This window comes from Pan troglodytes, chromosome 13, assembly GCF_028858775.2.
Source record: "Pan troglodytes isolate AG18354 chromosome 13, NHGRI_mPanTro3-v2.0_pri, whole genome shotgun sequence".
In the NCBI taxonomy this organism is placed as follows: domain Eukaryota; kingdom Metazoa; phylum Chordata; class Mammalia; order Primates; family Hominidae; genus Pan; species Pan troglodytes.
The window spans coordinates 95977715-96049803 of NC_072411.2; the positions used below are offsets into that span (position 1 = coordinate 95977715).

At 33.0% G+C, this 72089-nt stretch overlaps 1 long non-coding RNA gene across 1 annotated transcript; it reads right to left on the reverse strand.

Moving 5' to 3' along the window:
* Window positions 1–7023: 7023 nt before the first annotated feature.
* Window positions 7024–38696, reverse strand: LOC107973727 (uncharacterized). Its single transcript, XR_001716120.4, has 4 exons — window positions 38271–38696; window positions 31859–31992; window positions 30772–30824; window positions 7024–7854 (listed from the first exon to the last, which is right to left on the reverse strand). It is a non-coding gene; the product is annotated as an uncharacterized LOC107973727 (long non-coding RNA).
* Between the last annotated feature and the right edge of the window lie 33393 nt (window positions 38697–72089).

The following is a 72089-nucleotide window of genomic DNA, read 5'->3' on the forward strand; positions in this document are numbered from 1 at the left end:
ATATTGCCTTCTGAAATATAATTTTATTATTATTTTACTAATATTGGGCATATCATAATAACTGAACTACTATACTAGTCAAGTTCCTCAGAATTTCAGGGCTGTGAAAGAAGGGGAAGTTCAGCATCATTTTCAGCATATCAAGGGATATTAAAATATTTAAGAAGTTGACTAGCAATCTTTAATGTATTTATTCAAGAAATATTTATCGAATGTCTATTATGTGGTAGACTTTTTTGTTTGTATGTTTGTTTGGGGGATTCAGTAGAGAAAAACGTTGGAATTCTCAATAATTTCTGAGATACAATTTTTTTTCTTGATCCTAGTAAAAACAGAAAGAAAACACAAATATCTTCAACAATAAAGATCTTATGATCTTAATTTGTATAAGAATTTTCCTTAGAGACTTTTGTAAAGCTTAAGTTTGTTGAATTTAAGATAAGGTGCTGGAAAGAAGGTAAAACTAATAAAAATTTATTGTACATTTTATCTTTGATAAGTTCCATGGTCTAAATGTTTGTGTTTCACCCCCAAATTCGTATTTTGAAATTCTAACTTTCAAGGTGATAGTTTTAAGAGAGAGTGCCTTTGAGAGGTGAATCGGACATGGGGTCAGAACTCTCATGAATAGAATCAGTACCCTTATCAAAGAAACCCCGGAGAAGACTTATCTCTTCTACCATGTGAAGTTATGATGAAAAGACAGCCTTCTGTGAACCAAAAAAATGGACCCTCACCACACACTGAATCGGTCAGCAGCTTGATCTTGGGCTCACCCAGCCTCCAAAACTAAAAAATAATTTCTGTTCCTTATAAGCTGCCAATTTTACAGCATTTTGTTATAGCAGTGCAATGGATTGAAACAGTAGACAAAATTCCACCCCGACACAATTAACATGACACTGTAAATATGATAAAATGTTTATTCTCCTTTTGGCTATTATATCGTTGCTTTATGATTGGAGGAAAGGGAAAATGGAAGAGAGAGTGAATAAGAGAAAAAAAGAAAGAAAAAAATGAAGGAAAAGCAAAGAAGAAACCAAACAAGTAAGCAAGAATAGAGCATATAAATTATAATCGGGAAGGCTTTAGAAATATATTCTGTCTAACTTACAAATCCCTAGCTTTCAGAAACAAAAGGAAAGAAAAAGCAATGTAGAAAGATTAAGGAAAGAAGGGAAAGGAAAAAAATAAGATAAAAAAGAGGAATAGAAGGAGGCAGGGAGGAGGCAGGGTGAAAGGAGAAAGGGAGAAATGAAGAGTTTTTTAGAATAATAATTTGCTTTCATCTGAATCTAAACCATATTACTAGTAATCACGGATAAACTCTGAAAAGGCACCTCCTAAATATGCACTTAAACAACTTGACAAAACCTGACAGGTTGGATCCTCCCACTTGCTACATAGGTATTTTCAATGAGCGAACTGATGCCACTAGTTCAATCTGTACTTATGCAAGCTGAAGCAAAGTGGCAGCTTGGCATAAATTCAGACAGGGTTAATGATAGTGAAGCTGGTGGGCTGACAAATGTGGGCAATCTTTAAATGGCTCGTTGAAAGGTTGGCTGCTGAAATGGTAGGCAAAGTGATTCATTTGCTAAAAAGGAAAATAAAGTATAAAATATAATTAACAAAAGAAAACAGACTTTAGAAAATAGATTGTCTTAATTTGCAAATCCCTGGCTTTCAGATGCAAAATAAACTTCCAAAGTAGATTTTTATCTTATGGGTTTAGCATTTACCAAACTAGGACAATTAGATGAGGTTTTTTTCTCTATTCTATATAGAGTCTTTAATTTGACCTTTAGTTGAATTTGCTACTAAAAAGTCTACATAGAAAACAGTAAGAAAAATATAGCTTCATGATTTACAAAAATTGATGCATATTTATTTTACTCTTCTGTTTAAATTAGCACACTGTAAGGTTTGCAATGCTTCACTAATATATATTTGAAAGTAATTGGACAGTTCTAGCCAGATGAAATTGGTTATACAAGTGTAACAATGCAGAACACTGCTGATAACTGTGCTTTAAAAATCCCTAAGTGTTAGTTGGGTTTATTCAGTTATGAATCAAGGTTTCATTTTTATTTCATTAGAAAATATTTTCATAACTATGAGACATATGAACTTAATATGAAATGTATGTATAAGAAAGAAAAGAAAGATGAACTCTCATATTTGTCCTACCTCAGATTTCAAAGTAATTGTTCATCCACACAAAGATGCTTGTTTTTTGCATTTTGGCTTTTGGGTAGCACATTCTATTAGAAGGAGAATAGCATTAATTGGGTTGTTATGGCTGCAACTAATTAAATATATAAATATCTTTAAGGAGAAAGCTTTTTTGTTTCACTTCTGCTCACATGAAAATTAATAAACATAAGAATAATTTTTCCCTCATGACTATTATAATTGGAAATAATTTTGGCTAACAAAATTTACTTTGCTACTATTAATCATATTAAAATTATTAAATATCTTAAAGAGGCCTTCAGACAGCATGGAAATTGTAGAATTACATCTTTCTACTGTTTTTGAACTCAGAATTAATAAATTAAAATTTTGAAGTCTCTCACTGTAGCAAAATTTGTTAGAGGAAAGATTTGATAGAATCTATTGATTTACATAGCATTTGATGCATATTTTCTCTACAGATATAAATATCCACTTGGGAATTCTAAGAAAGACTTTAGGGATTATAGATGAGTGATGAATTAACACTTTTAATGTTTTTCAAAATGTCTAATACTGTATATCAATATGTTAACCTCCATCATGAATTGAGAGAGAGATTCTAAACTACATATAAATATCAAATCTTCAAGTTCATATTTTAATGAGAATATCTTTCACCAGGTTTTGGTTATTTTTAATGACACATGTTTTGTATGCTAAAGCCCCGAAAAATGTATCAGAATACTTTTAGATGATTCAATATAATCGATCAATTCCCTTCTATTCTAATTGTTATATTTATAGTCATTTGATTTTCAAAAAGAATGTTAAGACAATTCAATAGAAAAAGAATAGTATTTTCAACAAATGATGCTTGGACAAGTTGAATTTCACATATATAATAATGCTGTTGAACTCCATCCGCACACCATACATGAATATTAACTCAGAATTGATCATCATCTAAATGAAAATATGAAACTCCTAGAAGATAATTTAGGTGTAAATGTCATGACCTTTAGTCAGGCAAGGTATGACGTCAAAGCCCAATGAACAAAATGAGGAGAGAAAAAGATAAATTTTGCTTTATCAAAATGAAAAACAGTTGTGCTTTGAAGGACATTTATCAAGACATAAAAATGTTGACTCACAGAAATGGGGGAAATACTTGGAAATCATATACCTGATAAGACACTGGTATTCAGAAATCACAAAGATTACTTGCAACTCAGTAACAATAAAAAGACAAATAGCTAAATTAAAACAGCTCATATAATTTGAATGTATATTTCTCCAAAGAAGATATACAAATGGCAAACAAGCACATGGAAAGATTCTCAGCCTTATCAGCCATCGAGGAAATACAAATGCAAATGACAATGAGATCCTACTTCATATCCACCAGGAAGGTTATAATAAAAAAGGCAGACCATTGCAAGTGAAGACATTAGAATCCTACTACATTTATTTGTAAACGTAAATGGTGGAAGCGATTTGGAAAATAGTTTGGAAGTTCCTCAAAAAGTTAAACATAGTTACAAAGTGCCCAGCAAATTTTCTTCTAAGTACATATCCAAGAGAAATGAAAAAAAGTGTGTATATATATATATATATGTTATATATATAATGTTGCTATAAACATTCATGCACATTTTTGTATGTATATATAATTTTTCGTTTTTCTTGGATATGTACTATATATTTATATACATATATATATCCAAAAATGTGTGCATGAATGTGCATAGCAACATTATTCATAATAGCCAAAAACTAGTGATAACCCTAATGTCCATCAACTAATGTATAATAAAGAAAATAAAGTATATACATACAATGGGATATAATTTGATGTTAAAGATAAGGTAGTACTAATAATTGCTCGACCTGGAGAAATCTTGAAAACATTATGTGAAATAAAAGAAGCCAGCCATAATAAACCATACATTGTATAATTCCAAACATACAAAAACATATAAAATGCCTGGAATAGAAAAATCTATATATACAGAAAATAAAATAGTAACTAAGCAGTGTGGAAAATGGAGATAATGGAGAATGATTCCTAATGAGTGTAGCAGTCTTGGTGGTGGTGGGGGGTAATGAATATATTTTAAAATTAGAATGTGGTAGTAGATGCACAATTATGTAATATATAAAAATTAATAGTTCATTTTAAATAGGTATTTTTCATATGAGAATTATATCTCAATAAAGTTATTGAACTATAAGCAAATATAAACACACATACAGGTAATCGAAATTTGAGGATTTAATTTCACATACAAACCTATATTGCACAATGTTTATTTAAATCATAAAAAAATTAGTGAAGTAGAAAGTAGACATATAATAGAAAATATTAACAAAGCCCAAAGCTAGATGCTTGAAATAATAATTAAATTTTAAAAGAGTAAGACTAACCAAGAAAAAAAAAGCCGAGGAACACTACTGTAGTAAATGTCATGGCATACACCTATTTGTTCATCTAAAATCTGCAGATGTCATAATGATCCTCTCTCATTCTCTATATCCAATGAATTATAAGAGCTATTAATAGAGTATCAAAACATAAGACTCAGAGTTTGGTATTGAACGAGATCAGGATATGGCATTCCAAACACTTTGGCATAAGAATTATTTTTAGCAAAAGGCATGTAAATTCCTAAAATTCCTTATTTTATAAAAGCAGAGTCTCCCAAAAGAACTCAATTGTCATGAACACCCTCCCCAGGAGTGACTCTCATCTTCTCAGAGGAGTCTGCATCACACTCTAACATAGTCACTGGACTCCCATATTTCCCATCTATTCTCCTAGGAAAATATTTATTTTATCAAAAAGTCATTTGTTTTTCCATAAGTGCCCTTTCTCTTCCCGCCTTTTCTCAGCAAAGTGTCTGGCCTGAGGACTTAGGATTCTAGAGAGAAAAAGTTTTTCCTTCCCTAAAGTTTTAAGAAATTAAAAGTTTGTATATAATTCTGAATACTTATCACAGCAAAACTCACAATTTTCAAAAATCTTCTACATATATTATCTCATCCTCAAAGCTATGGAAAAAGTAGAGAATAATATTAATTATATTATATATATTATAGTACACTATGCAAAGCTATTTGACATATCATTTGTGATTTTTTCAACATTATAAAGAAGATACAATTTGACAAGAATACTTAACATTTTAATAAAAATATTTCTTTGCCAATAACCAGTCTTTTAATATACTGATGTTATCTCATTGATTTTGAATGTATTAATTGAAATGCATTTCTTTCTAAATAACTTCTTGATAAAATAAGCCATATTTTCTTCTTTTTGTTACAAATCTGATGTTTTCTTTATAAATAGTTGTCCAAATGAATTTCAGAGAGTTGCCTATGCTCTTGAATGTTCAGTTTCCTTTTTCAAATGAAAGCATAAAAAAGAAAAATATATTATTATTTGTATTTGCATATATTTCATTGTAATTTATTTTGGCAACTATAGGAAGTAACTGGCATATGAATAAAAGAGTAATATATATGCACATAAAGAGAGAGGAAGAAGGAAAGAGACCCCACTGTAGTATCCTTACTATCTCAATATTCCTTATGGCACTTTTTTTTGAACATACCTCTTGTAAATAAAATATAACATTTTAATTAATAGATTAGACTTTCATGGATTAAAAGACTTGACATATAATTTTCCTTTTATCTGCTTGGAACAGGCTTGACAAATGATGAATAGTGCTCAGTCTCTATAATTAACTGTCTCTACAACTATCCATATGGACAAGGAATTCTTAAGTTACCCTTCTTGGTTAAATAAATAAAATGTTAGGAATACTAAAAAATGACATTGATCTGTCATGATTTATTCTAGATTATTAATAACTTTACCTTTCTGGTTCTTTTCATGGTAGATCATGAATTTCATTAATATTGGATTTCAAGGAAAGTAAGAATTTGTGTTGTATTCTGTCTTTTTATTGGGAAGGCTTTTAATCTAGTGCCTCTCTCTTTCTCTCCCTCCCTTTCCTCCTCTCCTTCTCTCTCCTTCACTTCAAGATACTCAACATCTTTATTTTGCACCCTTATATCATATTCTCATAAACTTTTTGCAAAGTTTCAAAATGTATGATTTTTCTATTCAAGATTTAGTTGGCTATGACTTCTATTTCTCTCATCATCAGCATACACATTTTTATTTTGATTGATAGTGACTGCTAGTCAGTCCTCCAGGAGGACTGTACCTCCCAAAGGTAAATCTGTCAGCTCAGATTTCTGCTTGATAATGTCTGATTAGGCTGACAGTTTTGCCCAGTTTTTTTTCTTTCTATTTGATTTCTCATCTTTTTGTTTCAAATTTCTATCTTACTGGCTATTAGAGGCATGCTAAAAGCCATGCCGCTAAGGCCTGTAGTAACATATGCTACTGAATGGCAAAGCAGAGGACAGAGATTTGTGGTTTTCTTTAATTTTCTGCCAACAGCTGACATGTTTGATGGGGGAAATGCTTATGGTTTTATTTTGCCATTATTCTGAATCTGCTGTGAAACGAATTCTGCTGTGAATATATTCAATGCAATAACACATTCCTGCTACATTTACACATACATAGATTGAGCTTGGATAAAAATGTATACAGATTTTGTTTTATTTAAATTACTTTTTAACCTATACAATATGCATTTTGTCAGACCAAATAATAATACATACTCCATATTGGCCATACCTGTTAACTCAATGAACGGAACACTAATAGTTGATTTTCCTTTTCTGTGAATAATGTGCTTATAGTTTTACGCAATTTTTCAACAAGTATTTAACATTTCTACTACGCTCAATTAAAAACAGAAGATACATGCCCACATAGACATTTTATTAGTTGAAAGTAATAATGAGCAACACAAAATAAAGTTGAGAAGGAAGTTGTGTGACATATTAGATACCGATTGTAATAATAAAAAGAATGATAATATAGTTAACATCTGTCGCTTACTACTTGCCTGGTACTGTACTAGGCATTTTTATGTATTATGTCTTTTAATGTTCGCGATAACATTATGGAGAAAGTGTTATTGCTTCTATTTTATAATGAAGAAATTGGTATGCAAAGAGTTACATGAATTCTTCCAAGTTACACGCCAGAAGTGGCAACACTGCAGTTTGAATTTGTCTCCAGCAATGGACTCCAGAGCTCAAGTAGGAAATGTAACTGTGTGTGTGTTGGGTGGGAAAAGAGAGGTCAGAGGCAACAATCATTTATTGATCTCCTGTTATGATACAAATATTATATTCACATTTTAAAGCATAATTAGCTCACATTATTCCTGGATTTTTATTGATTTGAATCAACAAAATGTACATGAAAGTTTTCCTGGCAGGCAAACTAGCCCAATTAAAAATAATCGCTTTTTACAGGAAATTAATGACATTAATTTTTTAAATGTATACAGTAGTAGTGTATATAAGTACAAAAAGTTACACTGAATATAATTTCAAACGCTGCAAATTTCTTTTTTGTTGTTACTCGTAACAGCGTCTAAATGTGTGCCATAGTTGCATTGTTCTCAGGTTGTTCATGACTTTACACTTCATAGGTGAATACACTGGGATTTTCTTAAATTTTCCTCTTTTAAAATGTTTATCGTGGTATCATGACTTGCGGACTGTAGCCTTGTTTTCAACTCCCTGTCAAAAGAAAAAAAAATCTAATTTAATCTCAAAGTAAATATACTACACAGGTTAATTTGAAAGCTCATTCAAATGTGATGTCTTCTAAGTCCACTAAAAATATAAAATTATTTATTTTCTACTTTTATAAAGGTAATAATGAATTTATTTTCAGTGCCTTGAAACTTTTCCTGAGACTTGTCTAAAAAGAATGTTAGACTCTTAGGCTTCATAGAATTTGTAATGAATTTGGGTATATTTCACAATTGTTAAACGGCAAATGATTGAAGACTATTAAATGCACTCAATTTTAAAAGAATAAAGGAATATTATATTTTGTGTTTCATAAAAATTAAACCATTGGTAATTGTTGGTTCAATTTTGAAATGTTAATCCAAGAGTCATACTAGGCTCTGATATGTTGATAGTTTGAGTTCTAGGCACAATAGAAAGCATATGACATGTATTTCCCTTTTAATAGTTTATGTCTCCACAAGCTATTTCCCCCATTAAAACATACTTTTTTCTAAATCATCTAATTGTAGAAGACATAACATAGCTAACCTATACATGAAGCTGTGATGATATATTAATGAAATAAGAGACCTGCTTATCCTATGATGATATATTAATGCAATAAGAGATCTGCTACATATCTGCTTCTCAGGCTGCTTCTCAGCCTGTATTTTATTATTTATTTTAAAACGCCATATTTTCTTCATTATGAAAGTGATGCATGTTCATAATAAAATATTTATGAAGCACAGAAAAACTATAAGAAAAATGTAAATGATGTATAATTCAACCAAGATTTAGTTGGCTATGACTTCTATTTCTCTCATCATCAACATTCACATTTTTATTTATTTGTTATGATAACCTCAGTTGGAGTTAACAATTGAATACTTTTTATATACCTATATAAGGCATATTTTATTCAGAATATCTCCATGGCATGGTATATACTCCTATAAGGCATTGTTTGGATTGGCATGTTTCCATTTAATATTATTCAATGTTATAATTTTACCATTTGCATAATATTAAATTATATGTCTATTAAAAATTTTACACAGCTAGTAACATGAGATCACTTCCATTTTAATGTGGCTAATGTTGGATTTAATATAATCAATTACAGTGATGTTTGTAAATTTCTCAGGAATTAGTGCCTTATGAATTAGCATATATGTTGAATTTCCCAAGAAGTAGAATTTCAAGACTGAATAATATATATATTTATTTTTATATAAAATTCTACAGTGTATTCTTATATTTATGATTGAGAACATTACATAAACTCAGCCTTCTGAGTAGCTGGGTTTACAGGTGCCTGCCACCACACCCAGATAATATTTTGTATTTTTAGTAGAGTCAGGGTTTCACCATGTTGGCCATGCTCGTCTTGCACTCCTGACCTCAGGTGATCAGCCAGCCTCAGCTTCCCAAAGTGCTGGGATTAAAGGCCTGAGCCACTGTGCTTGGCCTTCTTGTTTTATTTTTATTGGTTACTTTCTTCTGTGAATTCCCTATGCATTTTTGTTGCCTATTTTTTCAATTAAGTGTTGTTATTATTTATTGACCTTGAAAATATTTTATATGTTAATATCATGTATATTTCAAATTTCTTCCAAATCTGCCTCTTAGTTTTCTATATGTATTAAACATATCATCATCACTGCTTTTGAAAAATAATGTATAAAGGAGAGTCAAAAGCATGCCTGATTACAAAACAGTAAACTAGTTGCACACAAAAATAATGCCTGTGTTTTTAGCTATAAATACACCTAAAATGTCTTATTGTGTATCTAGTTATTTATCTACCTATTTATTATCTAAGAACAGTGATACTGGAAAGCATGGCTACCTAAAGCCAAATAAACGGAAGACAAAAAGTTCTGTTTTCTGTACAGAACCATAATAACAAGAATTCATAATACTTCCTCAGAAAGTTTATAACAATATTAAATCATTTAAAATAAAAACTTTTTATTTATTTTATTTAAAATAAAATAAAAAAGATAATAAAAATCATTTAAAATCAAATCAAATCAAAAATCATTTATTTAGTGACCTAAATAAATATTTTTAATTGCTCATTAGTCACTTTTACTCTTTGCTTTAATGAAGTAATTTTCATTTTATCAAGTAAATCAATTCATATGGTATATCTCATTGCTTGTTTACCTCAATTGAAATCTTCACTGCATAAAAAATGAAAGAAAATTCTTTGCACCCAATTTATTTTAAAAAGAAATCAAGTCCTTACCAGAAATGTGTTTGAAAATATAATTTTAATGTTTTCCCTTCTTTTTCACAAAGTAACATTGACTTTTTACCTTTCTTTTGACATTTTTATAAACTAAATTTTTTATTTATTTTGGTTACTTGTAATCTGTCACATCCACATATAAAACATAGAAAAATGCATTCACATATTGATTAACTTTGCCAATCCACCATGATATACAATTGCTATATTTAGAAAAAGATTATCTGGAAAATTACATATTTTATATATGATTTCATTCTTTGAAAAATATGTATATAACTGATGTATATTAATTTTTCTGTTTAATGATCCAGCAGCCTACAATGCCTACTACAATTATTAAGTGTATTATTTGAGAAATATTTACTCCTGAGGTTTTGTTGTGATTTTTTTTTAATTAATAACATTTCTTAGCAAATAGCTCCCAGAATTTTCTTGTCTGGCATTACATTTCAAATCTTAAAAATCAGTTCATGCCACATCTACATTGCTTTTTTAACGTAAAACCTTGCTAAGATCATTACTAATTCACTTACACAATTTTTTTTAGTTTATCATGGAAATAAGATGTTTCAAGTAAGTTACATTTAAACCAATATGCTTCATAGTAACTTAAATAACGAAACTTAAAATTATTTTATTATAGAACCTGGATGTCAGTATTGATATTAAGACAGTGTGTGTCTAACTGTGTGTGTGTATGTGTGTTCTCTGATAAATTATCCTCTGAAATACTCTGCCTTGAGAAATGAAATGATATATTTTAAATGGTACTGTGAAAGTATCAAGCTTGGTGAAGCATTTATTTATTTGAACATAAAATATGAAATTTCAACAAAGTTCTTCTAGAAGTAATAAAATGTGAATCATATGTTTAGAAATGTCCACGTGATATTAAGCCATTGGGTTTATCCAAGAAAATATATTTTTTAAAAATAGCACACTTGTTTGGTCAACATGGAGCAGTAATGGCTTCAATTTCTTCAAATAGTTATCTGTTCAAGGAAGAAAAAATCATTAAACCTTTTTATTTCTCTACAACTGACCACCTAGAACCTCCCAGAATTTAATCTTATAAAGATTAAATTGGAAAAATGTATGTAAAATATTTGGCATACTTCCTGGTGTTTGTGATTAATCGGTGTTGTGTTTCAACTTATTATTTTCCTTAGTTTGTGAAACGATGAGCTGTCAGCCAAAATCTATGTAGATTTCAACTCCTAAAAATAGTAACAAAATGCTAACTGCTACAATATATGGAATTTTAATGTGAGTTACTATTTAAATTTTGATATTTTACTTTTTGGACTTGTCTAATAATAATAATAAATATATCTATATTGACTTTTTGTTGCCCTTGGGCTGATGACACTTGGGTTATCAGAGATGGATTTGAGTGTACAGGAATACTTACACTCACATGTATTCTTAGAGTTTTTGTACATACTCAGTATATTATTCATTCATTTGACAAATATTTAATGAGTATTTAAAATCATCAGTTAACTTGTGCACTTCTAGGAATATTGGAGAACAAGGATGAGTTTTTCTACTAATGGAACTTATCTGCCAAAATTGATAGCTATTAGATAATCATGCTAACTAATTTATAGTTGTCATCTGAGATAACTGCTTTGAAGAAAAGAGAGATGATCTTTGTGAGCACACAACAAAGCAGCCTTACTTAAACAGTAGAGTTGCTTTGTATGGGACACAGATGATGCTGAGCGCTCAGTACCAGCTACTCATAAGTGAGCATTATGTTATATTTGTCTTTCTGTCTCCAGTGACAAGCACAGTAACTAGCAAGTAATCAAACAATTTATTCAACTGACTTTATGTGACAAAACTTTTTAAATCACCTTATGTTGTCATCACTATAAGAAGAATAGATATTATTATTAAAATTAATGAATAAAAGCATGTGATCAGAAGATATGTAAGTAATTTTGGAAATATATCTTAGGTTTCATGAAGACAATATTTTTAAATAAAATGTATTGTTTATAAAATATTAAGAAAACACTTGCTGTCATCTAAACCTATACAAGAATTAAATATATGCTTTTAGAAGCATGACCAGAAAGAAATCCTATTTACCATTTGTTTTACACAAACTTAAGTAGCAAAATTAATTGTGCTCACTAGAACACCAATCACCACATATAAAGATTAGAGTCCTGGTCACATGTTATTGGTATATTTAAATGGTTATAGGATAGATTAGTGAATATCAATGAATATCATAAAATATAATAGATAATGGCACTTCATCCCACTCTTTGTTAGTATATAACCTTTGGGTCATTATATTGCATTCTGTAAACACTGACAAAATTGATTATAGCAGAAGATTGTTATGGACTGACTTGTTTCTTTTAAAAAATGTTTAATAGATAAGTAGTAAAAACAAAATATTATAGATTAGATAACTAGGAGGTTACGGTAATATCCTACTCCCTCACATTACTTTGCTATTATCACCAGTTATTTAGGGAAATATAGGTACAGCCATAGGAAGCTAGGATCCACTTAGCTTTAATGGAAAGGATACTCCCTTTGGGGAAAGGAGTTGTGTGGAGTGGGAGGGAGTGGGCTGGCTCTAAGAGAAGAAAGGTTTCTTTCATGCCTTTAAATTAATGAATATCACCTGCAGGTCTCAGCGCTAGGATCAAAAGCTAATGGATTAAAAGTGGGAGTAATTGGTTCAAATGTTAATGAACCTAAAAGATTATCAGGAACATTCAAGGATAATTTTGTGGTATTTCATGTTGGCCTTTTAAATAATTTAAAAACAACTGTTAGTTGTTGAAAGATATACTATCTATACACTTTTAAGGTTTTACAATTGTTAATATCCCATCAATACATGTTATGACCATTGGAGTGTGTTTGTTCATAGGGTATATTTAAATAATGTTAACAGTTTAATCATCATGGCTTCTTATTTCAAATACTGCTAATATGGTGTTAATCTACATTGCATAAACTGTATTTAGTGAAGTAAATAAAGCTATTTTAAAATTTAATTGAACAAAATTCATATAGAACAAAAAGCAATCATAAATTTAAGCAACGTTTAAATTTTATACTGGGTTTTGAGCCACTGTTGACAATTTTTAATTTTGATTTTTAATTTAGGGTTGCTTTATTTGATATAGAAACTATTAATAATGTGGTAAATATGTAAGTTGTATTAAATCAAAAAATTCTAAATGTCAACAGCTATTTGTACATTTCTATGTAAATGATACGATTTTCTAGTTTGTAAAGATAGCTTTTGGTGGCCCTTTAAATTAAAGACAGCTTTTATTTAAATATATTTATGTTAACTACTAGATTAAGTTTGATAATAAGTCTCTAAAGGAGGTGTTTTATATGCTTTTTTATATATAAACCTGTGAAAAATATTTCTGGAGTTCTAGAAAACAGTATTGAAAAGTTCAAGTATTGGAAAGTATATGACAATATAAATAGAAAAAACTATATAGCTTCAAAAATAGAAACAAACATATAAATATTTATTACAAATGATATACTACACACATACCTACACACATACATCTTTGGTTAATTAAATACACAAATATATATTTTTAGTTAATTAAACCTTTGTGCTATCAATATGAATTTTCAACATTATTGCTGCTGCATATGTCACAATAGTCTTTTTTTAACTTATTATTTTTTTCAAAACCCCTGTAATAACTTTCATTTACTCCTTTTTGTTGATATGTTTTGTCTTCTTAGTACTTTTACTTAACCTGTTTCTAAATATATGTCAATTTTATTATTTAAAAAAACAAGATTTAGTTTCTTAGATTTCTACTGTATTTTTTCTTGTCTATTTCATTGCTTTCTTCATTTATTTTTGTTTTTTTCTTCCACTTTCTTAAATTTTTTTTTTTTTAGTTTCTTGAGTTGAAGACAGATAGAAATTCAGATTACAGATAATCAGCCTGTCATTATACATCTGGAGAGAGGAATATTTGAGGATTTTCTTTTTTTATTTAATTTCCAACTTTAAAGTTCAGGGGTACATGTGCAGGATGTAGGATGTGCAGTTTTGTTGCATAGGTAAACGTGTACCATGCTTGTTTGCTGCACAGATCATCCCATCACCCAGGTATTAAGCCCAGCATCCATTAAATATTCTTCCTGATGACCTTCCTCCTCCCACTCCCAACCATCTGACAGGTCCCAGTGTGTGTTGTTTCCCCATGTGTCCATGTGTTCTCATCATTCAGCTCCCACTTGTAAGAACATGCAGTATTTGTCTTTCTGTTCCTGTGTTAGTTTGCTAACCATAATGGCCTCCAGCTCCATCCATGTCCCTGAAAAGGACATGATCTCGTTCCTTTTTATGGAGGTATAGTATTCCATGGTGTATATATACCACATTTTCTTTATCCAGCCTATCACTGATGGGCATTTAGGTTGATTCCATGTCTTTGCTATTGTGAATAGTGCTACAATGAACATACATGTGAATGTATCTTTGTAATAGAACAATGTATATTCCTTTAGGTATGTACCAGTAATGGGATTGCTGGTATGATTCTGCTGTGGTCAGAAACATATTTTCTGTATATTTTACTAATTTAAATTTTTTCTGACTAAACTTAAGGCCCAGGATATAGTCCATTTTGGTAAGTATTCTTTCTGTACTTGTAAACAATGTGTGTTTTGCAGTTGCTGGATGGAAATTACATATATTTCAATGTCTTTACACTTTTTGGTGATTTTATTCAGTTCCTAAAAGTAGGGTGTGTTAAAATATTTAAGTGTGCTGTAGATGTGTCTATTTCTCATACTAGTTCTATATCTGCTTTTGAATTATTTGTTATTGATGTTACATTCACATAATATAAAATTAAATCTTTTAAAGTGTACATTTCTATGAGCTTTAATAATATTGTATAGCTACTACCTATGTGAATTCCAAAATATTTTAATCACCCCAAGAAAAAGTTATTTCTAACATTTTACTTTTATTTCTGATTCAGTAATTGCTGGATTGCTATAAAAGTTTAATTTTTTAATATAATTTCAACTTTTATTTTACATCTAAGGGAAAGAGGTGCAGGTTTGTTACATAGTTACATTGCATGAAGCTGGGGTTGGGATATGAATGATCTTGTCACCCAGGTAGTGAACATAGTACCCAGTAGTTAGTTTTTCCTTCTGTGCCCTACTCCTTGCCATCTTTATGCCCACGAGTACCAAGGTTTAACTCCTACTTGACAATAGCAAAAATAGCAGAATAGGCAGCTCCAGGGGCCTGTTCTTCCACAGAAACACCACTCACTATTTCTAAATAAATATTATTCAGTTTTGTTTTAAAATATTTAAAATTTTATATGCTTTCTGAAGAAATATACATTATTATTATTGCCCTGGACAGACAAGAGAGTCTTTTGTCTTCCAATTTATATGGCTTTAGGTAGCCATTCTTTCCAAATATTACCTTTCAAGTTAGATATGTTAGATGATAGATAGATACATAGAGAGAGAGAGAGAGAGAGAGAGAGAGAGAGAGAGAGAGAGAAATAGATAGGGGTAAGGCATTTTTAGTTATATTTATAGCTATAAAGGCAGATCTTGTTTTTGTCTGGTACTACTTGACTGTTTTGTAACCATGCCTGCCTATGAATTTTCTTTATACTTCATTTTTCAAAAGCAGTGATGCTATGTTTAATACACATACAAAATTAAGAGACGTTTTAAATTTGGAATACATTTAAAACATGGGTTATCTTGACAAAGTTGATTCTGACAGATTGTGCTAAATTTATTAGTGTTTCTGTGGGGGGATGGGCCCTTAGAATTCCCTATTCTTCCATTTCTGCTGATGTGTTACTACATGCTTTTGTATTTTAAAACTGTATTATGAATTGTATATACATTGAGAGTTGAAATATCTTTTTGCCTAATCTTTTATCATTTAGGAATATCTATCCTCATCACTAGTCGTATTTTATAGCCTAAAATCTAATATGTTTGATATGATATATTAACTCTGTGTATTAAATATATATCAGTTTTTCCTTGAGCTTAACTTTTTTAGTATATCTTTCCCTTCTTTTACTCTCAAATAGTCATGCTCTTAATATTTGTATGTCTCTTGTATGCCTCATATTATTTGTAGTGTATCTTATTCAGTCTAAAAATATTTGCTTTGAAAAGAAAGTAGAGGAGACCTATATAAATAGTAGAATTTATTATATTAGTGGTTTGGAAGGCCCAAAATTGTAGTTATTTTATTTTCCCAAATTGATTTACATATTCATTGCTTTTTCAGTACAAATTCAAGTATTGGAAAGAAAGGGTACTCACAAGCTGATTTTTAAAATGTAGACTTTTTCCTTGCTCCTTTGGAGTTTTGCTATGCATTTGTCTAAATGTGATTTCCTTTCTACTTATCTATTTATTCTGCTTGGAGTTCAAAGAGCGTGATGAATCTTTGGCATTTTGTCCATCAATTTTTCAGTATATCTTCAACTGTTGCCATTGACACATTCATTCTACTGCCTCTTCTGGTGCTCCCGTAATGTATATGTCAGGCCTTGTCACTGATTCCCATGTGTCTGGTAGAATATTTTTCTTTATTTTATCTTTTTTTTTCCCTCTGTGATTCAGAAAAAATATATTTTCTGTCAACCTGTATTTTAGCTTAAACGTCTTTTCTTCCTGTTAATCTACTGTTGAAATACAATACTTTTAACTTCAGTAATGATCTTTATAACTTTTAGTATTTCTATTTTATTTCATTTTCCATTTATCAATTGAGCATTTTGATTGAATTTCTTTCCTTAACATGTAAATTATACTTCTTTTTGCCGCTTTTTATTTTTATTTATTTATTTATTTATTTAATTTTTTTTTGAGAAGGAGTCTCGCTCTATCGCCCAGGCTGGCGTGCAGTGGCGCGATCTCGGCTCACTGCAAGCTCCGCCTCCCGGGTTCACGCCATTCTCCTGCCTCAGCCTACTGGTAGCTGGGACTACAGGCGCCCGCCACCACGCCCAGCTTATTTTTTGTATTTTTAGTAGAGACGGGGTTTCACCGTGTTAGCCAGGATAGTCTCGATATCCTGACCTCGTGATCTGCCCATCTCGGCCTCCCAAAGTGCTGGGATTACAGGCGTGAGCCACCACGCCCGGCCCTTTTTGCCACTTTTTAAAATGTTTGTCTTAGAGTTTGCAATATACATTTACAACTACTCCGAGTCTATTTTTAAACAACATTGTACAACTTCATGGATAATACAAGTACCCTATAATACAGGTAACAATGTATTTCCAGTTCCTTCTTCTATAATTTATATTATTCCTGTCATTCATTTCACGTATCCATAAGCTATAAAGCTATAATCACAGAATACATTGTTTTATTATTTTGAACCAAACATTATTTGGTAGACCAATTACTAATAAAAATAATAGTTTTTCGGCCGGGCGCGGTGGCTCACGCCTGTAATCCCAGCACTTTGGGAGGCCGAGACGGGCGGATCACGAGGTCAGGAGATCGAGACCATCCTGGCTAACACGGTGAAACCCCGTCTCAATTAAAAATACAAAAAATTCGCTGGGCGCGGTAGCGGGCACCTGTAGTCCCAGCTACTCGGGAGGCTGAGGCAGGAGAATGGCGTGAACCCGGGAGGCGGAGCTTGCAGGGTGCGGAGCTCGGGCCACTGCACTCCAGCCTGGGCGACAGAGCGAGACTCCGTCTCAAAAAAAAAAAAAAAAAAAAAAAAATATATATATATATATATATATATATAGTTTTTCTTTTACTCTCACTCATTACTTCACTTATGCTCTTCCTTTATGTAGACCCTTCTTCTGTCTCTCTGGCAACTTCTAGTCACCCTGCCCATAGACAAATTTTCATAAGTTGAAAACTAAATTGATACATAATTCCGCTGTGTATATATATTATTTTTTGATAATTTTGTCTTCAAAATATTGAAAACTGATTTACTTCCCTCTACTAAGTTACCTGTAAGAAAGTGAACATAATTCTTCATTGTAATTGTCCTTTTAAATACAGAATATGGCCACTGTATCAGGAAAGGGTTTGGCCAGATTCTGTTTTGATTACTTTCAGGATCTGTAATATCAATATAATGAATTTCATGTTTTCTTTGTGTCTAAGTTCAAATAGAGGGACTTACTGACAAGCTCTGCATAATTCAGTAATTACAATGCCTCTCTAAAACTATTTTCTACTCTATAAAAAGAATAATAATATTATATACCTCACTTGCTTTTTGTTAGTGTTTAACTTATACCATATAATGTATTTAGTTACTGCTTGACTGTACTTAGCATACTTCTTGACAAGTATTACTCAATAGCCAATTTATGAATATTACTATAATTATATTCATTGCTAATTGCAGAAAAATTTTAGGATCTTTTAAATTGCATGGCATCATTAGTGTTGATGAGCCAATTTTACCAACTTAAAATAAGAGCTCCCACCTATTTATTAAATTATTGCTAAAATTACTCTGAGATAGTTCTGCATCTGACATCAGGGATTTTACTATTATAACTTGCGTTTGTGTCACCTTGGACTATTATAAATAGGAGGTGACAAATATGTAAACTATATATTATGTTTTATGCTTGTTCTTTTCAGTTTCTTTAACATTTCATACAGTGCCAAACTGAATTAGCTATTTCTGTCTAATTGACAAATGCAACAATGTATTGGGCTAAGTGCTTAGAGAGTTGCAACAAGAGAGATTTTTTACTTCAGTGTCAAGATCCTGTCACTGCTGCAGGCTATTTACCTTGTTTCAATAGCAAGGTCACCATCAGAGTCACCTGCCTTTTTGGATATGAAAAACTTGTTGGCAGAAAAGACGTTTGGAATTCTTACAGCTGGTCGAGAGGGACAGAAGATTTCAATATGCTGCATATGACAAAAAATAGATTTTCGGTTTTTCCCCCTACATAGCTGACTTTGTTTTAGCTAGTTTTGTTACCTTTGCCTCTGCCATTATTTATACCTTGGATAATGACAGAACAGGCCCATGTCTCAGCGTTTCAGCCATTTTTAGCCAGAGCACATATGCAATACGATTTCATCAATGTGTTTTGCCTTATATTGGGTAATGATGTTTATTTTCCTTATATTGGCTCACAAGATTCTTTTTGTTTCATTTTTACTCATCTGTACAAGTCATCTTTTTTTAAAAAAATTTAACTTTCTGTTACATAATTTTATTCTAACCAAATATATGTGTAATCTTTCTCCAAAATCCATCTCCTCACTTAAAAAATTATTATCCCTTCTCTATTATATATGTTATGAATGTTTCCCATATGAGTTTTTTTACTTTTTGATTATGTTTTTACAAATCAATTGTATTATTTATCAACAGTAAGCATTATTATTAATCAACAATAGTTAATGCACTAAACTAGACAGCATAAAGAATCAAAGAAGTATGATTTTTCAGTTTTCACTTTCCTCATATTTGTACATATAAAGGAACTAATATCCTTCACACCAAGGCTTCATCAGGGGTCTGATTTATGACAAACACCAGGAGGCACAAAATTGAAAAAAGGCATCAGCCTCTGCAGCCTATAAAGATTGGGATACATTTTTGTTGGCTGTAGACTCCATATTTTGTGGGTCATGTTTAAACTCCATTACAGATCCCTAGCCTCTGGTTTCTAATCTCCCTGTTTACCCTTTTGGGTAGGTTGACTCAGGTTATCACCTTGTGTTTTTGCCTTGTTTTGCTGTTACTTTTGATGATAAGTTCTCTCTAAAATTGTAACTTTCCTATGAATATCAGCACAAACAAAAAATAAAATATTTCTCTCTGGCACACTGCAGTTTAGATTTTTCTACACTTGAATGCCTTTAGTTCCTGAGAGAGCTTCTCCTAAATTGAGGAAGAACAAGTTTGGGTGTCTGTCTCAGGATGTGACATGAGAGGACACTGAAAATCAGGTATACGTAAGCTGAAAAATGTTTCAAAAAAGAGAGAAGATTGAGTATAACCAAGAATGTCAAAGGAAAATGTTCACACTGGTTGTATGCTCACTAAATCCCTAGTCCTTTCCGCTTGTGAACTTTCACACCTTTATAATTAAATAGGCACCATTCTCATCCCCATTTTATAAGTGAGTAAATCAAGTCATAGAGAGGATAAGTAACTTAAGGTCTTGCAGTCAACAAGTGGTCACAGCAAAATTTGAACCCTAGCAGTTTGCCTGCCCACAGCGCACGCTATTATTGTTATATTATATCATTATACTAGAAGTGCTACCGAGTATCAGGTGTGATAGCAAAAGTAAGTGCAAAAGAGATACCTGTATGTGCCTAACATTGATAAGGCTGAAAAATTACTTGAGTTGGTAACTGTGATAGTTAAGACAATAACCTCTTATGAAGAATGAGGTTGACAATATAATTTATCATCCAGACCTGAACACTTTTGAGGATGAAAAGGGACTATTAATAATTATTCTGAGACAACAGGCTTAATACAGGGCCATCTTTAGTAATCTGGACATTAGATCAGTTAATGTATGAGTGGCATCCCCAATAGTTCAGGTACAGCAAATAGGGCCAACACAGAAGATTGTTACACTGATCTAGCCAGTGGGAATAAGCCAGGAAATAACTGTTTTGTACCAATTTTTATGTAAACATTTCCTGCCATGGGCAGGTTACTTACTACATTTATTATAGGTTTTCAGAAAGTAATATTACACCTTGCAGAATATCCTTTACAGAATTTCATTTTAAAATGCTGCTCGCTTGATTTCTATTTCAGAATATGACAAAAAATAACCATATGAAATCCCTTGCTGCACCTGTTTCAAGATGGGTTTGTGACAAGTGTACATTATATCATCCAGTATCCTTTCTAAAAATGTGACACATGAAATATTTCATTTAGAAATCAACGTTAGAAAAATGTTTTCTCTAAAATAGATAGGTTTACTTTTCTTTAATTATGAAAATTAGTTCATTCTGTTTTAATTTGGCCTGCAAAATATGTTGTCTCTTCTAATCTGCATACTTGTCTTCTCAAGTACTTGGTCTTCAGTATCTATGTATATTTATATTTTTTCTTGTCTGGATTTTCTATTTCAATTTTCTGTTTTTAAAATATTATAAGTACTTTTTTTGTACACAGCTTTAAATCCTTCATAAATGAGATTGAACAAAGTATTGTAGATACATTTATGTTGTAGCAAATCACTACAATCTAAATAGAGCTTTAACAGTGATCCTTCTGTAGACAACTATCGACAATGTTTTTTGTTTAATATCTTTACAGGAAAATACCTAAACTAATGTCCACTGATTGCATCATCAGTGTTTCTGAATAGCTAATTTATGTATACTTTATCCTCTAAACCAAAATAAAGGCAGCGCTGTTCAGAAATGCTTCAATTCTTGCCACTAGCTCCCCTAAGTGGGGAAGGCTGGCATAACACTGATTAAATACTTAGGTGTCAAACCTTCTGCACAAAAGCCAGCGAGAGTCATACCTACACCAAAGATCTCTTATTACATTTCTTAAAATGCTGTCAAGATGAAAATATGGCAGGCCATATAAGAAAACAGGTCCTGGTATATTTAATATAAAAATTCATAGCAAAGGAATTTTGTAAGGGTTGAAATTTGGAAGAGCATAGACCTGTGCCTGATTAGATGTGTTATATATTAAACCTAGTGAACAAAGAGTTGTCACATTATCCCTGATTCTAGAACAACCACAACTTGAAAGGAGCTTGCCCCATTGTGTTCCTCCTCAATATACTGAATTACTTTTAGATATAGAAATTTAGTTGGTATAAGTCATTAATATCTGTATTATAACTAAATGTGAATATAAAGACCATAATTTAAACCATACTAGATAAAAAAGGATTGGAGAATAGAGAAGAGACTAAGAAACTCCTCAAAAACTGGGTAAAGGAAACTTAGGGCCTAGATTGATTTGCCATCAGTCAAAGGAACATAAGTAAATTTTAAGTGATCTCATCACTAATAACTATTAAGTATGTGAAGTATGTGACATGTTAAGGAGCTTGACTTATTCCACAGTGTATACATATTTCAAAAGATAAAGGTGCATACTATAAATGCATAAAGTTTTATTGTCAGTGTTAAAAAGGCAAGTATAGATTCTATAAATAAATTTGAAACTACTGGAAAAAGAATAGTGTCTCCCAAGATCTAGAGGAAATGCACAATTTAAAATTATTTTCTATGGTAAACATAAAGTAATATGACAGTAATTTTTTCTCTAAAGATTCTGAGGCACACACCTATTTCTTTCTAATTATAATATTAAGGAGATTTGGTAAACATGATAGACAGATGCATAGATTGATTAAATTGTGTTTCCCAAAATGATACCTCAAGTCCTAACCTCTGGTAACTGTGAATGTAACCTTATTGTGAAATGAGGTCCTTTCAGGTGTAATCAAGTTAGGATGAGGTCAGACTGGATTAACGTCTACCCTAATCCAATGATTGGTGCCATTATAGGAGACATAAAGAGCAGAGAATGCCATGTGCAGATACACAGACATGAACACAGGCAAGAAGGCCATGAAAAGATAGAGGCAGAGATTTGAAGTGGCAACCACCAAAAGCTAAGAAGAGGCAATAAAGTATTTTTATCTTCTGTCTTTAGAAAGAACATGGCCCTGCTGCCACCATAATTTTGAACTTACAACCCCCCAAACTGTGAGATAATAAATTTGTTCTTTGAAGCCAACCAGTTTGTTATTTTGTAAAAGCTGACCCAACAAACCAATACAGACGATTAGACAATAAACTAGAGAGATAAATTACTATACATACAGAAGGCGTGTAACCTTGCCCTGCGTTTCATACCTGGATAAGATAAAGTCCTGTCCCTTTCAGTATTATTTAATGAGGCTGTATTTGCTTTGCTCCCTTGGGACTCCTTCTGGGGAGCCATGAATTCTTTGCAATATTTGATAGATAGTGGAGGCACGGTTCTTAAGCAAAAATTACTATTGCTCTTACCCTAATTGATATGGTTTGGCTGTGTCCTCACCCAAATCTCATCTTGAATTGTAATCCCTGTAATCCCCACATGTCACAGAAGAGACTAGGTGGGAGGTAATTGAATCATGGGGGCTGTTTTCCCCATGCTGTTCTTGTGATAGTGAATTTTCATGAGACCTGATGGCTTTGTAAGCATCTGGCATTTCCCCTGCTGGCACGCATTCTTTTTCCTGCCGCCCTGTAAAGAGGTGTCTTTTGTAAAGAGGTGTCTTTTGCCATGATTGTAAGTTTCCTGAGGCCTCCTCAGCCATGCTGAACTGTGGGTCAATTAAACCTCTTTTTTTTTCTATTAATTCACTGTCTCGATTATATCTTTATTAGCAGCATGAGAATGGACTAATACACACTAGTCTATGATGTAACTGAGAGTATAAAAACATGAACACAGACACATCACTCAAAAAGTCAAGCTTCACCTTAATTCAGAAAACGTATTAGGCAGGGAAATGCCTTTATTAAAGGAGACCTCTTGGACACCATTTCTTTTAACTTTTATTTTAGATTCGGGTGTACACGTGAAGGTTGCTACATAGGTAAACTAGCGTCATGGGGGTTTGTTGTACAGGTTATTTCATAACCCAAGTATTAAACCCAACACCCAATAGTTATATTTTCTGCTCCTCTGTCTCCTCCTACCCTTCACCTTCTAGTCGACCCCAGTGGTCTGTTCTTCTTTGAGACATCAAAATTTAAATGTCTTTTTTCTTTGCATCTATTTACATTCTAGATGGGTGAGAAATATTTTTATGTATATATGTGGATAGGTACATATATATGTATGTATGTGTTTATGTGTAGGTAGGCATGCATATATGCATTTATGTATTTATGTATGCATGTAGAACTCTATGTATGCATTTAAAAATATAGATTAGGCAGTCACTTTAGGGAAAAGAAGACATAGAAGTTGTTTATCTGGAAACATTCTCTTCAAATGATCTGTGCCTGCATATTTCCTTGGAAATGATTCAGGTACAGCAGAGATAGCATTATTTAACCTAATTTGAAATTTAATGCCCCTAGTTATATGTAGGAGTCCCCATTTATTCACAGAGGATACTTTCCAAGATCCCCAGTGGATGCCTGAAACCACGGATAGAACTGAATCCTATATACGTAAAAATTTCTTTTTTCTTCTTCACAATTTTATGGATAGAAGATTCATTCTAACCATAGATCTTAGCAGCCTCAGTATACATTTATTTATTTATGTTTTTACTAAGTCAAAAATTTCACCTTGTCCTCTCTAGGAAGCACTTTATGGCTAACTCTTTGGCATATCTAAATTGTCAGCATCACTATTCTTGCTCTGTGGGGTCATTACTAAGTAAAATAAAGGGTACTTGAACAAAAGCACTAAAAAAAAAAAAAATACAGTTGATCTGGTAACTGAGCTGGCTACTCAGTGGGTAACCTGTGGGGAGTGTTTACAGCTTGGATACACTAGACAAAGGGCTGACTCACATGCTGAGCCAGACAGAGCAGGACTGCCTGAGATTTCATCATACTACTCAGAATGGCTTGCAATTTAAAACTTATTAATTGTTTATTTCAGAAATTTTCCATTAATTTTTTCAGATCTCAGTTGATTACATGTAACTGATACCATGGAAAGCAAAATTGCTAATAAGAAAGGACTACTGTAATTTGAAATTTTTAGCATCATATGAAAAAAGGTGTCCTTAATCTGATAAAGAATAGCTACAAATTTCTGTAGCAAATGTCTTAATTAATCATGAACTATTGATGTTCCCCTATTTGAAGTATGGCATGAAAAAAGTTGTTCATTATTATTTTTATTCAATATGACATTGGGATTTTCACACAATTTGAAAACAAGAACTGACAAAATCATTTGAGAAGGAAGAAATATAGCTGAGATTATTTGCAGAAAACTTGATGTGCAGATAGAAAGCCCAAAGAATCAAATATTAGAATTAATAAATGAATTCAGCAAGAATTCTGAATCCAAGTAAAAATTTAAAATATTTATTAGAACAGAAATTATAAAATAAAATTAAAGGATATCCTTTTTGGTACTATACAAATCAGCTTCAGATTTAGAAATAAATCTGACAATGATATGAAAATCTATAAAACTTTACTGAATATAGTAAGTCTTAAGTGAATGGATTGCATTACTAAGAGATGTTCATTAGAATATTCTCTCAAAATTGATCTGCATTTCCAACATAATTTCACTCAAAATCTCATCAGTGTATTACCAATCCTAGTATATGCTATAATGAACATATAAAAAAATCAAGAAAACCCCAGGTAATCTTGAATTTAAAAAACCAGACTGGAGAATTTACATTATAAAATATGTTGACCTACTAAAACTGTAGTAATTAAGGCATTACTTAGTTACTAAAAGTATTTGTGAAGAGATAGAAAATTGTACATAAAAGTACAGAAAGTAACACATTATTTATACCAAAGAAGAAACTGTAGAGTAGTGGAGGAATTATGCACTTTTGATAAATGTAACTAGATCAAGTCAGCTGGGAGAATAATATTTGCTATATATATGTATATTTGTATGAAACTGAAAACATGTATGTGTGTGTGTGTGTATACACATGAATATATATAAAGATTTCCTATATATAAATAGCAGGTAGAATCTCAATAAAATAAATTCACTTATGAATTTATTTGTAAATTATGAGTTCACAATTTAAATTTTGTAATTGGATTCAGCACTATATATTTTTAGTTAACTTCTTTACCAATACTTTCATTTATATGTTTTCCTAGTCATTAATTAAAATTCTCAAGAACATCGGTCGTGGTGCTAGGCATTGTATTTGAAAAAAAAGAAACATAAAAATATATTAAGCCTCACCATGGTGTCATCAGGAGGTTTTTGACAAGACTACTTGTAATCTTAGACATGCTTTGTACTACCATTTTCATTTTATTATCTTTCCCTTAGAAGACAGAAGACTTCTGTATATAAAGGTAGGCCAGAACTCACTCTCCATTTCTGGAAACTATTCTAGTAGTGGTCACAATTTCTACATTTTTTTTTTTTTTAGCACTAAGTCAAATCAAGTGACATGTTTTTTACTGCGGATTTATATCTGTCATATAATCATGTGTAGATTGACACTCGTTAGCAATCTATCACATACCAAAAATGATTTTCAACAAAAAATGCATTTATATTTGTTTTCCTCATCTAAGTGCATCTTTTCTTATGTAAACATGGCACACAAACATATGCTAACCAAACAATAAGCTTATTCCACTGTGGTATGGTTTCCATCTACACAGAGAATAAGGTGATTGTGCTCTCTGTCTTATCTGCTGCTGGTATGTGAAGAACTGATTCATACAATGAAAATCAGTGAGACTAGCCCCACATAAAGTGAAACAAAGGCTGGCATGAACAGTTGATAGTAATTCTTCTAACATTTAAGTCCTTTATATATGTTACATCTAACATGCAAAGATTAAAGATCATTGATTTCCCAAGGCTCTCGCCATGCTTTTTCTCCTTTATCTTTTTTCTCTTTTTTTTTTTTTGCTATTAGAATTATTTGTAATGACGATGCTGTTTGTTTTAATGAACACTAAAAAATTATCAAATATTCTCAACTTTATACAGAATGTAATTGTGTGATTTAAAAAAAAAAAAAACTTGCCAAAATGTTGTTCCTGGCCCCTCTAATCTTCACCTTCCTCTTATCGCCTTTCAGAATTTCTCTGGTTATCTCTTGCATTATTTTCAAGGCTTATAGTTGAATGTAGTAGGGAGGAACCTAAGGAGACAAGTCTATCCCATCTGGTCTATACAGAAAATGTATGGCTGCTTTTAATTTTATCTCTATCTCTGTTTTTAAACAATTCAATGATGATGTGCTTTGTATTTTTATCATGTTTCTTGTGTTGGGGTTTATTGAACTTCTTAGGTCTTTAAGTTTACAGCTATTGTCAAACTTGGAATGCATTCAACTATTGTGGCTTCAAACATTTTTTCTACAATCCCTCCGCCAACTCCACTTACAAGGACTGCAATCACCACTTGCAGTATTAGGCTACTTGAAGATATAGCACAGCTCACTGATGCTATTTTCATTTTTAAAAATCCTTTTTTCTCATTATGCTTATTTTTGAGATTTTTGTTTTACTGTATCTTCAAGTTTAATAATCTTTTATTCTGCAGTGTTTAATTGGTCATTACTCTGTCTAGTGTGTTTTCATCTCAAACATTGTAGTTCTCTCTAGAAGTTGTATTTGAGTGTTTCTAAAAAACTTCTTTGTATATACTTTTCTATATAAGGTAGTGATAGCAAATCTGTGTAATGGAAGTAATTCCAAAGAAATATGGAATTATTTACTCAGAATTGTGATCCCTTATGTATTGAGTTTAATTTTGTAGCCATCAAGTTTAAAGTGCTAAAACCATAACGCATTATTTGCAGAGTTGCACTGGCTAATTAAGCAATGAAACTATCAAATGTAAGCAGTGTTTAACATATAAAACAAGATATAATTTCCAAACCCAAAATAATACCTCGACATATTTGCTTAAATCTGTAGTAAAGCAAGAGTAATAATAAAAAAGGTTTATCTTTTCCCTAGTTTAGAATACTTATGAATTTGAAAGACTATGTATCAATAGTCTTATTCCATTTTGTGTTTAAAATAAAGGAACGCCTAAGGCCAGTTAATTTATGATGAAAAAAGGCTGATTTGGCTCACAATTCGAATGGCTGGAAAGTTTAAGATTGAGCATCTGGTGAGGGCCGCAGGTGGGTTCCACTCATAGCAGAAGGTGAAGGGGAGCCATTCTGTGCAGAGATCACAGGGCGAGAGAGGAAAAGAGAGTATGGAGTGGGAGGGGAGGTGCCATCCTCGTTTTAACAACCAGGTCTCCAGGGAACTAATAAAATGAGAAGTTATTTATTCTGCAAGGGGAGCTATTCCACAAATAGAATTAATCTATTCATGAGGGATCCACCACTATGACTTAAGCAACTCCCATTAGGTCTTACCTCCAACATTGGGGATTTAATTTCAGCATGAGGTTTTGAAAGAACAAAGATCTAAATCAGGGGTGTCCAATCTTTTGGCTTCCCTGGGCCACAGTGGAAGAAAAATAAATGTCTTGGCCCACACCTAAAATGCGCTAACATTAACCATAGCTAATGAGCTAAAAAATTGCAAAAAATGTCTTAATATGTTTTAAGAAAATTTATGAATTTGTGTTGGGCCGCATTCAAAGCTGTCCTAGGACACAGGTGGCCCACAGGCTGCCTGCTTGGACAAATTTGAGCTAAACCGTAGCAATTATGTTACAATGGTGCAGTACAATGATAGGAAAGCATAATTGTTACTCAAATTAAAAAGGATGTACCAAAATAAAAATCAACACATTATTTCCTTCACTGAGAATTTCTTGGTAAGAAAAAATGTCAGTTGAACTATATAATGTGGCAAATGGCAAAGTAAAAACAGTTATTCATACAAAACCCAATGTGTTACATTTGAGATGATCTCTTTATTCCATGTTAATATGAAAGCCTATTATAAAGCTCAGTCCAGAAGAGTTATTTAAAATGTTTTAATTATATGAAGAACTCTTATTGAGTATGTATATTAGTCCATATTCACACTGCTGATAAAGACATGCCTGAGACTGGGTAACTTATTAAAAAAGAGGTTTTATTGACTCAAAATTCCACATGGCTGGGGAGGCCTCACAATCATGGCGGAAGGGCAAGGAGCATCTTACAGGGCGGCAAGCAAGAGAGAGCTTGTAGAGGGGAATTTCCCTTTCTAAAACCATCAGATCTCATGAGGCTTATTCACTATCACAGGAACAGCAGGAGAAAGACCAATCCCCATGATTCAATTATCCACCACTGGGTCCCTCCCATGACACATGGGAATTTTGGGAGCTACAATTCAAGGTGAGATTTGGGTGAGGACATGGGCAAATCAGATCAGTAGGCAAAACAAAACAAAAAAAAACAGTTTGGTCACATGTATTTAATAATGTAAATTGGGCTTCCATAACTATTATTTTATTTTATATTTTGTCTGAAAATAATCTTAATATTTTTATAAAAGACAGAAGTAAAATGTATTTTCAAAGGGCCAAAAGAGAAGTGACTCTTGAGAGAATAAGGTTACTATAATTCATAATGATAAGTTCAATAATTTAACAATTATAAATAAAGTTATGAGTGATGCTTGTTCTCTATATAATTATTACCAATTGCTTTACATTTGGAGTATAATATTTCTCTTTTTTTATCAAAAGATTATGCATAAAAAATTCATGGATCCAGAATAATTTCTATTAAAAAATCAATTTTAATTACAAATTTACAAGATACATCACTAAAATCATCTTTTAAAAAAGAACTTATGATTAATTTTTAAAAACTTAAAGAATTATTTGCATCATTTTAGATAACACAAAAATTACTAACCTAAGCATTGTCAAGTTATGTTTAAAATTGCTTTTTTCTCATCAATTCATGTTATTTCACTTATTTTCTTTCTGTGACATATGTTTCTCTACTATGAATATAATAAAAGAAAACATAATAACCATCTAGATAAATATTACCCCTTGAGAATTTCATAATCATCAGTCTAATCTATATAAATATATCTTAGAAGCAAAATACAAGCTGAATGTTTACATATATAGGCATTAAATACAGCAAATCACTACTTCACTCATAACTTTAATTTCTTTATAAGTGCAAAACAAGCTGTAGACATAAATTTGATTCTATATGATACTATCTTCACATATCTTCAATAAAAATCTATCCTTTTTTAGTAATGGTTTCTTTCCTCCTGTGTTATATTTATTCTGAGTATATTTACTGAATATTGTTTTATGTCTATGGATTCTCATGTTAATAATCTGGATTTGCATTTGATCTCTTTAACATTTTTATTTTTTGTAAGTCATTTTATTGCATTTGACAGAATATTTTTAAACATATTAGAAATTGAAAAATAAAATGTATCTTCACCACAGATAGATTGAGGACTGTCCTAGTGACCTCTTTAAATTTACATTTACTAACAGTCATTATACTTTTTGCACAGGCAGTTTGTTAAATCTGCAGCTTGACAATTGGCTCGGTTGTGCATTTGTATTAAAAATAAAATTGGAACCATTCAAAAGCATTTTGGTTGGATTTGTTATTTTTCATTTGTCATACATAGTTTATCTCAAGAAAGTTTTCAGAGAAATGGTACAAGAATGGGGAACATTGAGATACAACTCCAACCATGGGGAAAATTTTAAACCTTGGCCAACTGGACTACTTTGTGCTTAAATACTGTCTGCTTTATGCTGTAGTGAAAAGAATATTAGGCTGATAGCATCACTACACATACTTTTATAAAAGATTATCTTACCAAAGGAGCAACTCTGGACTCTGTTTTTAAAACCTTCTAAACTATTACTTAGGATAACTCTGACCAGCAATGGTGTTATTATAAAAAATAATCAGTAAATAAATTGTGCTAGTTTGTTTTGTATTGTTGTAGCAGAATACCTGAGGCTGGGTAATTCATAAAGAAAATAGATTTATTTAACTCACAGTTCTGCAGACTGAGAAGTACCAAAAGCATTGCACTGGCATCTGTTCAGCATCTGGTGAGAGAAAGAGCCACATTTTAGGTCAAAACATAGTGAGAAGTTCAAAGGGGAAGCCGACACGAACCTCATGAAAAGAGAAGCTCCTGGCTTTATAATAACTCACTCTCAAGAGGGAACGAATCCACTCCCTCAAGAACTAATCCAGTCTTGCCAGAGTGATAACTTGCTTACCACCGTAAGAACGGCACCAAACCAATTATTAGTAATCCACTCCCATGAACCAACACCTCCCACCAGGCCCCCTCTCGCAAGATCACCAAATTAGGATCAAATTTCAACATGAGTTTTGGTGGGGACAAACAAACCATATCCAAACCATAACAGGAATCATACTTAAGAAATGGCCAACCTTAGCATAATCAGTGGTAGCTAACTGGATATTATATGCATTTGAGGTCATGCAATATTGATTATACAAGCTAATGAGAAGATGCTGGATATAGATTTTTAAAAATGTGATATGTGAGGCTGCGTTACATGTTAAAATTTAAAGCCTAGCATAGTTAGATTTTACAAATACTGGGTGTACATTCTATTAGGGGAAGCACATTAAGAAAATCAACTGAGGCACATTATAGCAAATATATGGTGTGCCGAGTTCTGTTAAGTAAAAATTAAAAATGTGAAATCTTTGTGACATCGGAACCATGTGTATTCATATAGTTTTGTAGACCCTGCCCCAGTTCTTTTTTAGTACATGTAGATCTAGCCAAAATACTCACATTAGAGCTCAAAAACAAGTATAAGCTGATACAATTCAAGTTACATGATGTGAAATTATTGAGGAGTGACATGGTGTGACTCTGGGTCCCTACCCAATTCTCATTTTGTAGCTTACATTATTTCCATATGTTGTGGGAGGGACCCGGTGGGAGATGACTGAATCATGGGGGAGGTTCTTTCAGATGCTGTTCTCATGACAGTGAGTAAGTCTCACCAGATCTGATGGCTTTAAAAATGGGAGTTTGCCTATACAAGCTCTCTTTGCCTGCTGCCACTTACCCAGGGTGTGACTTGCTCCTCCTTACCTTCTGCCGTTACTGTGAGGCCTCCCCAGCCATGTGGAACTGTAAGTCCGATAAGCCTCTTTCTTTTGTAAATTGTCCAGTCTTGGGTATGTCTTTATCAGCAGCATGAAAACGAACTAATACGAGGAGATTATCTAAAAATAATCAGTAATTTTTGTTGAAATTTTCAAACTTTATTTCTTATTGGATAACAACATTTATGATTAGCCCCTAAAAAGCTTTACATGCTTAAAATAATACTTGTAAGGCATTCTTCCCAAAACAGTGACTGAGATCTCCATGTATTATATACTGCTCACAAATATTACAGTAATTAACATTAAAAATATGTATTAAGCTCTTAATATATGTCATAATTTCCATAGCAATCTTATGAATTATATACTATTATTATCCACTTTTGTACATAAAAAAACCCTACACATAGGTTCATTAGTAAGTACCATGCCTAAGGTCACGCAGTAAGTGGCGGAGCTAGAATCCAAACACACGGATTTTGGCTCGTATTTCTATTCATATCATTAGAAAAATAAAACCATTAAACAGTAAGTACCAAATGCAGACAATTTCTGAGGCAAATAGGATAATTGGTGAATATATCAGTATATTAGATTTAAAAAATGATGTTTTGACATAACCGGTTTGTTACACATTATTGTTAATTTATAAAATAGAAATATATATATCGCGTGCCATATTAAAGTGATTTTTCTTGTTAAAGTGAGTATGCATATTCTTGTTCATGTGATCATGAATGTTCTGTTTTGTTAATGCCAGTGGTATTTTACCATCCTGATTTTTTTTTTTAATATATAGGAAAAAATGAAGTTTTCAAGGGAACTCTGACTTCCTATTTTACAGGCACAGGGAGTGTCATTCTTTGCTTTGAGATGATTGGCTATCTCACAGTCAACTTCTGAGCATAATGCCATGTTTGCCTCTTTTTAGTTATACATTTCATCTTTGGTTTTTTGAAAATACTTATATGCCTATAAAAATGATAAGAAGCAAAACAATATCATCCCATATACTTTGGTAAGGCTACTCCAAACCTTTCCATGACCTTATAATGTTCTAATTTTGCATTGAAATTTTATGATATGTAAAAATGATAATTAAAGACACTAACAATTCAATGTTTATGTATCCCATTTTAATTTTGCTTAGTTTTGTTTTTCACATATTAATTTTACAATCCAATGTAAACCAATTTTTTTGTTGATTACCAATAACTGACAATGTTATCAAATCACACTGAATCACAGAAGTGTTGTAGCCAAGCTGAAAGCAGTTGTAATTATTTGAAATAATCTATGTGTTCACTGGTGTATGTAAAACATTTGTAAGGAAATAAATGCTGTGAACTTGTGATTATTACTAAGGCAGGGGTGTTGTATAAATTAATAAATTTCTACACTGAAGAAAAAAACTAGCTGGAAAAATACTGGCAAACCTGAATATAAAATGACACAGTCGCTTTATTAACAACATATTTTGTTAGAAAACATTCCCCCAGAGAAACGTTATTTGAAATTTACAAATAATTCATTTTGATTTAATGAAATCCATAAAAATAAATTAACAAATAAATTAATAACATTGGTCTTGGATACATAAAAGTATAATACTATACAATTTCCTTCAGTGAGAATCTTTTGCAGGAGTACCTTTTTGACACTTTATGGTAAGAAGAACTTCAAAGAGAAATATTGTGAAAACCTTTTAGTTTCGTGAAGTCTATGACATATAGTTTTCCAGACATGGCTTGCTATTCTTGATGAACTTTGACTAATTTTCTAACCATACCTCTTTGCATTTTAGTTGAGAACAGCATGGCAAAAATTATATAAATAAGAGGTCCTATATCATAAATAGCATCTTTAAAAAAATAATAGTTTTCTTAAACAAAGCAGGTCAATTTCATATCTGCACTGTTTCGACCTTTAAGAAAACTTCATCTTTCCTTCAGTTGTGGTCTTGTAATAAAAAAAGTTAAAATGTCTTAATTAAAAATATTTTATAAACCTCTTTCATTTGCTATAAGTCAGTTTGTGGCATATATTTATTACTTAAACCAAAAGCAGCAAATCTGTAGTACACTCTCATCATTGAGCAGAATAGTTATTTGTCTTTGCTTATTCAAGTTGTATTTTGCTGTACTCTACAATAATGGTAAATCATTACAGTCTTTGCAATTTAGACTTCATTTCAAAAAGGACAACTATTTCAAAATTATTCATTCATCCAGGTTGGATAGTAAGAAATATAAGAAATTAACTATCAATTCTTAACATTAAATGTGATCATCCTAATTGAAAATGTAAGCAAAATTTTAATTGAGTTACCAAACGAAAGGCAATTCACACTTAAAATTAGATGTTTACTACACAATTAAAAAACACCAGAAGGAGGTAATTGATGAAAGCAATGTGATAATAAAGTATATCTGGTATTTTTGTGGAAAATCCTCTATCTTTTTCAAATTGAAAAGTAAAGTGTCTGTATTAGACTTACTAATAGCAAGCTCTTCAAGTCCTTGTTGATTATATCATTATACTTTTTGTATAACGTTGAATAAACCCAATCAATGGACAGAGGAAAGTTTCATATCAACTCAACTACCTCATAATTTCTTTAAAAATATATGCTTATTTGTGGTTTGGGCAATACTATATAGAGTATTTAGTACAATTATAAACTCTGAAAATAACACAAAAACAATCAAATGAGAAATCTGAAAGGCAGTAAGGCAGGCCACTGTAGGACTGAAGAAAGATTAGTGTCAGAAGGTTTTTACATGCCCTTGCAAACCCGAAGAAAGAAACCCTGACATGGCACTTCCTGTCCCCAACTTAGCAACAAAAGGCGGCAATATAGGCTGATTCCTCCCCTGATTCCACCATGACACCCTCTGCAACACCAGGTGAAACAGAGGATTAATAGACTCTGCTAAACATTAACACCAGGGAAGCTCTCAGGTAGAGATATCTAGCTAGCCTGGAAAAGCTTATCCACCACGATCAAGTTGGCTTCATACCTGGGATGCAAGGCTGGTTCAACATACACAAATCAATAAACGTAATCCATTACATAAACAAAACCAATGGCAAAAACCACATGATTATCTCAATAGATGCTGAAAAGGCCTTCGACAAAATTCAACAGCCCTTCATGCTAAAAACGCTCAATAAACTAGGTGTCGATGGAATGTATCTCAAAATAATAAGAGCTATTTATGACAAACCCACAGCCAGTATCATACTGAATGGGCAAAAACTGGAAGTATTCCTTTTGAAAACCAGCACAAGACAGTGATGCACTCTCTCACCACTCCTATTGAACACAGTATTGAAATTTCTGGCCACGGAAATCAGGCAAGAGAAAGAAATAAAGGGTATTCAAATAGGAAGAGAGGAAGTCAGACTGTCTCTGTTTACAGATGACATGATTGTGTATTTAGAAAATGCCATTGTCTCAGCCCAAAATCTCCTCAAGCTAATAAGCAGCTTCAGCAAAGTCTCAGGATACAAAATCAATGTGCAAAAATCACAATCATTTCTATACATCAATAACAGACAAACAGAGAGCCAAATCACGAGTGAACTCCGATTCACTATTGCTATAAAGAGAATAAAATACCTAGGAATCCAACTTACAAGGGATGTGAAGGACCTCTTCAAGGAGAACTACAAACCACTACTCAAGGAAATAAGAGAGGACACAAACAAATGGAAAAACATTCCATGCTCATAGATAGGAAAAATTAATATCATGAAAATGGCCATACTGTCCAAAGTAATTTATAGATTCATTGCTATCCCCATCGAGCTATCACTGACTTTCTTCACAGAATTGGAAAAACCTACTTTAAACTTTATATGGAACCAAATAAGAGTCCATATAGCCAAGACAATCCTAAGCCAAAAGAACAAAGCTGGAGGCATCACGCTACCTGACTTCAAACTATACTACAAGGCTACCATAAACAAAACAGCATGGTACTGGTACCAAAACAGATATATAGACTAATGGAACAGAACGGAGGTCTCAGAAATAACACCACACATCTACAACCAACTGATCTTTGACAAACCTGACACAAGCAATCGGGAAAAGATTCCCTATATAATAAATGGTGCTGGGAAAACTGGCTAGCCATATGCAGAAAACTGAAACTGGACTCTTTCATTACACCTTATACAAAAATCAACTCAAGACGGATTAAAGACTTAAACATAAGATGTAAAACCATAAAAATTCTATAAGAAAACCTGGGCAATACCATTCAGGACACAGGGATGGGCAAAGACTTCATGTCTAAAACACTAAAAGCAATGGAAACAAAAGCCAAAATTGGCAAATGGGATCTAATTAAACTAAAGAGCTTCTGCACAGCAAAAGAAACTATCATCAGAGTGAACAAGCAACCTACAGAATGGGAGAAAATTTTTGGAATCTATCCATCTGACAAGGGGCTAATATCCAGAATCTACAAAGAACTTAAACAAATTTACAAGAAAAAAAAATCAAAAAATGGGCAAGTATATGAAGACATACTTCTCAAAAGAAGACATTTATGCAGCCAACAAACATATGAAAAAATGCTCATCATCACTGGTCATTAGAGAAATGCAAATCAAAATCACAATGAGATACCATCTCATGCCAGTTAGAATGGCAATGATTAAAAAGTCAGGAAACAACAGATGCTGGAGAGGATGTGGAAAAATAGGAATGGTATTACACTGTTGGTGGGAGTGTAAATTAGTTCAACCATTGTGGAAGACAGTGTGGCAATTCCTCAAGAATCTAGAACTAGAACCAGTTGACCCAGCAATCTCATTATTGGGTATATACCCAAAAGATTACAAATCATTCTACTATAAAGACACATGCACACATATGTTTAGTGCAGCACTATTCACAATAGCAAAGACTTGGAACCAACCCAAATGCCCAACAATCATAGACTGGATGAAGAAAATGTGGCATATATACACCATGGAATACTATGCAGCCATAAAAAAGAATGAGTTCATGTACTTTGCAGGGACAAGGATGAAGCTGGAAACCATCATTCTCAGCAAACTATCACAAGAACAGAAAACCAAACACCACAGATTCTCATTCATAAGTGGAAGTTGAACAAGGAGAACACATGGACATGGGGAGGGGAACATCACACACAGGGGCCTGTCAGGGGGTGGCGGGCTAGGGGAGGATAGCATTAGGAGAAATACCTAATGTAGGTGAGGGGTTGATGAGTGCAGGAAACCACCATGACATGTGTATACCTATGTAACAAACCTGCACATTCTGCACGTGTACCTCAGAACTTAAAGTATAATAAACAAAATAACTTTAAAAAAAATAAAAACAAACCAAAAAAGACAAAAAGAGAAAACCGTACTCCTGCAACCAAAAAGTGAGTCGGGTAGCCTTCAAAATACAATATATGAGATCAACACATAAATATGCATATATTTCTGTATTATAGCTATTAAGAAGTACAGTAATATCCCCAATTGCTTGAAAAAATAAACATTTCAGTAGACACAACAAAATATGTACAGTATCTGTTCGCTGAAAATTACAAAGTGCTGATCAAAGGAATCAAAAACCTAAACACATGTAGAGACATATCATGTTCAAATGTTTTTTCTTCAAGAGCATCTCAGTTGTTTTGACCTTTTGTATTTACATGTAAATTTTAGAATCAGCTTGTTCAAGTTCCATTAAAAAAAATCTGTTGGAAAAAAAAAAGAATTGGAAGACTCAACAGAGGAAACATGTTACTTTTTTTCAAACTGATCTTTTTCAGATTTTAATACAATTTCTATTAAAAGCCAAGCAAGGATTGTATAGACATAAAAAAGTTTATATAATTTTTATGGCAATGCATATACCCTCCAATAGCCAAAACAATCTTGACAAAGAAAATACTGTGGGGGGAATTATCTTAAAATTATGTTAAGGCTTACTATGTAGCTACATTAATCAAGATAGTGTGGTATTGATGGAAGGACAAACTTAATCTAAGAAACGGAATGAACAACTCTAAAATAGACCTACACAAATATGATTAACAAATTTTGATAGATGGACAAAAATAATTCAGTAGAGGAAGAAGCTATTCAAGTAAATAAATAGATATCAGAACAAAGACTATTACCTGGAATAAACATGATAATTTTTTAAGGATAAAAGGATTAATTTATCAAAAGGACATAAAAATCTTAAATATGTGTGCCTTCAGTAAGAGAATTTGAAATAACTTAAAGGAAAAGATGATGGGACTGCTAGAAGAACTAGAGAAATTAATAATTATATCCAAAGATTTAAATAGACCTCTTTCAATAATTGGTAGAACAGACAGAAAATCAACAGGAACATAGTTGAATATGAAACCTACCCAAATATCTCATAGACCTTTTGTTGCAAATGTAGAAATTGACCCTTCTGGTCTTAAAGTTTGAAATTTATATTTGTTTTATCTGAGTCCTTTTCTCAGAAAACAACCAACCTTCATACCTCTCAAAAAAAGTGGCAAAGAACTAAAATTCACCAGATCACCACTTCCAGACAGTTAGATGCCAGACCCCTCATTCATTATGATTGCTTCCTTAGGCCTCCTGGGTTCCTGTTTTCTTACACATTGTTACATTTCTTCCCTGCTGATTAAAACCCCTAGTTTTAGTGGGTCAGGGAGATTGATTTGAGACTGATCTCCCATCTCCTTGGCTGCAGCACCCAATTAAAGCCTTCTTTCTTGGCAATACTCATTGTCTCAGTAACTGGCTTTCTCCGTGGTGAGCAGCAGGACCTAGACGGAACCTCTGGTGTTTCCATAGCAATTAGATTACTATTGACCAATTTAATCAAGCTGACATTCATTGAACATTCCACCTAACAACAACAGAATATATATTGTTATCAATTGCAGGTGGAACAATCATCAAGGTAGAAAATATTCTGGGTTATAAAACAAATCTCAATAAATTTGAATGATTCAGTTCTTACAAATATTTTATCTGACTCCAACTAAATTCATTAGAAACCAATAACAAAGATGTCTTTGGAAAAACCACAAATATTTGGAAATCAAATAATGAACTTTAATTAGGTACCCATGAGTAAAAGGAAAAACCTGAAGTATTTTGAACTGAATAGAAATACTACATATCAGAAGTTTTGAAATGGCATTGAAACATTACTTAGGGGGATATTATAGTCTGAGATGCCTACAAAAAAATTTAAAAAATAGTCTCAAATCAATAATATCAGCTTCTGTGTTTTAAAAAAAGGAGAAAGAAGTAGAAAACAACAGGAACAGAAAATAATTGGAAGAAATAATATAATAAACCAAGCAGAATACAGCAAAATATAAAACAAAAGTGTGTATAAAACCTGACTCTTTGGGGAAAAAAAATCAGTAAAAATGATACAATTTCAACCAGACTAACTATGAAAATGGAAGAGCAAAAGTGGCCAAGACCAGTTAAGAGCTAGGAGGTGACATTACTAAAAACTCTACATATATTAAAAGAATAATAAGATAAAATTATGAACAACTGTATGCCTAAAAGTTGGACAACTTAGGTTAAATAGATAAATGCTGTACTTTGAAAGATACAACCTATTAAAATTTACATAAGATGATATAAATAACCTGAATGGTCATATAGTAAATTTATTTAAAACCTTCCAACAAAGGTATCTTCTGCCCCAGATTGCTTCAGTGGTAAAATCTACCAAATTTTTCAAGAAGCAATAATAGTAGTTATACCAAAAAAAGATTGAGAAAGTTGAAAATGAATTAATTCTACCCCACTCCTTTTAAGAAGCAGGTTTTACCCTAATAGTAAAACCAGAAAATTTATTATAATAAAAGAATATTTCACAAGTCATAAACATAGTGTAAAATTTATTTAAAAATTAGCATTTTTGAGTTTAATAATATATAAAAAGGATAAAATATTTTGATGAAGCCTTTCTAGGGATAAAGGGATCATTTAGCATATGAAAATCCATCAATGGAATTTACCATATTAATATTTTTAATTATATTATCATCTACATATATTCAGAAAAAGCATCAACAGAATCATACATCGATTCCACATAAAAATCTTCACAAAATAGAAATTGATTTATTTAACCTCATACAGACATCTTCAGAAATTATCAGGCTTAATAATGAAAGAATGAATGTGTTCCTCCTAAGATTAAGAACAAGGTAAGAATTCTTTTCTCATCACTTCTATTCAACATTCCCATGGAAGTTATGGCATCCCTGTGGGCTTTGCTCCTATATATTTTTTTCATGTTTTAGAAGAGTATGGCCAGATAAACTTCATAAGGACATCTCTTTTGCTTAACAGGTTGTATTCATTTTACGTCCAGTACCAAAATTTTTTCTGACATCTAGAAAGTGGCAAATAAATATCAGTCAAATGGCTGAACAAATAGACACATGAATGAAAGAATGAATGAATGAATGAATGAACCAATCAATAGGGATCATGCTTCTGTGGTTAAGTCACTAGTCTTGCCATGAACCTTATACCTTTGATGAATATCATGAAGTCTTTTGTCTATAGGAAAGGAAAATAAAATTATGGGTAGATATTTTCCTTTCTTTCAAATACTTATGTGATATTTATATTATTTATGGTAAATGATTGCTGGCTTAATTTATTAAAAAAACAAAAATTTAAATGAATTGTGTATAACATTTACACTAAAATGTAAACTACTTTAAATATATTGTGTCAGCTAATATTATTTGATAAAATTAATAGTCTATTTTTAGACTAAAATATTAAATTATTATGAAATCACTTCACTCGAGCCCAAAGTGTCATGCAAAGTAAAATGAAAAATCTGCCTTACTTCTGTTACCCAAGTTTAATGCCTAGAAGGAAACAGGCATGGCAGATGGCAATGCAGGGCCCTGGTGATGTTTGGTTGCCACTGAGACTGACTGTGCAAATTCAGAGTCAGAGAGAGACACACTCCTGCCAATCTTCAGTTTAGTTGATCCTCACATATTAACTGTCTTTCTCTTTCCCTGGAACAAAAGTACAACAAAATATTTTAATAATAATTAAAAAATCTAAGTAAATGAATGTTGAATATAGTGTTTGTAATACTTACTGACTTAGTTACGCCTTACCTGTTGTTGTTGACGTTTGAGAAGAAAATCATTCTTGTTAGTCCAGACTATTTATAAGTGATCTTTTATTTTCCAAAATAAAGAAATGATCCGCCTTCTCGTGATTATATTCAAAATGCCTTATTCTCTGGATTAGGAGCTTTTCATTGCAAAATAGGGGGTCTAATAGTGAAAACAGGTCAATTAAATTGTAGTGAAATTATACTCCCAGACATATTTTCACAGCTTCTTATTATTTTAAGTAAAGAAGCTTCTATGTGCTACTTGTAGGACCCAAAAGTTTAGCTTATTTTCAATCATTTTTTAGTTGTCATAGAAGCAAATGGTACAGAAGCAAAGTCAAAATAACGAGTTTAACAACTCTCGCTTGTTGTATCTAAGCTGTTCTATTTAATTATGGAAAACATAAGCTGTTTAAAAAATACAAAGAAATCTTTGCTAGCTTTCAGAATATAGACTTTTGATTATATTTCTAGAGTCTAAAATGTGTTTTTGTTGCATATAGGTAATGCATATTCCAATTGAATACTGCTTTTTAAAATTAGTTATTATCATTGCCTTTTAACTAATGAATACAAAGCTTTTGAGGTCAAATTTTTTTTAGAACTTATTTATTCATTTATAAAAACAGGCTTTAATCTATTTTAGGTTATTACCCCCAAATGTTAGGGTAGTTCCCTCAAATGGTTCTTTGAGAATTTAGAAACTGTATTAATGATTATTGTCTACCTATACTTTTTCTAATAAAAGAGATTTGGCAATGATATCCAAAATATCTCTTTTTATTTGAATTAAATGTCCTTTAAGTAAGTTTTATTTTAAATCGCAAGAGTGTAGCAAGTAAAAGTGAAGGAAAAGCATCTATTTCTAACACTAAATCACACCTAACTATGGAGTTAAGGAGTCATATTTCAAGAGGACAGAAAGCATTATTTTATGTAATCTAAAATTTTGGTATTAATTTTTAAAAAGCTTTTCCTTTTCATATTGAAAATTCTATTATCAAGTAACTATAAAAATACTCCTGAAGAATATCAACCCCATTCATGAGATTATGTTTGGTACAAATGATTTCTTGTGCAGTATGTGGAAATAGAACTCCACATGTATTGGAACCACAAATTACAAATGTGGAAATATAGAAGTTCCCACAGTTTAACTGCAGTGAGCCTGACATCTGGCAGCTACACTGCTGAGACTCTCCACTTGAGGGCAATTCACTGCTCATTTTTGGGTTACTGTAACATTTTCCCTGTGCAGCAACTTGCTGTGTCCATAATATAAATTGTCCTGAGGTAGAAAAGAAAAGCCAATCATGAACCGATGGCCAGGTGAAGTAGCTCACAAATAAAGCCATTCCTCCTTATTCTTTCCCTTTCCAAGAGGAGCATATGTCATATGTAGCATAGCACTTTTAGATGGCATGGAGTGTGGAAGACAGCCAGGTTTTTCTCACTATAGATTATAATTTGGTTCTAGAATTTGGGATTCTCCTAACATTGATTCATCCTATATTTTATAGCTTTGATTATAATTATTTTCAATAATTACAGGAAATTTTAAATGAATAAGTCAACACTCAAAGATTCTAGTTGCAAAAGATGTTGCATGAATTAGTTGCCCCAAGATCCAATAACCTTGGAATACACTGTTATTTTATAGCCCCTTTGGAAATTCACAATGATTAGATGATTAGTAGCCTAATATCATCTATGAGAAATCTGAGGTTAAAATTATGGTTTATTTTTTAACCATGATTTCTTAAATTCAGTGGTTCTTCTGACATCTATAAGCATTATATGGAAGAAGTTGGGAAATGCTTAAGTGAAAGATTTGGTTCATTATGATTAAATAAATATACGTATTTTAACATGATAGACTAAATTGCTGGTGAAATTTCATACAAATCTTAATAAGGATAGTAAATAATATCAAATGACTTCAGGCCATCTGCTTTGCATGACATATCCATGGGAAATGCTGGAAGCCAGGCTGATATTTTCACTTCCTCAAATGTTCTCTACAGGTATTGTCATTACAGTTCTTATTAAACCAGATGGAGTCATAAAGACAAATAATAGTACCTTTTAAAAATATGTTTAATACAATGCTTTTGTGTGGGCATAGATTCTTAAAAATAATCAACAACATAGAATTAAGTGATGTGTTATACTCAAGATCCAGAGGCAAAAATCTTCACTTTCTCATCTAATAGTAGGATTGGAGTGCAAACATGCAATTTTAAATTGTAAGAATGCCTTTTAGTGATTGTGTGTTCCATCTGTCACAGTCTCCACATTTCATCATTGACAACATTCGTGATGCAATCCAAGAAATTGTTCCCAGCAGGTTCTATCATATAGAACAATTTTTTTTTATATATGGGCAGGTTGTTAAATCAGCATTCTCAATTTCAGACTGGAAATGAAAATCAACACCAAACATAGCAAATAAGTGAAACTAATGTATACTTATAGATAATTTTATGTGTGAATTTAGAAATATAGTTAATACAATGTAGACCATATGAAAGTATAATAAAATGAAATAATAAAATAAAAGGGATTCTTCAGGCTCTCTACAATATATGACTCAATTATAGAAAGAAAAAAATGTGACCCCTCTCCTACGCATTTTACTTAATTTGATAATTAAACCAATATGTGTTTCTTTGTTGGTTCAGACCCACTTGAATCTCTAAAGAAAATGTCTGCTGTAAACTATTGGAATACAAGAAGTGTGGTAGTATCGGCTTTGTGTTGGTTATCTTCTGCTTCTTAACCAACAACCCAAAGATGTGATGGATTAAAATAATAATGATTTCACTACATCTAGTATTGTTGTAGGTGAGTAATTCAGACAAGTCTCACCAGATCTATTTTCCTGTATATGGTAGCTACAGGGTCACACAGTAGATTTCAGCTGTCAGTTGGGTAAAGAGTCTAAGATAGCATCACTCATGTTTGATTCATGCTGGGAATTCTGGAAGGCTAGGCTCAGCTAAGCTCCTTTCCATCTCCTGGTAGTATCATTGCCTCTCCAAATGTCCTTTCCAGCAGGATAGTCTGAATTATCTGGTGGCTCAGAACTCTAAAGTAAAAAGAAAGAGTTTGTAGTCCTCTAAAGGACTAGATCTGGAATATATTTATTCAAAGTAGTAATAAAAGAAGGGAAAATAGACCTTAATTTTTTATGAAGAAGTATCAAAGAATTTGTGGACATTTTTAATCTACCACAGTCCAATATCTAGTCACAAAATGTTTACATTTTTCCACATATAAAATATACTCACCCCCTTTACTATGGACTGAATTGTGTCTCTCCCCAATTCATAGGTTGAAGCCTCAACCTCCAGTGTGGTTGTATTTGGAAAAGAGGTCCTTGGGAAATCGATGTGGTCATGAGGGTGAGGTTTTCATGATGGAATAATAATTATTCTTATTAGAAGAAGAAACACAAGAGCTTGCTGTCTCCACCATATAAGAACACAGTGAGAAGCCTGCCATCTGCAATCCAGGAAGAGGTCCCTCACCATAAACATACCATGCTGGCAGCCTAAGCTAATACTTCTAGCAGTACTATGAAATATACATTTTCGTTGTTACATCCACCCCATTTTATATTGTTATGGCAACCCAAGCTGACTAAGACACTCTTCAAAGACTCCTGAAGTCTCACGTTTTTAGGAGGTTGACTCAAATTCCAGATTCTCACCTTCTAAATCAGGTCTAGGTGCAGATGAATCTTCTTGACTGGGGTTCATCAAGTACAACATCTGTCCTTTAGAAAACTTATGATGTAAATAGACAAGATATTTGCTACTGACATACACAGCACACAATGAATGAACATAGAGAGGCACTACTGTCATGAACAGGGGGATACAGGAAGAAGAGAACAATAATTGATCCATATCAATTCTGAAATTCACCAGAGTACACAATGCTGGTTCCTTGATTAGGGGCTTATTCTACTTTATGGATGTAGTTCGTTATTGCTTGTAACTTCATATTATGGGGTCTTGGCTACAGTCCCTGAATTATCTTTTCTTTTCCATAAAGGTGGTCTGTGTTTGCACATGGTCTGAGTATTTTCTCAGCCTATTTCCTGTATATTAAAATTTTAAAGGTTGAGGAATTGAGGGTGATTTTCATTAATCAGTCTTTCAAACCAAATAATGTTTCTGCAAACATATGTATGTGTATATATATATATATATATATATATATATATATATATATATATATATATATCTGCTTTGACTGAGTCACATACTGTGGAACAATGACAATAAGAATCTTTACAGTTCTAATGGGCATTTCCTTAATATTTATCTGAGATGTCAACAAAGAATCTTGAAACTGTATCCTTGAAATATTTATCTAGCCCCATGCTATATAAAATGTGTCCTGGATTTTATGTTTGCCTTGAGTGTATTTCTTATTTTACAATCTTTTGCCATCTAGAGGGACTGGGTCTTAGAAACAGTTTTATTTTAATCTAGAAAACTCTGGCTCTTTTATATTTCCTGTAAGCGCTGCTAAAAACTGACAATTCTTCCCTTAGCAAATATCTTGTGTCTCATATTTTAACATAGGAAGTTAGAATAAGCATTTAAACTTTGTATATTCTGCTTGGGAATCTTTCCAGTAAAATTCATGAGTTTTTGTCATCAGCAAGCAAGGAAGAGTGTACTCACAAGGACCCAGCCATATTAGCACCCTGATCTAAGATTTCCAGCCTCCAAAACTGAGGGAGAGAAAATAAATTTCTGTTGTTTTTAGCTACCCACTTTATGGAATTTTGTTATGGTAGCCTGAGCAGACTAAGACAGATTTTAGTAAGAAGAAGTGGGGTGCTGTTGTAACAAATACTTAAATGTGGTAGCAGTTTTGGAATTGAATGATGGGTAAAGGCTGGAAGAATTTTTGAAGTGCATTCTAGAAATATGGACTTTAAAGGACATTCTTATGAGGGTTCAGAAAGAAAAGACAAGGGTTGGAGAGACAGCTTCTTAAAGAATATGTAAATAATCATGAATTGAATATGAGTGACCTATGGACATTAAGGGACATTCTCGTCAGGTTTCAGACAGAAATGAGAAACATGTTATTGGAAACAAGGAAAAGCAATCTTTGTAATAAAGGGGCAAAGGACTTGACTGACTTGTTCTTTAATGTTTTGTGGAAGGTAGAACTTGTTAGAGATGAAATTGGATATATAGCTGAGGAGATCTCTAAACAAATTATTGAGGGAGTGGCTTTGTTCCTTCTGACAGCTTACAGTAAAATGCAAGAAGAGGGCAATTGATTGGATAATTAATTATTAAGCAAAAAGAAACTAGGACTTGGAGATATGAAAAATTCTCAGCATACCTACCTTGCAAAAAATGAGAAAGCTTGTTCTAAAGAGAACACTAAGGACGTGGCTGAGCAACCATTTTATAAAGAGATCATGAGAGTGACTCAGGAACATAAACAGCATGTCACTGAAAGCCAGGAATAGAGATGGGATTATATCAGCACAGACACTGCCAGTTTGAAGTAAAGGAGAAAGAGAAAGTGAGCTGGAATGAAGGAAGACTGGCAGACTTCTTGGCTTCTACAAGACAGGACCATAGAGTGACTTGGCTGCAAACATGTGCTATTTTTTGATAAGTGAACTATGACCCCAAAGGTGATTCTGAGATCATCAAAACTGTCTCCTTGATTTCAATGAGTGGGGCTACTGCCTCAGTGTCAACAGGCCAAATGGTATTCACCTAAAGCCTTGAGGCAGAGTTCCCCTGCAGAGCTGTGAGGAGTAGGACTACCCAGCAGAGCCTCAGAGTCTCAACCTTCACCCTGCAGAGCTATGGGGCCAGGATCACCATGACAATGGGTCCAGAAGGTGGGACTGCTGCATTAGTGGGCCTGGAGGGTAAGACATTGAGACAAAGATGGCTATCCTCCTCGAAACTTAAGATCTAATAAAATTTGCCTTGCTAGGTTTTGAACTTGATTGAAACCCATAATGTCTTATTTCTTTTCTATTTCTCCCTTTTGAAATAGGAATATCTATCCTATTCCTGTCCCATCATTATATTTTGGAAATCCATCACTTGTCTTTTTTCACATATTCATATCTGGAGAGGAATTGAATTGTGCCTTAGGATGAATCATACCCTGAATGTCACCCATATCTGATTTAGATCATACAAATTTAGATGAGACTTTAGACTTGGACTTTGGAGTGGGTGCTGGAATGGGTTAAGACTGTGGGGCTGTTGGGATAGAATGAATGTATTTTGCATGTGAGAAGAATACACATTTTAAGAGGCTGAAACAAAGTGCTATTAATTAACTTGTGTCTCCTTAAAATTCATATGTTGAAGTACTGACAACCTATCTGATATTAGAGATAAGGCCTTTAAGGATGTCATTACAGATAACTGAGTTCATAAGTGTGGAGCCCTGAACAAATAGAACTGGTGCCCTTATAAGAAGTGAAAAAGGATATCAGAGCTCTCTCTCTCCACCATATGAAGACACAGAGAGAAGGCAGCAGTCTGCAATCTAGATATGGATGGAATGGATCCCTCACAGAACGTGATCATGCTGGTACTCTAATCTTGGACTTCTAGCCTCCCGAATTGTGAGAAAAAAATGTCTTGCTTACGTCATCCAGTCTACGGTATTTTGTTATGGTGGCCCAAGTGAATACAAGAAGCTTTGGTTTATTGCATGGGTAATTAAACATTAAGTTGTAGTGTGCAGTAATTCCAAGATATAGCAATGGAATTTTGTGACTAATGTTTGCTTAAAAATATCAGAGGCAAATTTTTAAATTTATTTGGGGAGGAGTATTCAGGAGAAAAACTATGAAAGATTTGGAGAAAAATGGACTAATGTGACTAATCTAAATATTTGCTATGCTTCGCATTACTTGTTTAATTAATGGTATTCACAGACACAACATTCTTATATTTTGTCTTACATCAGCGTGCAATTTCTTGCCTGAAAATTAACTATTAAACTGAAAGGTGGAAAAGGAAAATAAGGGTATTGTGATGTTGAAGATTGACAAAAGTTTCCATTAACATGAAAGAAGAAATTGAGCCTAAGTTTCCTCTGAGGTAAAAGATAAATTCTCGGAACAATAAATAAATGGAATAAGTATTGAATATTCACAAATATTTTTATATCATCTTTCTAAATTGCTATATAACCCACAGAGAACTATTCAACATGATATTTTAGGGTCATTAGCAAGATATTACATAATATATAATACATAATATATTTAAAATGTCCAATTCTGCATTGGTTAGGGTAGGTTCATAAATATAATTCAGAATGATCATGCTGTATTTTTATAGTACTTAGGTAAATGGTATAGGAGCCCATGTGGTTTACTACAGATAGCTGGGTTTTCAAGATCTTTATTGAACTGAACAGCCAGAACATAAAACATGATGGCATATGGGTAGTATGTGATTTAGTTCATGTTAGGAGAGGAAAACATGTGATGTTCCGTTGGCAGAAGTCTGCATGATAGTGAATATTCCTGTATATCATGTCATTTGTGGGACCTGCTTTTACTTTTATTTTTCAATAATCCTAATTTATAGGATTCGTTTCTGTTTTTCCTATAGTGATTATGTGATAGGATCATGGCTCTCACAAGGCAAAGATGCAAAGATCTTCAGTTACAGCATGTGAGCGGGTACCATATCCTTCAACTCCAGCAGAAAATTTGGTTTGGTTTTTAGAAGGATGCATAAATTTTATTTTCGGGGCCAAATATTTAGAGCATTTAGATATCATTATGTAAAAAGGTGTTAAAATATGTTATTGGCTACATTTGAAAGGGGTTTGAACTGTACAAATGTCTATTAGTTTGGTGCAAAAGTCATTGCGGTTTTTGCCATTACTTTCAATGGCAAAAAACAGCAATGACTTTTGCACCAAACTAATAGCGATATGTGCGGATGATGGAGGCTCTGTAGCTCTTTCTACCAACTAGAATAACTAAACTCTAAAGAAGTAACTTTTCAGGAGAATTTGAACCATAATTGTCACTAACAATAATTATTTTACACAATAGATGGAGTTTGTTATTTGCAACTTCTACATGATGTTTTAAGAAAATTCTTTCTTTTCATTTAGCACCTCATTGTTGGTTTAAATAAATGCAAAATAACCGCTCATTTCCAGAAAGTTGGCAATAATGAATAGAGAAGTAATTCTGAATGTTAAGCAATAATATCCATATTTAAAATCTATATAAAACACTATCCTTAATTGTTTTCCAGTACAAGAGAAGACATCAATCAATTAACTAAACAAAATAACAGGATATGCAAACCTCATTGAATGTATTTTAGTTTAGATAAAATTCTACTAAAGGTAATTATATAATATATTATCTACTAAAGGTAATTATATAATACATTATTTAGAGTTGTGGTAAATAAACTGTAGAAGCACAGAAAAGTAAAGATTGTAAAAGTACACGTTAGCAGAGCCTATCAAGGAATTCTCCAGGAATATAAAAATATGGTAAAACAATCTACAAGGACATATCTCTTGAAGATGTTGATGTATCAATACATTTGAATATAATTCCATTTATAGTCACAAAGATATATTACTATATATTTTTTCTTTCTATGTTTTAATCTTCTAATTATAACTTGACTTCCCAGGAATGTCCACTTAGAGAAAGAATAAGTGAAGCTGACTTTATTATTCCTGTTAATCGGTGGCGATATATCTTATTGAAAAATGAGAAGTTGGCTTTCTGGTTTACATTTCAACCTCTGGGATGTTGTTTAATGTAATTCTGCCATGGAATAATGAATTTAGTTTTGTTTTGCTTAACAGTTAAATTGTGAAGCTTCTTTATTAGTGGATTCATGTCAGCAATGCTACCCTGTAAGGTCCACGATGAATGCCCAGCAGCTATCTTTTCCTGACGAGTCTCAGATAAGTTCTTACATTTCTTTTCATTAAGCTATTCTATTATCATTAATTTTCACTACTTAGTGAGAAAAGTCAAATGCCAATTTTGGAACCTTTGATGTATGCTTATTCTGTAGAAAGAAAGACACAAAAATAGTTCAACAGAGAAAATGAGCACAGGCAATAACAGACATATTTTTTCTATAATTTTGTAAACTTATCATTTTATAGAAAACAAGTGTTTTATTGTTTTTAATTGCAGGAGTATAACAGTAATTCATGTTCATGTATTAATATTTTAGAGCAAGTATGATAAGGAAAACACAAGGTAATAATCACGAATAATTCTAATTTCAGAGATAAATTGTGATCTACACATTTCAATATATTGTGCATAGTGTTGATTAATATGGTTGCATTATATTCCAGAAAGAAAGTGAAACGTATTAATTATGAAATTCTCTCATATATTTTATTATTTTTTTATGTATTATTCTCTGTAAGCTTATAAATCTGCTTCTGTTATCTAATGCTGTTAATATAAATAACATTTTAAAGGTTATTATACATGCAGTAGAAAGCCTTCTAAGTGACTTTTAACTAACTTGACAGGTTACTGCTTTCAATTATCTTGAAATAAGTACAGACTAATGCTCAAACTGAATATTTGCAGCTAATGAGCTACCCTTTCATCTGCATGTGTACTTACATTTTTGGTATGGAGTTAATCGCATTTGTGTCCAAACCAGTTATTTCATTTATACATGTTTTTATAACTACACAATTTAATTAAAACTAACCAAGCTAATGAAATGTGTGAAAGATATATCTTTGATAATATTGTTGAATAATTCAAAAACATGGTAAATTCAAATAATCAATAGAAACGTATTTAATTATTGGTAGGCATATCATCTATAAAGAATCACAGGAATTTGAAACGCATCCCTGAGATTTTTTGAAAGCTGCTTTAGCACACTTTTAAGGCTCTGGTATTAGAATTTGCAGCCTACATACAAAAGTATCATTTTCATGTGAAGAAGAAGAGAGAGAAGAAACAAATCAGCAAGAGTAGGCTCCAATCTGTTCTGTATATTCAAGGAACCCTTACATGAAGAAACAGTGTTGTTCCTACATCTGAGCTGACTTATAAACATAGCTTGTGCTTTTGCTTAAAATAAAACTGTTAAAATAGGAAAGTCAAATACTTGCTCAATTAACCTGCTGATTAGTGATCGACATCATGTCAGGTAAGAGAGTATTTAGTCATGCCAAACTGTCCTCCCGAAAGTTTGAACAGATGCCCACTCCTTGCAGCAGTACACAAAATTGTCTGTTTCCCATGCCACTGCCAACTCCCAGCATTGGCATAGTTGAACATTTGTGGATTGCATGAATGAAATAAATTTACATGTATAAATATGCATTTTATTTACAATAAAATTTTACATTAAAATAACTGTACAGTCAATCATATTCCATTGAATTGCCTATTTATTTCCTTTACTAATGTTTTAATAAGTATTTTGATATTTCCTAATATCAAATTTATATTTAATTAATATTTAATTATATTAATTATATTTAATTAATTAATATTAATTAATATTAATTAATTAAATATAATTAATATCAAATTTATATTAAAATTTTACAATAAGCTATTTCAGAAATTAATAGTTTATTCTTTATTTTGGAATTTACTTTCTTAAATGTTGATATTGTTTTAGTTATAAAGGGATGTTTATATTATAAAGTAAATGCACCAGTGTTTTCTGATTTGGTGTCTTGCTTTGAAAGACCTTTGCTGCGACAAGCTTATATAAATATTAATTCTTATCTACTTCTGTTTCTTTATATTTAAATACCTGATATATCTGTAATTTATTTTAACAAGGTTAACTAATTTTGGAAGTTACTCATTGAATTCCTATCTTTCTATTACAATAACATTACAAACAAAATATCCATGAACACTTACATGCACACACACATGCACTTATTTGTCGTGATTGCTCCACTGAGTATAATTTTATTGCCAGGCTTTATCATGCTTTTTAATACTGTGAAGTGGGTGGCTTCACATTGCTTTTTATTTTTAATTCATTTCTTGCTATCTTCTTTCAGTTGTTATTCGAATATTTTTAGCTCTTAGGGAGGCTGAGGCGGGTGGATCACCTGAAGTCAGGAGTTTGAGACTAGCCTGGCCAACATGGTGAAGCCCTGTCTCTACTAAAAATATGAAACTTAGCTGGGCGTGGCGGCATGTGCCTGTGATCTCAGCTACTCTGGAGGCTGAGGCAGGAGAATCACTTGAACCCGGGAGGTGGAGGTTGCAGTGAGCTGAGATCGTGCCACTGCACCCCAGCCTGGGTGACAGAGCGAGACTCCATTTCAAAAAACAAAAACAAAAACAAAAAAACAAATACTCTATCAACTTTGTCAAGATCAATTTGGGTAAAATTGACCACTCTATAATATGAACCAACATTCCAAGGGATGTTACCCTTCTATATATGTTCTCCTCTCTTTCTTTAACATCTTATTTTACATTAAATATAATATTGATCTTCCTATATATCCTTTTCATTTTATTTTGATTAAATTTATTCTTGGTTACATGTATTGTACTTGCTAAAGAATTACTTTATAATTTTTATATTTTCTATGTTAGTTTTGTATTTATTGTTCCAAATTTTAACGTATATTTCATTCATTTAGATTTTTCAGACATATAATTGTACCACATGCACACAATTAATGAAAACGTTTGTTTTCTTTCTATTATTTATTAGCCATACATTTTTCTTGACAATTTGCATTAGGTAAACCCTACAAAGTCCCCCAAAACTAATGAAATAAATACAGGCATACCTTTATTGTGCTTCACTTTATTGCACTTTGCAAATACTGTTTTTTTTTTTCTTTTTATGAATTGAAGACTTGTGGCAACTCTGCAGCCAGCAAGAGTATCGACAGTATTTTTTTTAAACAAGATATGCAAGATGTGCTCATTTTTTTCTCTGTGTCACATTTTGGGAATTCTCACATTTCAAACTTTATCATTACTATTTTATCTGTTATGGTGATCTCTGATTAGTAATCTTTGAAATTACTATTGTAAATTCTTTGGAAGCACCACAGACCATGCCATATAAGATGGCAAACTTAATTAATAGATGTGCCTGTTCTGACTACTCCACTGATCAGGTGTTCCCGTTTCTTTCCCTCTCTTTAGACCTCCCTATTCCCAAAGACACAACAATATTGAAATCAGGCCAATTAATAACCCTACAATGGCCTCTCTAGGTGAAAAAAAGAGTGAAAAAAAGTAGAAAAAGAGTCACAGACCTCTTATTATGAATCAAAATCTAGAAATGATTAAGTTTAGTCAGGAAGGAATGCCAAAAGCCTAGATAAGCTGAAAGCTAAACCTCGTGTGATGAACAGCCAAGTGTGAATGCAAAGGAAGAGTTCTTGAAGAAAATTTAAAATGCTACTCCAGTGAATACACAAATGATAAGAATTTTTTTTAAAAAGCCCTGTTGCTGATATGGAGAAAGTTTTAGTGGTCTAAATATAAGATCAAAACAGCCACATTCCCTTAAGTCAAAGCCCAGTCCAGAGCAAGGCTCTAACTGTCTTCAATTCTATGAAGGCTTAGAGAGGTGAGGAAACTACAGAAGAAGAGTTTGAAACTAGCACAGCTTGATTCATGACACTGAAGGAAGAAATCCATCTCCATAATAAAAAATACTGCAAGGTGAAGTAGCAAGTGCTGATGTAGAAGCTGCAGCAAACAATCCAAAAGATGTAACTAAGGTCATTGCAGATGGTAACTACACAAAACAGCTGCTTTTCAATGTAGATAAAACATTCTAATGGAAAAAGATGCCATCTAAGACTTCCATAGCTAGAGAGAAAAAGTCAATGCCTTGCTTTAAAGCTTCAAAAGACAGGCTGTTTCTTGTGTTAGGGGCTAATGCAGCTGGTGACTTTAATTTAAAGCCAATGTTCATTTACCATTCAAAAAAATACTGAGGGCCTTTAAGAATTATGCTAAATATACTCTGTTTGTGTTATATAAATGGAATAACAAAGTCTGGATGACAACTCATCTGTTTACAGTATGGTTTAGTGAGTATTTTAAGCCCACTTTTGAAACCTACTGCTCAGGAAAAAAGATGTTTTCAATATATTGCTGTTCATTGACAATTCACTTTTTCATTCAAAACCTCTGATGAAGATGTACAAAAAGATTAATTTTTTTTGCCTGCTAACAAAACTTTCATTCTCCAGCCTATGAATCAAAAAGTACTTTCTACTTCCAAGTCTTATTTGACAAGTACATTTTTAAAGCTATTGTTGCCATAAATAGTGATTCCTCTGATGGTTCTGAGTGAAGTAAACTGAAAACCTTCTCAAAAGGATTAACCATTCTTGATGCCGTTGAAAACATTCATGATTCACGGGAAAAGGTTATATTAGCAACATGAACAGGAATTTGGAGGAAGTTGATTCCAACCCCCATAGATGACTTTGAGGGACTCAAGACTTCAGTGGAGGAAGTAACTGCAGATGTGGTGGAAACAGCAAGAGAACTAGAATTAGAAGTGACACCTGAGGAAGTGATTGAATTTTTGCAATCTCGTGTTAAAACTTGAACGGATGAGGAATTGCTTCCTGTGGATGAGCAAAGAAAATAACTTATTGAAATGGAATCTACTCCTGGTAATGTTGTGAACATTGTTGAAAGGACTGAAAATATTAAGAATATTTCAAAAACTTAGTTGATAAAACAGTGGCAAGTTTTAAGAGGAAAGACTTCAATTTTGAAAGAAGTTCTTCTGTGGGTAAGATGCTATCAAACAACATCACATGCTACAGAGAAATCCTTTATGAAAGGAAGAGTCACTCAATGAAGCAAATTCATTGTTGTCGATTTTAAGAAATTGGAACAGCCACTCCAGCCTTCAGCAACCACCATCCTGATCAGTCAGCAGCTATTGGTAACAAGGTAAGATCATCCACCAGCTAAACAATTACCAACTTGCCAAAGGCTCAAATGTTCGTTAGCATTTTTAGCAATTAATTATTTTTAATTAAAGTATGTGGATTGCTATTTAGACATAATGCTTTGCACACTTATTAGACTACCACAGTGCATAAACATAACTTTTATATGCACTGGGAAATCAAAACAATTGTGTTCCTTTCTTTATTGCAATTTTTGCTTCATTGTGGTAGTTTGAAATAGAACCTGCAAATGTCTTTTAGTTATGACTGTATAGTCAATCCTTTGTATGAGTTGGTTACACATCCATGGATTCAATCAACCATAGATCAAAGATATTGAAGAAAAAAAAAGGATGATTGTGTATGTACCAAGCATGCTCAAACTCATATTCATGTCATTATTCTCTAAGAAATATGGTACATAGTATTCCATGGTGTATATGTGCCACATTTTCTTAATCCAGTTGTGCACATGTACCCTAAAACTTAGAGTATAATAATAAAAAAAGAATCAAATACCAGAGGGAAAAAAAAAGAAAAATTAAGTATCTCTTTAAGATGTTGAGAAATAAACAATCTGATCAAGAAAAAAAAAGAAATATGGTACACAAACCATTTATATAGTATTTTCATAAGATTGGTGTTATAAGTAATCTGAAGTTGAGTTAAAATGCATGGAAAGATGTGTATATGTTATATGTACATACTCCACTATTTTATATGCTTGAGCATCTGTGGATTTTTCTATTTGTGGGAGTACTGGAATCGATGCCCTATAGATTCCTAGAGATGACTAGGTATTTTATAGTATATGTATTCAATGTATATAATTCATAATATACATATTATAAAACACAGTAGTATTGTAGACAGAGTGAAGTCTTCTTTTTCTTTTCTTCCAATCTTAACACGGTCTTTGTAAGAGACTTCCAAAATAGTGAATATGTATAAATCCTTTAAGCCAAGGTGTATGTATGTATGTATGTGCATATACCAGTGTGTGTACATTCTTGAGCAATATACAATACTATTTTCTGTGTTTTTGTCAATTCTTACAAAATTAGCGAGTGTGTGTTTGTGTGTTTTTTCTATTGGCTTTTTTACTGTTTTCAAATTTCTATGTTGTAAAATATAGAACTACTTTTTTATGTTATTACTGTATATTATTTATTTAATTAAATGTTACACAATTTAATTTTACTATACTGTGTTGACAGATATACTGTTTATTTCCAAATATTTACTATTACAAAATGCTTTAATTAACATCATTTGACATGATTACTGGTGCATAGCTAATATCTTGATAGCTTACAAACCCAAAGAATAAAGTACCTCAAGAATACATTCACTCTAAAAGAAAAATGGTACATTAGATTACAGGTCTCACAGGAACAGAAGTTTTAGAATAGATACATTAATAATTATAAGAAAAAGTGTGCAATTTATAAAAAATAAAAAGGTGAATTATTAGATGTAAGCATACAGTAGTTGAAATTGTGTATATTAAAGACACATTTAAGAGCAAAGTCATCACAAATAGAAATAAATTAAGAAATGGAAAGAGACTTAAAATTTCCCAAAGATTAAGTGAAACAAATAGAAAATATAAAAACAAAAGTTATGACAATTGAGAAACAGAATTAGAAATGCTATTATCCATTTCTTTTTTTTTTTTAATGAGTACAGAGCTTTAATATTCAAATTGTGATGAAAACATTGAATTTGGGGGAAATCAATAAGTTTATGATAATAATTATTAGTAATATTAACTCCCATTATTTTATTTTATTTTATTTTTTTAAATTATACTTTAAGTTTTAGGGTACATGTGCACATTGTGCAGGTTAGTTACATATGTATACATGTGCCATGCTGGTGCGATGCACCCACTAACTTTTAAAATGGACATAGAAAACTTTTCATAAAATATTTTGAATAATAAATGGATGTCAGTTTTCCATAATTAAAAAACTGGTGAAATAATTCATACTGAAAGATACTTGAGTAGCAAAGAGAGGGATCCGAAAAAGAAACAACATATCTAGACATAATAGTGAAATTTTAATGAATCAATGACAAGGCGAATCCTAAATTATATCAAAGATAAAACAGATCAGCTGAAAAGGGATAAAGGTCAAATCAACATCATTTTTTTCCACAAAAACAATGATTACAGGACAATATTGGGATCATATTGGAAGAAGAGAAACAACTTAGAATTTTTTATTCAGCTAGCTGCCATTCAGAAAAAAAGTATATGATAAAAACATTCTCAGGCATATAGGCAGAAGGAAGCTTGCCAAAGAAAGTAAAGAACATTGAAAATTGTTGGACATGAGTAGAAATAGGAAGAGAGAAGTCCTTTAGATACTATAAAAAATATTCACAAAAATATCATATAATTTGATATTTGTTATCTTTTACCTTTTTTTCTTGAACATTTAAAAAATGTTGAGATAAGTGTAGATTTGCATGCAGTTGTAAAGAAGTAATATAGAGAGATTCTATGTAACCTATACCCAGTTTCCCCCTGTGATTAAACAACTACATAATTTAAAAAAAATTAAAATACAAGAGGACAATTATTTGCATTGCATTTAAATTGTCTTAGATATTATAAGTAATTCAAGATGTTTTAAAGTATAGGGAAGAAGAGCATAGGTTAAATACTATATCATTTTATATAAGGGACTTCAGTATACTGAGACTTTGATATCCGTAGGGGTCCTGGAACCAATTCCCCACAAATACCAAGGTAGAAGGGACACATGTATATAACTTTTAGGCTTGGCTCTTTAAATTCAGTATGTTTCTTTGGCTATTCACCCAGGTTTTTGCATGTATCAATAGTTACTTCCTTTTGGGAGTTGAGTAATATTCTATGGTATGGAAGTCCCATTTGTTTATTTAACCATTCACTCATTAAATGACTTTTGGGTTGTTTCTAGTTTTGGGCTACTAAGAATTAATTTCTGTAAACATTTATATACAGGTTTTGGTGTGAAAATAAGTTTTTATTTCCCTTAGATAATTACGGGAAGTGCAATTTCTGGGTTTTGTGGTTGCTACATGTTTAGTTTTGTTTGTGTATCTGTTTTTTTTTTTTTTTTTTTTTCAGAAACTGGCAAATTGTTTTATAGAGTGGCTGCAACATTTTACATTCTTGACAGCAATCTGTAAGTGGCAGTTTCCTCACATCCTAGTCAGCTTTTGGAGTTTTTGCTCATTTTAATTTTAGCTATTTTCAGAAGCGTGTTGTAATATTTCATTATGATATTAATTTGAAATTTATGTACAATGTTTATGTGATTATTTGCCATCTATATGTCTTTTTTGGCTAAATGTCTTTTCTTGCATTTTTTTCCATGCTTGCTTGTTTTTACAGCTGAGTTTTAAGAGTTCTTTACAGCTGAGTTTTAAGAGCTCTTTAAATTTTAGTTATTAAATTTTTGGATATTTGGTTTAAAAATATTTCACCCATCTATGTACAAGATTAATCTAAAATTCATCTGGAAAGGCAAAGGAACTAAAACAGCCAAAAAACTTTGAAAAAAAGGAAGAATAAGTTCAGAGTTTCAATTAATCTAATTTCAAGATGTAATATAATTACAGTAATCAATGTATGATATTAGTGAAGACACAAGGATGAACAGAATAGGGAATTAATAAAGAGACACACACAAACATGACCAACTGATATTTATTGAAAATGCAAGAGTAATTTAATGGGGGAAAATAGCCTTTCAGAAAAATAAAAATTAAAAAAACACACCTTATACAAAATTTAGACAAAATGCATTATGGATGTAAATGTAAAATTGAAATTATAAAAATTTTAGAAACATATATCATATAAACATAGGAGACAGTCTTCAGGATCTAGTGATGGGCAAACAGTTCTTAGGCTTGCTATTAAAACCACAGTAAAAGAAAACATTGATAACTTAGACTTCATTAAAATTAAATATTTTTCCTCTAAAGAGAAACAACACGAGTAGGAAAAGACAAGCTACAGACTCTTATCTTAAAAAAATGTGTAATCAGAAATTAAAAGAGAAATTGTCTCTGTAATCTAACATTTATGATAAAAATACAGATATCAATTCAAATATATGTTTAAAAAAGAATAAACAGATGAAGGTACATGCCTGTGTATATGCATAAAGTAAGGTTAGAGAAACAGTAAGAGAAAATTGCAAAGAGAATAGATCTTAAATGTCCTCACCACACACAAAAAAAGGAATAACTATGTATATCAGTACTACATTAAGTATAAATTGATTAAACAAGTAGAAGATAAAGTTTGACAAATTGAATATAAAATATAAATATGAGTTTCTTAAAATAATCATCTCTATAATATAAGTGCATACAAAATTTGAAAATTAAAGGAAGGAAAATATTCAGGTAAATACTTAAATGAAATATGGATTATTTGGATCAGCATTAGATAAAATAGACTGTAAGATTGGTTAGGGATGGTGAGGAGCATCATATAATCGTACCAGTGTTCATGAGAAAAAGTATAACACTCTGATGAAAATTTTCAACCAGCAAAATAGCTTCAAATTACAAGTATATGAGAAACTGATAAACCCATTAGCCTACTGAGAAATCATCAACCAATCACACTTGATAATTAATAGGTTAAGGAAATGTTCAGTTAAATTATAGAAGATCTGAATACCAAAATCAACAGGTGTAGTATTGTGTCCGGAATTTGGTGGGTTCTTGGTCTCACTGACTTCAAGAATGAAGCCGAGGACCCTCGCGGTGAGTGTTATAGTTCTTAAAGATGGTGTGTCCGGAGTTTGTTCCTCCTGATGTTCGGACATGTTCAGAGTTTCTTCCTTCTGGTGGGTTCATGTTCTCGCTGGCTTCAGGAGTGAAGCTGCAGACCTTTGCGGTCAGTGTCACAGCTCTTAAGGCAGCGCGTCTGGAGTTGTTTGTTCCTCCCGTCTGGAGTTGTTCATTCCTCCCGGTGGGTTCATGGTCTCGCTGGCCTCAGGAGTGAAGCTGCAAACCTTCACGGTGAGTGTTATAGCTCATAAAGGCAGTGTGGACCCAAACAGTGAGCAGCAGCAAGATTTATTGCAAAGAGCGAAAGAACAAAGCTTCCACAGGTGGAAGGAAACCCGAGTGGGTTGCCACTGTTGGCTCTGGCAGCCTGCTTTTATTCCCTTATCAGGCCCCACCCACATCCCACTGATTGGTTCACTTTACAGAGAGCTGATTGGTCTGTTTTGACAGGGGGCTGATTGGTGCGTTTACAATCCCTGAGCTAGACACAAAAGTTCTCCAAGTCCCCACAAGATCAGCTAGACACAGAGCACTGATTGGTGCATTTACAAACCTTGAGCTAGACACAGAGTGCTGATTGGTGCATTTACAAACCTTGAGCTAGACACAGAGTGCTGATTGGTGTATTTACAATCCCTTAGCTAGACACAGAGCACTGATTGGTGCATTTACAAACCTTGAGCTAGACACAGGGTGCTGATTGGTGCATTTACAAACCTTGAGCTAGACACAGAGTGCTGATTGGTGTATTTACAATCCCTTAGCTAGACATAAAGGTTCTCCAAGTCCCCACTAGATTAGCTAGACACAGAGCACTGATTGGTGCATTTACAAACCTTGAGCTAGACACAGGGGGCTGATTGGTGTATTTACAAACCTTGAGCTAGACACAGAGTGCTGACTGGTGTATTTACAATCCCTTAGCTAGATATAAAAGTTCTCCAAGTCCCCACTAGATTAGCTAGACACAGAGCACTGATTGGTACATTTACAAACCTTGAGCTAGACACAGGGTGCTAATTGGTGTGTTTACAAACCTTGAGCTAGACACAGAGTGCTGACTGGTTTATTTACAATCCCTTAGCTAGATATAAAGGTTCTCCAAGTCCCCACTAGATTAGCTAGACACAGAGCACTGATTGATGCATTTACAAACCTTGAGCTACACACAGGGTGCTGACTGGTGTATTTACAATCTCTTACCTAGACATAAAGGTTCTCCAAGTCCCCACCAGATTAGCTAGATACGGAGTGCTGATTGGTGCATTCACAAATCTTGAGCTAGTCACAGGGTGCTGATTGGTGCATTTACAATCCTCCAGCTAGACATAAAAGTTCTCCAAGTCCCCACCAGATTAGCTAGATACAGAGTGCTGATTGGTGCACTTATAAACCCTGAGCTAGAGACAGGGTGCTGATTGGTGTGTATACAATCCTCCAGCTAGACATAAAGGTTCTCCAAGTCCCCACTAGACTCAGGAGCCCAGCTGGCTTCACCTAGTGGATCCCGCTTTGGGGCCGCAGGTGGAGCTGCCTGCCAGTCCCGTGCTGAATGCCTGCACTCCTCAGCCCTTGGGTTATCGATGGGACTGGGTGCTGCTCGTCTGGGAGGCTCGTGCCGTGCAGGAGCCCACGGTGGGTGGGGGAGGCTTTGGCATGGCAGGCTGCAGGTCCCAAGCCCTGCCCCACGGGGAGGCAGCTAAGGCCTGGAGAGAATTCGAACGCAGCACCAGTGGGCCAGCACTGCTGGGGGACTCGGCGCACCCTCTGCAGCTAGCCCAGGTGCTAAGCCCCTCACTGCCCAGGGCTGGCAGCACCAGCAGGCTGCTCTGAGTGTGGGCCCTGCCGAGCCCACGCCCACACAGAACTAGCGCTGGCCCCCAAGTGCTGTGTGCACCCCTGGTTCCCGCCCATGCCTCTCCCTCCATACCTCCCCGCAAGCAGAGGGAGCCCACTCCAGCCTCAGAAAGCCCAGAGAGGGGCTCCCACAGTGTAGCAGCAGGCTGAAGGGCTCCTCAAGCATGGCCAGAGTGGGCACCAAGGCTGAGGAGGCACCGAGAGTGAGTGAGGGCTGCCAGCACGCTGTCACCTCTCAGTATTGTATACTTGAAAATTCCTAAGAGACTAGATCTTAAATGTCCTCATCACACACACACAAAGGGATAAGTACATCAGATGATAGATATGTAAATTAGCTTTATTGTAATCATTTCACAAAGTATACATCTATCAAACATCACATTATACAGTATAGATATATACAATTTTTATTGCCAATTATATATTAGGGAGGTGGTATATTAGTCCATTTTCACACTGCTGATAAATACATATCTGAGACTGAGAAGAAAAAGAGGTTTAATTGGACTTACAGTTCCACATGCCTGGGAGGCCTCAGAATCATGGCAGGAGGCAAAAAGGACTTCTTACATGGTGGTGGCAAGAGAAAATTAGAGAGATGCAAAAGTGAAATCCCTTGATAAAACCATCAGATCTTATGAGACTTATTCACTACCAAGAGAAAAGTGTGGGGGAACCACCCCTATGATTCAAATTATCAATTTATCAAATAAATAAAATGTTTGGAAAAAAATTAAATTGCCAAGCTAACTAGATAGTACTGCAATTCTTGAAATATAAAATAGAAATTAATATCACTAACATATTAAAGCTTAACATTTTATAAACTATTTGAGAACAATAAATATGCTCGTAATAGGAAAGAAGTAATTTGATTATCCCTGCTTAAACTAAAACAAAAACCACAAAAAATTGTACTTTTGCAAATTCAGCTGAGGCAACTATTTTTGTTGAGAGAATTTGTTATTCAGCCTTCTCAATGAAATGTTTTCCCTTACTCATCATCTGACAGAATTTCGACTCACGCATTTGCCAGGTCACCTTTAAGTTGTGCCAGTGAATATTAGTGGGGTGTCAGATAGTCACACACTTTCTATACGCAACAATCATATTGTGTAAGAAACCTAAGGCATATAAACATGAAACACTGACTACAACTTTGTAACATTATGTAGGCTCTGAAAAGGATATTAACAGCCTGACGTGCAATCCATACACTCAGACTAAAAGATTCTCACTAAAGTAGAAATTAAACTATAGTGAAGAACATTGAAAGGAATCAGTGTTGCTTAAACAAATGAGGGAAATTTCTTTTTGTGAGTGTTCTGGGGGAATAGGTGTGAGAAAGCTGTCTTCAGATAGCCCTTCCCTGTATTCTCTAGAAAATCTCTGTGGCCCAGTAGTTAAAATGGAAACAAACAGGGAAACCATCATTACAGCAATACAGGAAGAATAATTAAATTATAACAATAATTTTAAAGAAAAATACACTTATCTGTCACATTTTATTTTGTCTATAAAGTTTCTTACATTACCTTCAGCATTGTCCAAGGATGGCATTTTCTACTTTGGGCTATGATAGATGAATTGCTGCCAATTGAGTATGTTACCATACTGACTTAATGACCACTTGGCAAATGTATTTCTGAGAAAAATCTAATAATTAGCATAAGAAGAGTGGTGGGGCAACATTTATTTTAGAACATATTACAAGCTCTGTACTTCATAATGGTATATAGTTGAATAGGGATTTTTTTGCATTATTTGCATAATTTTAAAGGTTTCCTCTTAACATATGACAGTTCTTTTGAAGAATGCTTCTAATCCTAGATTATCTAGAAATAATATGTGATGAGTCTTTGCACTTTCCATTCATATTGCATATAATGCTTCTAAAAAAATGGGCGGCCGTATGTTATAATTTCTTCTTCTGTAAGGAAAAGGAATGCATATGACTCATAGCAGTTATAAAGGTTGAATTACTAATTCTGAAATTTCAAACCATAGTTAAATTAACATTTTTGATGTGAAAGTCAGATTGTGATGCAATTAATGTTAAATGAGGTTTTAAAGGGCTTAAACCTTAGAACTCAGGAGTCTATATCAAAAAAAACAAAACTTCTGATTTTTTTAATTTAAAAATTCAATAAAATTTTGTGGCAATTATTTTGAAATTGCTAACATAATTCTTAAATAATAGAATCACTTATCATTGTGTTTTCCATTACATTTTTTTGTGTAATGTCATGGTAACACAAAACTTTTCTTTGAGATTTTCATACATTATAATTTTAAGATTTTAAGATTTCTCAAAGACCAAAAATCTGATCTGTCACACTTTATTTTATCTGGAAAACTTTAAATGCAATTTTTCTGTTTTCAGGGATTAAATTAACTTTGAGTTGCATTTTTGGATTTATAATTTAGGTTATTCCAATTCAACAGTTTAATTAAATTAGATCATTTTTCCTTCTTTAGAAAAATGTCAAGATACTATAATTCACACACAGAAAGCATTACAAGTAGCTTAATATAAAAATAAAGATGTGATGTTGCTCACGTAGTGTTTTTAAAAATTCTCCTTCTGTTCAATTATTTTTCTCTAAATATTCATTATGTGATTATAAAAGCTGCCATATTTTAGGGGAATATAACAAATTCTTACATTTCACTGGCTAATTTAGGTTGGAAAATTTAGAGCTAGGCAACTATTTTGTGTACAAGCTTTGTAAATTCAAGTCTCAGCTTTCTTGTATATGAAATAGGAGATAAAACAGTGCATTCTTTAAATGTTGTTCTAAGAAATAATTAAGAAAGCATATGTAAATGCTAGGCATTATATCGTATGCTAACATTTTATTGAATATTCAATTAACTTACTAACTTCAAATTTACTTTACACTAATGAAATTGGCAAACGTGGGAAGATAGATAGTCTAAATTCCATTTACTTAGGTGAGCAACAGGAGCTCTCTTGAGATAGTGGTGGGAGAAAAAGAGCTCGTATGCATTCTAAAGAGCAATCTGGTAACATTCTGTGAAATTAAGTACCTGTGTCTCATTGCCCTGTTATTCTGATCATGTGAAACTTTCACCTGGGCTTCTAAAAAACCCTGCATTAGGAAGGTCACTGTGGCATTTAGGGAATAAAGGAGTTTGAGGCTGCCTAGGTGTATATAACTGAAGAAACCAATACAAAATATTTATTGCATGAGAAGTATATAGTACAATGCAATAGTCTGAAAAAATAAACTAAATATTAATAATATTCAACATCATTTTGAGATTTTCAATGTCTGTATGAGGACATGTGAGCACTGTTTTGTAATATCTCTTATAGTGCATTGTGTTGAAAAACAGCTAGCTGACATTCCATTGTAACTTTGAGGCACTTTATTTATTATGTTGCATGTAATATTCATGTAATCTTCAAAACAACTCACATTTAGCAGTATGTAAACTGAAATGCAATAAAGGTAAAATAACTTACACAAGTCCTATACCTAATAAATAGTAAGGTTAAAATTGATATAATGATTTATTTGATTCAGGGTCGGGTGTGGTGTCTCACATCTGTAATCCCAGCATTTTGGAAGGCTGAGGTGGGTGGACCACATGAGGTCGGGAGTTCAAGACCAGCCTGACCAACATGGTGAAACCCTGTCTCAGCTAAAATTACAAAATTAGCCGGGCATGGTGGTGCATGCCTATATCCCAGCTACCTGGGAGGCTGAAACAGGAGAATCACTTGAACCCAGGCGGAGGAGTTTGCAGTGAGCTGAGACTGCACCATTGCATTCCAGCCTGAGCAACAAGAGTAAAACTCAATACCAAAAAAAAAAAAAAAGATCTATTTGATTCAAAAGTCCATGTTCTTAACAGCCAAGAATTCCTTTGGCCTATTAATTTCTGCAAGAAACATTATATCGATCCTTTGTTCAGAATATGAGGCATATGTAACACAAAGTGTATCAGTCATTGTCTGATCCGCAGGGAATATCAGAGAGTCATTCAGACCCAAGTATGGCTAAAAATTTATTTGTTTCTGATTTCAGAAAATTAATAGTAAGAAATATAATTGCTAAAGGAAATAATGTATGTAATTCCAGATTTCCACATTGGCTTTTTGCACAAAAACCGAGAAAATAAATTTTAATAATTAGGTTTCATGGTTAGCTTATAGAAAATAAATAATTGACTCCATGTCTACAGTTGCTTTGAAAATCCAGAAATATTTACTACCGCTACCCCTAGAACTCCACAGGAAAGGTATACTTCCTTGTCTTATTGCTACTGAACTTAATATGTAACTTGCTTTGGCCAGTGGAATACTAGGGCTTGTGATGTGACTGGTGAATTGAATGTATTAGTTCAATTGGATTACTAGTCTTGAATTCCTGCCTTTCCTGATAAGAATATGGCTTAGATATTCACTGGTGTTAGTATTTAAGGCACATGGAGGATTCTTGATCCAAACTTACAGTCTGAGACAAGGTTAAGTCCAGATTATATCAACTAAATGCTAGCTAACACATAGATGTGTATGCAAAAAGAAAATGAACAATTAAATGATCATTGTTGTATGTTGCAGAATTTTTGAGATGAATTCCTTATATAATATTTGTGAGACAATGCAGAATAATTCATAATTTGGTGCAAGGTATGGGGTAAAATGTATGTGACATTGTCTTGATAACTGGCATCAGAAAACCGTTATAGGAGATCAGAAAAATGCTAATGGATGTCAAACGGTAGCGAAACATTTGGTAAAAGTTGAAATAGTGGACACTTACTTAATGAACTTGTAGTGTTAGTAGTAATTCTTGGTCAAATATTAAAAGTGTAACTGGTTTATGTAATAGAAAAACAGGAAACAGAGTCTAAAAAGAATTTGCCAGTTTATAAGCAGAATTTAGAGGAAATATGGATAGACTAAAAATTCAGAGGTGGAAAATAAAAGTATTTCTCAACAAGTCAAATTTCTGGCTATGAAGAGAAAGTTTCATACGAATACAAAATCAACAGTATGGCTGTGACACCCTTTTCTAAGACCTCTGAAGCTGTGTAGTGGATCTTTCTAGCTCCACAAAAGAGCTTCTAAAAAGCTTGAGGACATTGTGCTGTAGAATCTTGATATGACAAAATTCTGTATAATTAAGTCTAGAGGACAGATTATCAAGAGAGAAAGAGTGAGAGAAAGATCACAATACTTGATTGTAGCATAATAAGAAGAAAATATGTATTAAAGAGAGTAGAGCAGATAGTTTTAAGTATGCACATCATCCTTTCCCCAACTCCAGGCAGTGCAACACAGAGAGTGTATTAGTCCATTTTCATGCTGCTGATAAAGACATACGCAGGACTGGGCAATTTACAAAAGAAAGAGGTTTAGTGGACTCACAGTTCCACATGGCTGGGGAGAACCTCATAATTATGATGGAAGGCAAAAGGCACATCTCACATGGTGGCTGGCAAGAGAAGAAAATGAGATCCAAATGAAAGGGGTCTCCTCTTATAAAACCATCAGATCTCATGGGACTTATTCACTACCACAAGAACAGTATGAGGGAACCTGCCCCATGATTCAATTATCTCCCACTGGGTCCCTCTCACAACATAAGTGAATTATGGAGCTACAATTCAAGATGAGATTTGGGTGGGGACACAGCCAAACAATATCAGAGAGAGACCCATTTGCTTGAGGGAAAGAGAAGGAAGTGAGCATAGGACTTTGCTTTGGTACCAAACACTGGGCCCACCACAGTAAAATCCAGTGCCAGGCAGACCCCTACAGTTCCAGAATCCAGACAGGTACCCATAAACAGAGTTTCCTGTGCTTCTCCACCATCAGGTGAGAACCCATAGTCCCTGCAAAATGGACTCAATCTCTGGCCCAAATCCTCACCAACTGACTGCAGTGGACTTGGGTTCCAGACAAACCTCAGCAACAGGCAAGCTTCAAAGGATTTGCATGCACCCCAGTGCTACATGAGCTTTGGGGGCCACAGGATTACAACCCTGGGCTACTCCAGATGCAGTGATCATGGGCTTAGTGCTCCCGCTAGCACTGCAACAGCTGCTGTGGTCACAAGCTTAGAGATCGCACCAGACAACCTGCCCAGAATCTGTGCACAGGCTTACTGTTAATGGTAATTACCAGACAAAGCTAAACTGTAAAAACTGGAATAATTACCTACTTCTCCAATGAACAGACATAGATGCACATTGACAAGAATCAAGAACAGTGAGGCAAACATGAACATAAGCAAATGAACAAAATAAAGTGGCAGTGACTGACCCAAAATAAATGGAGATGTATAAACTTCTTGACAAATAATTCAAAATTGCTGTGTTAGGGAAGCTCAGCAAACCTCAAAAGAATATAGATAAAATATTTAACAAATAAGAAAAACAAGGAAGAGATCAGAACAAGAAATTTAATAGAGAATTGGAGTTTTACAAAAATAAATTCTGGTGCTGAAAAATGCAATGAACAGAATGCAAAATGCAATAGATGGCATCAACAGAAGTACAGATTAAAGAGAAGAATTTGTTGAATACAGGTTATTTGAAAATATAGTCAGAGAAGAAAAGAAATTAAGGATAAAGGGAAATAAAGAAAGGGTATGAGATATATGGGATACCACCAAAAGGGGTAATATTTGCATTGTTGGAGTGTAAGAGATAATAAAGACAGTGGTAGAAACGTCATTAAAAAAAACAATAGCAGAAAACTTTTCAAACCTGCAAAAAGACATAAATATAAAGGTACAGGAAGGTCAAAGGTCACCAATCAAATTCAATACAAATAAAACTACCCAAGACATATTATAATCAAATTGTCCAAGATCAAATAGAAAGAGGATTCTGAAAGCAGTCAGAAAAAAGAAACAGCATACAAGGGAATGCTTCCAGTTTTTGCCCATTCAGTATGATATTGGCTGTGGGTTTGTCATAAATAGCTCTTATTATTTTTAGATATGTCCCATCAATACCTAATTTATTGAGAGTTTTTAGCATGAAGGGCTGTTGAATTTTGTCGAAGGCCTTTTCTGCATCTATTGAGATAGTCATGTGGTTTTTGTCTTTGGTTCTGTTTATATGCTGGATTATATTTATTGACTTGCATATATTGAACCAGCCTTGCATTCCAGGGATGAAGCCCACTTGATCATGGTGGATAAGCTTTTTGATGTGCTGCTGGATTCAGTTTGCCAGTATTTTATTGAGGATTTTTGCATCAATGTTCATCAAGGATATTTGTCTAAAACTCTCTTTTTTGGTTTTGTCTCTGCCTGGCTTTGGTATCAGGATGATGCTGGCCTCATAAAATGAGTTAGGGAGGATTCTCTCTTTTTCTATTGATTGGAATAGTTTCAGAAGGAATGGTACCAGTTTCTTCTTGTACCTCTGGTAGAATTCGGCTGTGAATCCATCTGGTCCTGGACTCTTTTTGGTTGGTAAGCTATTGATTATTGCCACAATTTCAGCTCCTGTTATTGGTCTATTCAGAGATTCAACTTCTTCCTGGTTTAGTCTTGGGAGAGTGTATGTGTCAAGGAATTTATCCATTTCTTCTAGATTTTCTAGTTTATTTGCATAGAGGTGTTTGTAGTATTCTCTGATGGTAGTTTGTATTTCTGTGGGATCGGTGGTGATATCCCCTTTATCATTTTTTATTGCATCTATTGATTCTTCTCTCTTTTTTTCTTTATTAGTCTTGCTAGTGGTCTATCAATTTTGTTGATCCTTTCAAAAAACCAGCTCCTGGATTCATTAGTTTTTTGAAGGGTTTTTTGTGTCTCTATTTCCTTCAGTTCTGCTCTGATTTTAGTTATTTCTTGCCTTCTGCTAGCTTTTGAATGTATTTGCTCTTGCTTTTCTAGTTCTTTTAATTGTGATGTTAGGGTGTCAATTTTGGATCTTTCCTGCTTTCTCTTGTGGGCATTTAGTGCTATAAATTTCCCTCTACCCACTGCTTTGAATGTGTCCCAGAGATTCTGGTATGTTGTATCTTTGTTCTTATTGGTTTCAAAGAACATCTTTATTTCTGCCTTCATTTTGTTATGTACCCAGTAGTCATTGAGGAGCAGGTTGTTCAGTTTCCATGTAGTTGAGTGGTTTTGAGGGAGTTTCTTAATCCTGAGTTCTAGTTTGATTGCACTGTGGTCTGAGAGACAGTTTGTTATAATTTCTGTTCTTTTACCCTGCTATAAAGACACATGCACACGTATGTTTGTTATGGCACTACTCACAATAGCAAAGACTTGGAACCAACCCAAATGTCCAAAGATGATAGACTGGATTAAGAAAATGTGGCACATATACACCATGGAATACTGTGCAGCCATAAAAAAGGATGAGTTCATGTCCTTTGTAGGGACATGGATGAAGCTAGAAACCATCATTCTCAGCAAACTATCGCAAGGACAAAAAACCAAACACCACATGTTCTCACTCATAGGTGGGAATTGAACAATGAGAACACTTGGACACAGGAAGGGGAACATCACACACCAGGGCCTGTTGTGGGGTTGGGGGAGGGGGAAGGGATAGCATTAGGAGATATACCTAATGTAAATGATGAGTTAATGGGTGCAGCACACCAACATGGCACATGTATACATATGTAAGAAACCTGCACATTGTGCACATGTACCCTAGAACTTAAAGTATAATAAAAAAATATACATATAACAAAAACAAAAAATAAGAAACAACATATAAAGTAATTCCAATATACCTTGCAGCAGACTTCCCAGCAGAAACCTTACTGGCTAAGAGGGAGTGGAATGATAAATTCAAACTACTGAAGCATAAAGCCTGCCAATCAAGAATACTGTATCCAGAAGCTGTTCTTCCAAAATGAGGGAGAGATAAAGACTCACAGACAAACAAAAGCTAAGGGAATTTATCATTATAAGAACTCTTTTACAAGAAATACTAAAGAGTGTTCTTAAAGGTAAAAAAAAAAAAAAAAAAAAAAAAAAAAAAAAAAACAAGATGCTAAAGAGCAACCCAAAACATCTCCTCTGAAAGTACAAAACTCACTGATAAAAGTAAATACACAGTGAAATTTAGAATTTTCTAAGTCTATAATGGTGGTATGTAAATCACAGATCTTTAGTGTGAAGGATAAAAACAAAACTATTAAAACAGAAAAACTACAAAAACTTGTTAAGGAATATGCAATAGAAAAAAATATGTAAATTGTTACATCAAAAATTCAAAACAGACTGGGTGTGGTGGCTCAGAAACCTGACAAAAACAAGCTATGGGTAAACGATTCCCTATTCAATAAATGGTTCTGGGATAACCTGCTATCCATACACATCCGTATGCAGAAAATTAAAAATGGATCTCTTTCTTACACATTATATAAAAATTAACTCAAGATGGATTAAAGACTTAAATGTAAAACCCAAAGCTATAAAAACAGTAGAAAAAAAAAAAAAAACCTATGTAAGACCGTTCAGGACATAGGCTTAATCAAAGATTTCATGACTAATATGCCAAAAGCAATCGCAACAAAAAGAAAATTGACAAATGGGACCTAATTACAGTTTCCACATAGTGAAAAAATCTATAAACAAAATAAACAGACAACCTACAACATGGGAGACAATTTTTGCAAACTATGCATCTGACAAAGGTCTAATATCCAGCATCTATAAGGAACTTAAACAAATGTACAAAAAAAAAAAAAAAAAAACAACCCCATTAAAAAGTGGGCAAAGTACATAGACACTTCTCAAAAAAAAAAAAAAAAAAAAAAAGACATACACGTGGCCAACAATCATATGAAAAAAATTCAACATCACTGATTATTAGAGAAACACAAATCAAAACCACAATGAGATACCATCTCACACCAGTCAGAATCTCTGTTATTAAAAAACCAAAAAAATAACAGATGCTGATGAGGTTTTGGAGAAAAGGGAATCCTTTTACACCATTGGTGGGAGTGTAAATTAGTTCTACTATTGTGGAAGACAGTTCCTCAAAGACCTAAAGACGGAAATACCATTTGACCAGCAATCCCATTACTGGCTGTATAACTAATGGAATATTACTTTATTTTATTATAAAGACACATGCATGGGAATATTCACTGCAGCACTATTCACAATACCAAAGACATGGAATCAACCTAAATGCCCATCAATAATAGACTGAATAAAGAAAATGTAGTACAAATACAACACAGAACACTATGCAGCCACAAAAAAGAATGAGATCATCTCCTTTGCAGGAACATGGATAGGGCTGGTGGCCATTAGCCTTAGCAAATTAATGCAGGAACAGAAAACCAAATACCACATATTCTCACTTGTAAGTGGGAGCTAAATAATGGGAACACGTGTACACATAGAGAGAAACAACACACACAGAAACCTATTGGAGGGTGGAGGGTGGGAGGAGAGAAAGGATCACG